Source organism: Macrotis lagotis, chromosome 1, assembly GCF_037893015.1.
Source record: "Macrotis lagotis isolate mMagLag1 chromosome 1, bilby.v1.9.chrom.fasta, whole genome shotgun sequence".
NCBI lineage: Eukaryota > Metazoa > Chordata > Mammalia > Peramelemorphia > Peramelidae > Macrotis > Macrotis lagotis.
The window spans coordinates 280,462,223-280,534,311 of record NC_133658.1 but is presented as its reverse complement, the minus strand read 5'-3'; the positions used below and the strand labels follow the sequence as shown (position 1 = coordinate 280,534,311).

Below are 72,089 nucleotides of genomic sequence, written 5' to 3'. Positions count from 1 at the left end.
GGATAGAACACTGGCCTTGGAGTCAGGAGTACCTGAGTTCAAATCCAGCCTCAGACACTTAATAATTACCTAGCTGTGTGGCCTTGGGCAAGCCACTTAACCTCATTGTCTTACAAAAGCTAAAAACAAAAAAAAGAATATAATCTTAAGGGTAGGAAGTTTCTTGCTCACATATATTTGTATTTCTAGAACTTGTCAAAGTGCCTGGAATGTTCTAAGTTCTTAATGAATGCTCACTGTGTGTATGTGTGTAATGTGCACATGTACATGTATATATACATATGTGTGTATGTATCTCTTGCTGTGTATGTACCTATGTCTTTCCCTATTTCTCTTTCTCTATTTCTCTGTCTGTCTTCCCTGATAAAAGACCAACTAGCCTTTGCCTTAAATCTCCATTAATAGACAATACCACTTTCCCCAGGGGAAAGAAAGGGAGACTGGCTGACATAAATGGTTAGAATGACTCCCTGAAACTAAAATGATTCTGTCAACTCCAGTATACATCATCATCTAGGTTACTCATGATTGGTATAGTTTGAAAGGTGTCCAGGACCTACTTATCCTAGATTGTGCATTTTTTTAAAAGACCCTAATGCCCTTGTCCTCCTCTCTATAAAATAGCAATGTCCTGACTTCTATTTCCATTTCAATCTAGCCTGTAGTTCTGGATAGAATTATTTTTCTTGAAACTTCCAACCTATCCTCATTGTTTTGCCACTCAGGAACTAGAAAAGATAGCAGAGAATTGAATGGTTGACAGAATTGATTAACACTGGAATATCCTTGTATTGTTTTTTGGATGCCATATTCAGCAGAAGATAACTGTATCCTATAGTACATTTAAGGAGAAATATGGGGCAGTAGTTCTGTTCTTTGAAACCTAAAATATAATAGCTTACCAAAGAGACCCACTCATGTCATTTTGGGATTCCTTTGATTGCTATGAAGTCTTTTGTTCCACTAAGTTGTAATGTCTGTCCTTCACACCCCTCTTCCCCCTCCCACACTATCAATTGCTTCAAATTCGGACTGAGCAGAAATCAGTTAAATTTCCTTTGCACACAAACAATTCTCTTTTCATTGGGTGCTTGTCTTCTCGGATTGCTCCTGTCTAACCTCCTAAGGATTGAAAGAACCCTCTCCTGCACTTGCTCTAATCTTCCTTAGTCTTATTTCCTTAGTGTTTCTAGGTTTAGTTAGGGTGTTCTCATCTTAACACATCCTTCTTTTACTCTGTCAATCAAACATGAGAAATTTGTGCGTATGTGTGTGTGTGTGTGTGTGTGTGTGTGTGTGGTGGAGGTGGGGAGGAGGAAGACGAGAAGGAAGAGCAAGTCTACAAGACCAAGTTGGGTTGAGAGGGTTTTTATGCAAAGCATAAAATCCATTTCTCTCCTTAGTGGAGCCTCTGTATGACCTATTTCTACAAATCTTCAACTTGTCTCTGAGTATGCAGAACTTAAGGGTTATTTTTGAAATTGGACCAGATTCCTACAGTGAAGAATGCTGGGGAAAGGTCTCATGACCATCTTCCTAAGGAGTTTAACCTCAAGACCATCATTTATAAACAAAGAGGCTTTGGCAGAAAATCAACAGTTTAGAGACCTATTAACCCCTTTCAAGTTCACAGATCAAGGAGGGAAGTGTAAAGGGTCTGAGCCATTACAAATATATAATATCTAACCTCATATGATCTCTCTCTACTGCATAGTAATCCTTTTATTCATTTCTTGATTCTTCAGCAAACTCCCCATAGCAGCTATTCTTAACCTTTTTTAGCACTTGTCAAACCACAAATCTCTCAATCTACTTCAATCTCTATGGACAACTTCACCTACTATTTTCCTAAGACAAGATGACTCCCTAAGTGAACTAGACTATCTCCCTTTTCAATATTATCCTTAATGGGGTAGCTAGGTGGTGCAGTGGATAGAGTACCAGCCCTGAAGTCAGGAGTACCTGAGTTCAAATCTGGCCTCAGACATTTAATAATTGCCTAGCTGTGTGACTTTAGGCAAATCATTTAATTCCATTGCCTTAAATAAATAAATAAATAAGCTTTAAAAAAATTATCCTTTATACATGTCAGTATTACCCATCTCCTTTTTCTCTCCTGTTTTTAGAAGAAGTGATCCTCTTCTTTTCCAACACTAGTTTCTTATCTTGTCCTAGATACCCATTCATTTCTTTCTGCTTTCTCCAAGACCACCATCTTTTGCTTTTTCTCATACATCTTTAGTGTTTACTCTAATTTTCCCCCTTCTTCCAATAAACATATTAATGTCCCTCTTGTCCTAAAAATAATCCTTCTCTTTTGTTCTATCATTACTTCTAATTAAAGTTTTCATTCTCTCTTATATTTGCCAATTATTGTTCCCAATTAAAAATTATCCATTTTACAACTCACTTAAGTCTGATATTCACAACTCAACTAGATGTGGTCTCTCATATTTTTGTGACATCAACAATTTTGAAGAAATATCCATACTGTAGCAGAGGTATATTTCTTTTATTGATTATATAGCTATATTGGAGAAAATCATCAAAATCCAAAGATTAATTTTAGATTGCAAGAATGTTTCCAATAGGTTGCACAAAATAAGATTTTTTTAAATTCCTTTAAAAAAGCAGGATCACAAGGATGAAAGTAGAGAACAGAAACAAAAATAAGGGAAAAGCAAGGATTAAAATTGCCTAGATAAATACATCTGTAAAGCTGGTTACTAGTTGATTATCAGAACAGACCACTGAGGCTTAACAAGGTCAATGGAACCCTCTTTACAAAGTATGCTATTAATAGGAAAAAAGATAATTGAAATTACACAACTAGACAAGCACAGTTGGCTCATTTTCTATCAGAGACAATGTCTCTCTAGAGTCTTTTGATTGGAAAAGGTAAGCTATTCATAGCTCTTTGTACCAATACTCTTCTAGAAGAACAGCAACATGGCAGGTCTAGAATTACAAACATTAGAATCCTGGTCCTAAACTCATAATCTTAATTTCGAACAAAATAACTTTTCCTCAGTTCTTATCCTTGACTTTTTTGAAGCTTTTGATCACTTTCCTTCTTGATGCTATCTTTGCTCTTGGTTTCTATGATACTTTCCCCTCTGTTCCTTATTTGTTTTAATCTTAATATTGACATTTCCAAAACCTTTGTCCTTAGCCACCTTTTCATCTCCATATTCTTTTCAGTAAGTTATCCAAATTCATGGCTTCAACTATCACTCTCTATGAAGATGACTACATTCCCACATTTATTTATTTGCTTATTCATTCATTCATTTATTTATCAGAGTTCCTTTTGTCTGCATAATACCATGTTAGGTTCTGAAAGATGCATAAAATTTAGATACAGTACTTCCCACGAGTATGGACTGACAATCAGAAACACTTGAGTTCAAATCCTTCCCCAGACAATTAGTTAGCTATAACTATAAAGAGGTAACTAACCCTAGATGTTTCCTTACCAGAAAAATGGGGATAATGATATCTTCAATCCTATGTCACAAAGTTGTCATGAGGCTCAAACAAGATAATATATGGAAAATGCTTTGCAAATATTAAAGCATCATATTAATGGCAGTTCTTATTTTTACTGTTAGTACATTTTTTATAATTTATTGTTGCATAATCCATAATTATCAACAGTATCAGTATTGTCTAGTAGACTCCCAAACCTAGATTTCTATTTCTGTAATTTCCTGCTGTTAATCTCTACTTAGACTAAGTTCCACTATCACTTTCAATTTTACGTTTAAAACAGAATTCATCACCTTACTGTTCTCCTAGATTGATCCTCTTTCTAATTTCACAATTGCTGTTTATCTTTGATTTTTCTTTCTCTTTTGGCCCAATGTTCAAATAGTCTAGACTACTGTAATGTCCCATTGGTTGTCTCCCTGTTCCAGTTCATCTTCTACTCAGTTGTCAAATTGATTTAACAGCTCCAGGGTCAAATTTAAAGCCCTCCATTAGAACTCTTTCTTTTTTTAGCAAGATAATGGAGTTAAGTGACTTGCCCAAGGTCACACAGCTAGGTAATTATTAAGTGTCTGAGACTGAATTTGAACTCAGATCCTCCTCACTCCTAGGGCTATCACTCTATCCAGTTTGCCACCTAGCTGCTTTCCATTAGGCTTTCAAAACCCTTACTAATCTGTCTTTCCAGTTTCTTACTCCTTACTCCTGGGAAATACTGGTTCTCTTACTGTTTGTGGCACATGGCATTCCATCACCATCATCATCATCATCATCATCATCATCATAATTTTAAGTGACTGTCTGTCATGCTTGGGATACTCTCTCCTTCCTTATTTTGGCCTCTTGGCTTTCCTGGCCTTCTTTAAGTCTCAGATAAATTCCCATCTTTTGCAGTATGCCTCTCCCAATCCTCTTTAATCTTAGTGCCTTCCTTCTCATATCACTCCCAATTTGTCCTGGATATCTGTTTTTACAAAGTTTTTGCATCTTGTCTTTCTTGTTAGCTTATAAGTTCCTTGAGAAAAAAGACTGCTTCTTGTCTTTCTTTCTTTATAACCCTAGTACAGTGTATGGCAGAAAAGCTAATAGACTTAATGACCTTACTTATATTCTTCCTTATAAGTTATTTTTGTACTTTACCCCCTTTTTACATTATCATTGTCATATATTAGTCCAGGCTTCATATACCCTTTCACTTCCATGACTGAAGTAGCCTCCTAATATTGGTACATCCAGTTTCTTTCTTACTTACCCACCATCTAGTTTATACACTGCTTCTAGGAAAAACTCCCTAAAGTTCAGCTCAGACATGTTAAAACCCTATTTATATATTAAAGTAGTCTCATTACAACCAAATTAGGACCTAAACTCTTTCACCTAGAATTTGTTGTTATTGTTCAGTAGTTTTACTTGTGATTGTGTTAGTTAAGATCAACTCTTCATGAATCCATTTGAGGTTTTCTTAGCAAATATACTGCAGTGATTTTCCATTTCCTTCTCCACTTCATTTTATAGAGAAGGAAACTGAGACAAATAGAGTTCGTGACTTACCCAGGGTTCCACAGTTAGAAAGTGTCTGAGGATGGATTTGAACTTAGGAAGATGGAGCTTCCTGAGTCCAGGCCCAGTGCTCTAACCACTGTACCACTTAGCTGCTGCAACCACCTAGAATTTATTGTTTCCTAAAGTATTACTTAACTCTAATTTGCCATCCTTATCACTCATAGTTCTCTGACATATACATTGGATGATCTGGCCACTTCATTGATTCCAGAACACATATCTTGTACCTCATATCTGTGTCCTTGTTCATTGTGTCCTGGAACGTGATCCTCCTTACCTGCTCTCTGGCTAAATCTTCACCATCCTTCAATTCTCATCCTTCAAAAACTTTTAATTCTTGTCCCACTTATTCATTTAAGCTTTTCCTTACTAGGCCAACAATAGCCAAGACTAACAGTCAGACTAAAGCCTAATACTGACCCCATCCTCTATTGAACTCTGACTTTGCCAAAGACTGGATGCTAAACTTGACTTCTCTCTTTTCTCCCCACAAAATGAACTCTCACCCCTTGGTGTCTTCCCCTGAGCCTTTTCTCCCCATATCACAGACAAAGCCAAGCCCCTCCCTTCAAACTACCAAATTAATTATTTTTATCTTGTTCCTAGACTTAAGTTTTATTATGTGAACCATCTCAAAACAACCTTTAGTCATAGGGAACAGAGTAAAAAAGTGTAAATACCTATTAGGAAAATGGATCAGATATCACATCTTGCTCTAACAGTTAGAGCAGATATCATCATAGGATATTAAAAAAATGGTCCATTAGGTTACATTGAAAAGGTTTATAAATTAACCATAAGACTTGATTTAACCTGCCAAACATGAATCTGACACACCTTTGCATTTCTACTTGCAAATGCATGGTTCAACTAAGGAGCCACTTGACTAAACAGCGTTCAGGTCCTCTGAGTTATACCCAGAAGTTGGGTTGACAATTCAGCTTTCCCTGATCCACTGGGGAACTGCTGAGCTTTCTCACAGTCCTCTCCTATTTTAGGTTAACTACACAAACATATTCAGATAGATCCACAAGGAGATACTAATACAAATATTCATACAAAAAGAGATGCACAAAGAAAATAATTAAGACACATCCACTCATAGAGAGGTGCAGAAGCCCCCTTTATGCAAGGGCAGATAAGCACAGAGACACAGACCCTCAGAGAGACTCTTACAAACACCTATAGCAGGAGTGATGGACAGATGAAAATAACAAAGGCACTCACAGAGTAATACACACATAGATACAGGGGAATACAGAAAGCAGATATCTCCGAGACCCAAGTAATACAACTCAGTTTCAGAGACAGTGTCCAGGATTTTATTATGAATTTATGAAATTCCTTTTTTTCCAGAATACAAAAGTAAGTCAATAATAACCTTTATTACATACATATATGTTTAGGAAATTGAACAGGAAAATCTAAAAAGAGGTTTTATTATTCATTTGTAAGATCCTGTTAGGATATAACTAGTATGTTTTTTAAATATACTTTCTGCTAATCTGTGATCTTTCTAAAATAGCTTTTGTAAGTTAATCATATATATCTAGATAGAAGCACATAAATACAAATGCACAAAGATGTGGACACACATGTAAACAAATACACGTAGACATACAAATATAGACATATTTTCTGTTTCTTATCTTTCTCACCTTTATTATCTCCAGCTTCTGAGACTTCAACTACCCAGGCACGCTGATTCAATGACCAATTCAACAGAAGCCCTTTTCATTGTCCTTTCTGACATATCATGGGATTTGGAGACACGGTGGACCTAGCTGTCAGATAAGTGGGGGGACAGAATGCTGTTTGTGCAGATGAAGCACATCTGCTTAGGAGAGAGTCACTTCTATGCTCATCCCAGTTGGCAGGGATCCCTTATATGGTGAACATGGGCGACATAGCTTTCCGCTTGGACTTGGCTGCCTTGCTCCTCCTTTGTGTAAACAATGAGACTGAATTCTCTCAGAACCTCAGTCTAAGCATGACTTATTTTAGTATTCTCTGGAGGCAGAAAATGCCAAGTATACTTTAAAAAACCCATGGAGCATATACTCAGACATATGTGTGTGTATTTATATGTTACACAATATATAAGCACATGTACATCATATATTTCTCATCCATCTACATATATGAAGCAAGGACCATCTCACTAGAGAGTTGCTTAAAGGTCAATCAAATTGCAAAAGTGATTCTAAATCTTCTACATGTTGGGCTCCCTTTTCTGAAGAGGGAAGAGAGCCCTCAGGATAGAGGAGCCAATATGGAGCTCTGGCCATTTGCAAGGAGACAGGAGATTATTCTGATCAGTAAATAGAGATAAAGGGCCAAGAGGGATAGATAAAATACTCTCTAGGGACAAGGCCAGGTCTTTAGTAGTTGGTGTACTGCCTATCAGTGTCAGATCAAGGACTGACCTTGATTTGATAACCCTCCTAGGAAAAGCAGAATGCAAAGTAAAAGAATGTATGTAATATGACTGGTTGAGACCACCACAGGAGCTTGAGGGGACCAGGGAGAACAAAGAAGTAAGTGATGCTTTGAGGGGGTCCACTTGAACTTGGCCACAATCAACAAGACAGTACGTTTCAGAGGCAGACCTTGAGCCCTTATCTTTCAGACTCCAATCCATTTCTGACTCTACCCATTATATCAAACTGCCTCTCCCAGGTATGCTGGATAAATGAAACCAGTTTGGAAATTATTAGGCTTGGTGTTTATGAAGTCAGTCGGGGATTCAAACTCCAAACAGACCAAGTGAGAAGTAAAGAAGATGGAAAGCTGACCTCAACTTTCAAGCATTCCTGATGAAAAAGATCAAAGCTGAAGAGAAATGTTCACTTTCAGACATAAGACTCAAGAGAAACATAAAAAGGTAAACAGGAAAGGGAAATCAAAAGGGACTTAATAAGGTTTACATTCTTGTAACTCTTAAGTACTTTCTCATTATTAGGACAGCAAGAAGATATATATGGGCATATATATGTATTTGTATATATATATATATATATATATATATATACAGAGGGCACAGATGTGAATTGAATATGATGGGATGATATCTAAAAGAATAATGTGAAATGATGAGAAATAAAAATGCATTGAAATAAAGGGAAAAGGAGAGTAGAATATAGTAAATTATCTCACATAAAAGAAGCAAAAAGGATTTTACAATGGAGGAGCTATAGAGAAGGAGGCAGGGAATGCTTGAATTTTACTCTCATCAGAATTGGTTCAAAGAATACTACATATACTAGAGTGGATATAGAAACTTATCCTACCCTACAGGAAAAGGGAAGGCCCTAAGAGAGGTGGGGTGCTGATAGAAGGGAGGGTGGATTGGGGGAAGTATAATTCAAAAGCAAAATATTTGAGGAGGGACAGGGTAGAAGGAGAGGGAGAACAGAAATGATGAGAGAAATAAGATGGAGGAAAATTCAGTTAGCAGTCATAATTGTGAAAAAAATTTGAATCAAGTTTCTTTGATAAAGGATCCATTTCTTAAATAAATAGAGAAATGAATCAAATTTATAAAAATAAGAGTTATTCCCCATTTGATAAATAATTCAAAGATATGAAGAGTACTTTTTATATAATTAATAATGAGTAGGTAGATTTCAGAGAAACTTGGAAAGACTTATATGAACTTATGCAAAGGGAAATGTGCAGGACCAGGAGAACATAGTACCCAGTAACAGCAATATTGTAAAATGATCGGTTTTATAAGACTTAGTTATTCTCAGCCACACAAAAGATCCAAGAGAACTCTTAAGGACTTACAATGAAAAATACCATCTGTCCCCAGAGAAAGAACTGATGGAGTCTGAATACAGGTCGAAGCACAGTTTTTAACTTAATTTTTCTTGGGCTTTTTTTTGGGGGGGGTGTCTTAAGTTTTCTTTTACAAAAGTACTAATATGGAAATATGTTTTGTATGACTTTACATGTGTAATATACATCAAATTGCTAGACTTCTCAATGAGAGAGGTGGAGAGGGAAAGAATTTGGAACTCAATATCATAAAGATGAATGTTGAAAATTGTTTTTCAACACTTGTAGAAAAATATTCATAGCAGCCCTGTTTGTGGTGGCCAAAAATTGGAAATTGAGTGAACGTCCATCAATTGAGGAATGGCTGAAAAAATTGTGGCATATGTGCGATATGGAACACTATTGTTCTATTAGAAACCAGGAGGGATGGAAATTCAAGGAAGCATGGAAGGATTTACATGAATTATGCTGAGTGAGATGAACAGAACCAAAAGAACATTGTACACCCTAACAGCAATATGGGGGTGATGATCAACCATGATGGACCTGCTCATTCCATCAGTGCAACAATCAAGCACAATTTTGGGGTATCTGTGATGGAGAATACTATCTGTATCCAGAGAAAGAATTGTGGAGTTTGAACAAAGACCAAAGACCTTTAATTACAAAAACCCCAGTTATCTTATGTATTTTTGCTATCTCTTATATTTTATTTTTTTCCTTAAGGATATGATTTCTCTCTTATCACATTCAAATTAGATCAGTGTATACCATGGAAGCAATGTAAAGACTAACAGGTTGCCCTCTGTGGGGGATGGGGGAGGAAGTGAGATTAGGGGGAAAAATTCTAAAATTCAAAATAAATTAATAAATTTTTTAAAAAAGAAATGCACCCCAGGTCCCAAGGAAAAGGGAGGCCCAGATTCCTCTCCAATTCTAAGATCTTGTGACATATTTTTGACAGAGTGAAAAGGAAAAAGATGTTTTTACATATAATTGAAGAAAATATAATACTTAATAAGTAATAAAAAAGAAGATGCCTCAGATTCCAGAATAATAACAATATTAATAGTTAGAATTTATATTTCAAAGTATTTATGTGTTAGCCTATTTTATTCTCACAACAACTTTGTGAAATAGGTGCTCTTATTATTCTTATTTTACAGATGAGGAAACTGAGGCAGATGGAGGGTAATGAACTTGCCTAGAGACACAAAATTAGTAAATGTCTGAGGCAGAATTTGAACTCATATCTTCCTGACTCTAAGTTTAACACTTTATTCAATGCACCACTAAGATTCCTAGAAGATTTGAGTCCATGACTAGCTATGCGACCTGGGCAAGCTGCTCAACCTTCCTGTGCGCCAGAAAGATCTAGAGGAACCTAGAGACTATCTGCTCAGGATGTGTTAGGTTCCTGCTCGCTAGCTTATCTTACCTAGGCAAGCATTGAAGGGCGGGAGACAAGGATGAAAAGTTATCCAAGTACTCCATTTATTAAACCAAATACAAGTGCCTAAATCACGCTCTGGTGCTAGAGGACACCAAGTGATGAAATTTTACAGTACTCACACACACAACAGTCCCTTACAGTGAAGTGGATGCCCATTTGTACTAATAGAGGGAGCTTCTTCACCAGGAGTTATCTATACCAATGAAATGATATGTTTGACCCTTCAAAAAGGCATGCATAGCTTCATGCATTTATGGATGGGGCATAAACTTTGACCACAGACTAAGCCTTAATCTTAGCCACTGACTGGAAGAAAAATCCTGTAGTAACATTTATTTTTTAATTTTTGTTGTTCAATTTTGTCCAACTCTTCATGATCCCATATAGGATTTTCTTGGCAAAGATACTAGAGTGTTTTGACATTTTCTTCTCCAGTTTGTTTTATAGATGAGGAAACTGAGGTAAAGAGGGTTGAGTGACTTGTCCAGAGTCACACAGTTGGTTAGTGCCTGAGGCCAGATTTGAACTCAAGTAGTCTCCCTGACTCCAGGCTCAGCACTCTATCCACCGATACCTTATTTTTGTATAGGCATCCCCTTCCAGATACTGTGTCTACTCCCCTCCCCTCCTACCAAAATTTTTCTTAAATAAGGGTTAGAGTAGACTAAATCTACTTCACAGCTAGACTTATTCTCTAAAAAGCAAGGATTGAGCCTTCTCTTGTTCTCATTTCAAGATACACTTGTGGGGAGCATACAGCAGGCATTCATAAATATCAGCTGATTGATTAGAACCAAGGATTTGGTGGAATGAAGGAGGAGAGGAGACAAGCTCTCAAATTAGCAATAGAGTTTATTGGGGTTGGAGAAACTGTTGATAGCGTTTTCTGAATAAATATTTTCTAACTGTAGTTACAATGCTTTCCCAAACAAGGTGCCCCTGTTTTGGGGAGCTGCTTAGGAAGCAAATATGAGAGGAAAAGAGCAGGAGGCCCTATGGGCTTCCAGATTAGTGGGAGGATTTACAAGTTTTACATTCATGGACTAGGAAGATGATGTAATACACTTCCTTTCCCAAGGATTGTCTTGTGGGTTCATTCAAGAAATATTAAGGGGGCAGTTAGGTGGCATAGTGGATAAAGCACTGGCCCTGGAGTCAGCAGTACCTGGGTTCAAATCTGGTTTCAGACACTTAATAATTACCTAGCTGTATGGCCTTGGGCAAGCCACTTAACCCCGTTTGCCTTGCAAAAAAAAAACACCTAAAAAAAAAAGAAATATTAAGGAATTATCTCATATGTGTGAAACAATGGGTTAAACACTGTAGAAGATATCAGACTGAACAAAGACACAATCTCTATCTTCATGAAGCTTACAGGATAATAGGGGAAGAAGATACCAATAGAGTTATCTATAATATTCAATATTACATGTGCATTTTAGAGGTCTTAAATAGTCATGTGATGTCCAAGGGGGCAAGGTGATTACTAATGGGGAGATTAAGGAAGTCTTTTTTTTATGGAGAAAGTGACACTTCAGTTGGGCTTTAAAGAATAACTACTAACTCAACAGATGAATCCTTCCTCATAAAATTCATAGTGCCATGGCTCAGCAAAGTTATTTGTCTATTATCATAAAACTAGTAGGTATCAGAGGTGAAATTTGAGCTCAGACCTTCATGATTCTAAATTCAAGTATTTTTCCTATTCCAGACTCAGATTTCATTGTGAATGAATGGACTGGTAAAAAAGATGAAGGGCAATAAAAAGAGGGTTTTCTTAAGTTAAGGGGAGAAAAAAAGATAAAGAACAAAAGAGGAAGAGGACCTTTATTTTGTGACAATGGGATAATGGTAGCTGGCAATAGGATGCAGAATTGCTCAATCTTTATTTTATTTTTGTTTTCTCTGCCAGAACAGATATGGAAATAATGGTTAATAGATTATTGGTATCCATAATAAGTAGAAATAGTATGAGAGAATATGCTATTGACCTTGTTGAGACTTTTGATTTCAAGGCCCAGATGAGCTAGGAACTTGGACACTGTTGGACAACTTGGACAACTGGTTTATGGGACTGCTAATCATCTTTTAAAAAGAGAATTGGGGAGGGGTGGCTAGGTGGCACAATGGATAGAGCACTGTCCCTAGAAACAGGAGTACCTGAGTTCAAATCTAGCCTCAGCCACTTAATACTTACCTAGCTGTGAGGTCTTGGGCAAGCCACTTAACCCCATTTGCCTTGCAAAAATCTAAAATAAATAAATAAACAAACAAACAAACAAACAAATAAATAAATAAATAAAAGAGCATTAGGGAAGTACTATGGAATTAGAGAAAGGCAAATAAAATCCAGATTTTTTTTTTAAAAAAGAAGAGAATATAATTTTCAAATTATAATCCAGTGATCTTGACTTCAACTTTTGGGAAAAATATAGAACACATCATCAAAGGTCTTTGAATACCTAGAATATCGGAAGCAGTGATCACAAAGAGCCAATATGAATTTATTAAGAACTGATCATTCTAGACCAACATTTTCTCTTTTTTGGTTTGGATTGCTATACTATTAATTTAAGGAAATGATATAGGAAGAATTTCCCTTTATTTCAGCAAAGCATTTGCAAAGCCTCTCATTCTAATATTGTGATAAGCCTAGACAAAAGTAAAATTAGGTTGATTTAGAAGTGGTTGAATGATTGGACCCAATGATAATACAAGTCATCTTAGAAAAAAAGTATCAAGTGGAAGACACTAAGGATTCACTCTCATTTTTGTATTGTTTAACACTTTGATCAATGACTTAGACAGGTTGTCACATTTATCAAGTTTGTAGATTACACAGAACTGAGAGGTATAGTTAATAAATGAGAAGACAGGATTAGAATATTGAATTTAATGTAATATAATGAAATATATTGCTAATAAATCCACTAATAATAATGTCAATCATGATTATTACAATAATTGATACTTTACACGGACAATGATAGAAAGCATGATTATCCTTTACTCTCTCTGAGTAAGTAATCTGACCCCCCCTTGCCAACCTTTGTCTTAAGACATCCCCTTTACATTGCTTCTCCTGAATAATTCACTGCTATTTTCATAAGTGGACGTTTAATTTACTGAAAGGGGCAGCAAAAAAAGGATATTAGTGCAGAAGTGCAGCTAAGTAGATCAGAAGATATGAGAAAATAAACAACTACTCCAGATAAATGTAGTTTAGGAAAACATGCTTCAAAGTAACTATGAGGCACAGGTATTAATTGAAGGTGAGCATAGCTGCAATGCATTTTTATCTCTTACCTAATTTATATATTATCATTTTCAGGATTTTGAAGGATATGGCTAGGAGGAAATTGTTGATTATTTCTTTGCATTTTTACTTAACAGAATTGTGGCTTTTGGATTTTTCAACCTGAGCTGAAGAGATCTCTGTCAAGGAAGAGGTCCTGATTTAAAACATTAGAAGCCATAATTAAAGAGATGAGATGAGATAAGAAAGCAAAATCAGTAGACTGAGAAGACATGGCTCCAGCTAATGAGAAAAGCTTATGGCAGAGACTGCCCCCTGCTGTTTGAAAGAAGTATAGCAGAGACGAATCATGATCAGGTGAGTTGGCTGAGAACACCTATTACACAGCCCAGCTGGCCCTGAAACTTCTAACAACTTATTGAAGAAAGAAAACCACATCAGCAGTGAAAATGATATGGGTTCTTGCTCTTTAGCACCTTCTAGCTTTTGAAAGCTGATAGGACTGAAAAGTCCTGTAGATGCTTTTGGAGACAACTGGGGGGAAAAAGTTAAATATAGTATTGGTGTGAAGAGCAGGCTGGGATTATCAACTTTTAGCACCATCTACAAACAACCCAAGATAGAAGAAACTCTTCATGGGCTTTCTTTTATTGCACTTTTCGATCCAGAGAGAGAAAATAGAGCTAAGGAATTTTGCCATTCCTTGCTTATGGAAGTTGCTTTGTTCTTAAAATAGCTTAATATTGTTTCATTGTCCAGTAAGGGTGCTGACCTGGAATGTTGATGACCCTGGATTTGGGACAACCTTTTCACAGAAAGAGTGCAATACTACAGTCTAAAAGTAGGAGAGAAATGTCAAGAGGTGAACAGAGAATTTCAGAAAAGAAGATTTACTACTGGTAAATACTATTTTCTCTAAAAGAGACTCCTAACATCCAGGGTTGTAGTTCAGTTATGAGTTGCTATGGATTCATGGATTTTCCTTTTCATATTTTTCATTGATAGATTTCTGTAGGAGCTTCAACCCCAGTGGATACTGTGCACATTAGTGAGAAAATAAAATCCAATATTATGTTTTGATGATGATAATTTGATTATTCCTGCTTTTGACTTTTATTGAATTATGATTATTTTCACCTTTGCTTTTTTTTAAAAAGTATTTTTTTCCAGTTACATGGAAGGATAGTTTTTAACATTCATTTAAAATTTTTTTGAATTCCAAATTTTCTCCCCCTTCCTAAAATGGTAAACAATTTTATATATATTATATATATGTAAAACTATTTCCATATTAGCCATGATGTACAAGAAAACACATACCAAAGGGAAGAAAACAACAAAAAAAGACAGTAAAAATAGTATACTTTGATCTGCATTCAGACTGCATCAATTCTTTTTCTGGTTGTGGATAGTATTTTCCATTATGAGTTCTTTGGGATTGTCTTTTATCATTGTATTGCTAAGAGGAGCTAAGTTATTCATAGCTGATCATCACACAGTGCTGCTATTACTTGTACAATGTCCTCCTGGTTCTGCTTACTTCACTATATATCAGTTCATGTAAGTCTTTCCAGAATTGTTTTGAAATCTACCTGCTTGTCATTTTTTTATAGCAATAGAGTATTCTATTTCATTCATATATCACAACTTGTTTGGCCATTTCTCACTTTTCTTTCATTTTAAGAAATTTATGTTTACCAGTTAAAATGTCATTAATGGTTTATTTATTAAAATGGAAAACACAGGTCAGGACTCAGGAGCTAAACCTGACTGTTTGAGGGTGAATGGTGTAAGTTAGCATAGAGAGACATAAATGGGCTCTGCCACTATATTGGAAGCCACAAACAGTGACTATTATGATCCATGTGATTGAGTGGTGGATATTCCCATCTTATATTTCTAATGTGTGGCAGTCTGCCCTTGCCTGCCATGTATCCATTCATTGCCCTTTGCATGAACCTCAACTTCAGTTCTTTGATTCTTAGCCATCTTACATTACCAGAGGAATATTAGAGTTAAAAGGATGGACCTTTGTTCCAGGAGAAGCTTGTGGGCTATTAGAAGAATTCCATAAATTATCAAAGTCAACCCAGTCAAACTTCTTTGGAGTAATTCTACACCCAACACACTTTCCATTTATAGCATATTCAAGATGTATGCACCAATAGATGATCTTTATGGATTTTCCAAATAACTGCATATTTTATTCTAGACAACATCTATTTTTCATCTCCTTGGTTTTCCCTCTGTGAATAATTAGACTGAATACTTTTGAATGCTTATAGATTTTATTATTAAGTTCATTTAGGTGATGTGACATCTCTATCATGTCAAGGAACTAGCTTTGACATTTATTAGTTATGTGACCTTAGGCAAATCATGTCCTTTTCTGAAACTCAGTTTTTTCACAGATAAAATGGAAATAAAGATATTAGCAATAATGCCTTATAGTTTATAATCCTTAGATACTAATGATAACAACTGTACAATGACAATAATAGTAATGATGATAAAAATAATCTAGTTGATTAAATTTCGGGGGGGTCCAGGATTGTGATTTCATCAGTATGGGGGAAACTTTCTTCATGAAGATTGGTGATTTGTTGGTTAACAAACAGTTTTGGGGTTATCTGAGGCACTGAGAGTTTAAATGTTTTGTCCATAGTCACAGAAGATTTATCAGAGGTTAAATCTCATATTTTTGTCTTCTTGACTCTATGATTATCCTGCAACAACTAACATACGGAGAACTTTGGAAAGAGTTGGGACTGGGATGAATGTTTCTCAATTAGTTCCAGCAAAGGAAAAATGATAGGGAACAGTATGCAACCAACCTGAAAACCTCCTGAAGCATGACTTAAATTCTTTTAAATCATTAATTGGAGATTCTTTGGTAGGAAGATAAGTAAGGAAGGGAAAACTAGTCACAGGGTTCAATACATATCATGGAGATTCTCAGCTCATCAGCAATCTCAGGCTTCACTGAAGGCTAGGCTCACTGTCTAGGACTAAGAAGATCATAGCTCATTTGTACCTGCAATTTTGATCATTTATAATTCTTTCCTTTCTCTCTAAAGCAAATGAATCAGTGAAGGATACCTGAACAATATGGAATAACAATTTTCATAAACCACCCACAGCAATTTCCTAGACTTCTAATTCTGCTACTACCCAGATATGGGCAAGTTCTCTCTCTAGGCATCATCTAGTCCAACCTTATTCCTCAAAATGAAAGGTGCCATTTTTCCTTTATAGGTAAGTAGAATCAGCATATGGTAGAAAGAAGACTGGAAAAAAATCAAGGAAATCTGGGTGGGCTCCAGGCCAGGTTCTGTCCTTAACTCCCTGCATAATGTGGGCCAAATTACTTCTCTTCTCTGAGTCCAGGGTTTCTCATCTATAAAATCAGGAGGCCTCAAAGGTTATTTCCATCTTGAACATTCTATGTTTTAAAGTTCCTTCCACCTCTAACACTTTATGATCCTCAACATCAAGTCTATTATGTAAATATTGATAATTACTGCTATATCTTCACATCCTATCTAGCTATCCATACTGGGCATCTTGCCTTCTGTTTTTCTGTGGTATTGCTTCTTCCCAATTGGAACATTATCATCTATGATGGACCTATAGAAACCATTATCCCAGTTCCTAGGGAAATTAATTCACTCATTTTGAGAATTGCTGCTCTGGGATTGAGCTGTTCTGGCTGGCAAAAAAGTGACTGCAAACTCACCTAATTAAGACAGACAAGACCACGCTTTTCTTTTCTTTCAATTATTCATCTGCCCTGTCACAGTGATTATATATCTCATCCCTTCTCCTCCCAACATATACATTTTTCACTTCTTGTTCTGGGCACACTAATCAAATGAAAGTACCATTGCTTCTGACAAAGTCATCACAATCAATTGCCTTATGAATCAACTCAGTATTCCTGTAACTCTTAAGAAAAAATCTCAGTTCCCTAGATACTACCACTCCCTCCCATATGGGGTACCCCTACCTCTCTGATAGAATTCAAACTCATAGAAGAGTATCTCTCTCTCTGTTTCTTTTTCTGTCTCTCTTTTTTGCTGATTCTGTCTCTGTCTCTTTCTTTTTTCTCTGTCTCTTCTGTATTCTCAGACCTTTGTAAAGTGCTTTAACAGTATAGTAAAGGGTTAATAATTGCTCCTTCACAATTGCTCTTTCAAAGAAATTCATTTACATAGAGATATTATATTCCAAATTTATAGACATATTATAGATTATTACAATTTATTCAAAAGGTATTATAGAATACATTAATGATTGGTGACATAGTGAGAACAGGAGGCAATAGAAAGTCCAAGTGACAAAATGATATGAAAGGAAAAAATCAGAGGCAGACCACCCTTCCTGTCCCCACATTACTCTGCTCCAGGACGTGGAGTAGATTTTACTGTTGAGGGTTACTTTGAAAATAGGGAAGAGAACTGCATAAAATGAGAATCGTTTCAACCTGCAGTAGGAAAGTGAGAAATTGCACTGATGAATTCAAGAATTCATCAAAGTAAGTAAACTATGCAGAAGTGCAATTAGCACTAAGATATTTAGTATACAGCATTATTGTCTTCAGGCTTAGTTGTGAAAAAAATATACCAGGACCTCATTACATTAAGGTTGGTCATTCTATGAGTAAGACTATGGGTCATCCAACATGTGAAACTGCTAAGTTAAGTGTTGCTGAAAGCAGATGAATCTTTCATCCTTCACCCTGGCCAGTTAAGCCTTATGAAGGGACTGATACTGATTTGAAAATTTGAGACTCTTACTTCTAACCACTAATAAGCTATTCACAATCAAAATTCACATTCAAAAAATTCAAAGCTTTAGTGCTGTCAGTTTTGGAATACCAGGATCTTGCTTCCTCTAGCCTTCCATCCCTTTTCTCCTGCTTCTATTCCAGACACATGACTTGTGTCACCCTAATCTGGGCTAGCCCCCTGCCAGGTCCTCATCTGTGGGACTCTCAGGACCATGAGGATTTTAATAGTTTGGTATCGAATTCACTTAAATGCTTAGCCCGCACCATCACTACCCCCCCCCACTATTCTCCCCCTTTCTCCCAGGGCAACACACCGAAGACTGGCGGGTCCTCTCAGGTCCTGCCGGAGCCCGGCCCCGGGGGGCGCTGGGGGAGGAGGGGCACCGGCTCTCTTGAGGCTCAATGAGCTGAATGAGGACAGAGAAAGAAATACCATCCAGTACTGGCACCTTGCCCTCGAGGCTCCAAGGAGAGGTCGGAGCCGGAGGCTACCACAGGGGGTCTGGGGGGGTGAAGAGGTCGGCCCGGGACTAGAAGGCGCACACACACGCGCAGCACGTACCTGGGGGGGCCTCTGCCCCGACCATGCCCGTCGTCGAAGACAAAGGTCTGGTTGGTGTAGCCCTCTGAGCGGGCGCCGCTGCCCCCGGCTGCTGTCCGGGGCTGCCCCGAGGCCGCCCACTGCTCCTCCGACCCCGGCATGGGCGGCGGCCCGGGGAGGGAGGCTGCGCGCGGGGATGGCACTGCCCCGGGGCGTGGGGGCCCGAGGAGGCTGGAGAGGAGTCTGCCAAGCTCCGCCGCCCAGGCGCGGCGCGGGGCGAGGGGCGGCGCCCCCTGGGCTTCGGGCACCCGAGCGGGACAAGTGCGCGCGCGTGTCGGGGGCGAGGTGCGGGAGCCGGGGCCGGGGCCGGGGCCGGGGCCGGGGCCGGGGGTCGGGGGCCGGGGGCCGGGGCCGGGGCCGGGGCCGGGGCCGGGGCCGGGGGCCGGGGCCTCTTCCCGCCCCTCCCCTGGGGGGCGAGGCCGGGTCGGAGCCGAGGCAGAGCCGCGGCGCGGGGCCGGGCGGGCGGGCGGGCGGGCGCGGAGGACCAGCACGAGCTGCTGCGGGCACTTTCCATCAGCCACTTCACCCGTGTCTTGGCGGAAAGTGGGGCTTTAAGACACTATGATCATGTTTTTCTATCTCCCCCCAAAACACCCCAACACACACACACACACACACACACACACACACACACACACACACACAGACACACACAGACACAGACACAAACACAGACACACACATAGACACAGACACACACAGACACACAGAGACACAGACACACACACACACACAAAGACACACAGACACACTCAAAGACGAACAGACACACAGGCACACAAAGACAGACTCACACAGACACACAGACAGCCACAAAGACAGCCACACAGACACACAGACACACACAGAGACACACACAGACACACACAGACACAGAGACACACAGAGACACACACACAGATACACACACAGACACAGACACACAGAGACACAGAGACACAGACACACACAGACACAGACACACACACAGACACACACAGACACAGACACACACACAGACACACACAGACACACTCAAAGACACAGACACACTCAAAGACGAACAGACACACAGGCACACAAAGACAGACTCACACAGACACACAGACACACACAAAGACAGACACACAGACAGACTCACAAAGACACACAGACAGCCACAAAGACAGACACACAGACACACACAGACACACACACAGATACACACACAGACACAGACACACAGACACAGAGACACAGACAGACACAGACACACACATAGACACACACAGACACAGACACACACACAGACACACACAGACACACACAGACACAGATAGACACAGACACACTCAAAGACGAACAGACACACAGGCACACAAAGACAGACTCACAGAGACACACAGACACACACAAAGACAGACACACAGACACACAGACACACACAGAGACACACAGAGACACACACAGACACACACAGAGACACACACACAGATACACACACAGACACAGACACACAGAGACACAGAGACACAGACACACACAGACACAGACACACACACAGACAGACACACAGACACATTCAAAGACACACAGACACAAAGACAAACAGACACACAGACACACACAAAGACAGACTCACACAGACACACACAAACACAGACACACACAGACACACACAGACACACACACAAACACACCCCCTCGAGCTGGAGGGGATTCCCGTTCCTGTAGGAGCGCGCCATCTGCTGGCTTTGGCCGGAAATTGTGGTCACCAATAGAGTTTCCGCGGGCCTTTCCTTGGGGCCGCCAGGGGGCGCAGGGAGCGAGCCTGGGGCCTGAAGCCGTGACTCCAGAGCCCAAGATTCCGGTTCCTGAGTTCAAGTCCGGCCGCAGACACTCAGTGGTCACTGAACCCCGTTTGTCTCCTCACTTATACAGTCAGCTGAGAAGGAATGGCAAACCACAGAGCAGTTCTGCTCAGAAAATTCCCACATGAGGGCACAAGACATAAATGAACAATAAAATTTTCTAAAATTAAAATTTCATCCAGAGTATTTAAAACTATGACACAATTAGAGAAATTTTTAATAGATCTCTATTTGAATGGGAAGGAACCCTAGATTGGTTGTCAGGAAACAAAGGTTTAGACTTTTCATTATTTTCTGTGAATTCCTGGGGAAATCTTGTGTCTTTTATCAGACTTTGTTTCCTCTTCTAATTAAATGAGGGAATTATACTGGATAATGGAGAGGCGGTATCAATGGGAAGAGATCTGGTTTTGGATTGGGAAGGCTTGGTTTCAATCCTGCTCTGTCCTTTGCTACTTGCAACTTTCAGCAAGTCACAACCTCTCTGTCCCTATCCAATGAAGGGTTTTGGTTCTGATAACTTTGAAGGTCCCTCCCAGCTCTAAGCTCATAATCTTACTATCATTAAAGATACCTGGGCTCTACAGGTCTATTTTATTCCAATAAGACTCCATCACCTGTTTAAAACATCTTACTGAATCTTTTTTTTTTTTTTAGGTATTTGCAAGGCAGTGGGGTTAAGTGACTTGCCCAACGTCACCCAGCTAGGTAATTATTATGTGCCTAAAACAGGATTTGAACACAGGTCCTCCTGACTCCAGGGCTGGTGCTCTATCCACTGCACCACCTAGCCGCCCATCTTATTGAATCTTTACAACATCCCTGGAAAGCAGGCAGGACATATGCTATTTTCTCCATTCTTCATATAAAGAAGGTGATGGTGAAAAGACTTTCTCCAAGATCAGGTAACAGATTAGTGATACAGGTAGGACCAGGATCCTGAGTTCCTGACTTCAGGTCCAGGGCTCTTTGCACTAACCCACAATATTTCTGAGGTGATTGAGGAGGTGGCAAAGATTAGTGGAGAGGGGGAGTGGTGTTTTCCCTGCTAACCAAAGAGGTAAGAACATAGGATAATATTATTATGACCATAATAATAGGGATTTGAAATTTATATAGGCAGCAGTGGTAGGGTGAACGTACCTGAAGTCAGGAAGACCTTAATTCAAAGTCCAACATTCTTTCCAGCATGACTTTCTCTACAAATTTGCAGACTTCTGTCAGTAAAGCACTTTGCAAACATCTGATTTGGACCTTTCAACAACCCTGTGAGGAAGGTACTATGGGTTTTGTTATCCTAGTTTTTGACAGATGAGGAAACTGAGCTCCAGAGAAATTCAGGGAGTGACCATAGTTACACATGTAGTATCAGAGGAAGGTTTTGAACTCATGTATTTCCGATTATCAGTTTGGTCCTCAACTATCTCTCACTTAGCCGGCACAGTAGATACACATTTTCATTGTCTTTTTTATTTTTTTCAACTGCACACACATAATACACAAATGTATTTAGAACATTTAATGCGAAGAGAACAGAGCAGTTTAGAGCATCCAAAATATCTCAGATCTTTGAGCTTGAAGGGACCTTAAGAGGTTATTTGAGCTAGTTTCCTTTCTTTCACCAGTGTAAAACTAAGGAATTTGTATAAACTAAGGTCCACAGAGAAGAAATTATTTGCTTAAAGTTATATTGTCAGTCAGATGGTAGCTAGATGGTACAGTATATAGTGCACCAGGCATGGAGTCAGGAAGATCTGAGTTCATATCCAGCCTTGATGATGATGACTTTTGTCCTTTGTTCTCAAGGAAGACTTCACATCAGGAGGTGATGCCAGGACAAGCACATGGAATTTGAGGGAGGGGAGGTTGTGCTAAGTCACCTGCCTCACTTTTTCCTCCAGAGCCATCTGGGTCCAGTGACCAGATACGAATGAAGACAACTGGAAATGGTCCTGGATGTGAAACAATCAGGGTTAAGTGATTTGCCTAAGGTCACACAGCTAGTAAGTGTAAAGTGTCTGAAGTTGAATTGGAACTCATCCTCCTGACTTTAAAACTATCTACTTCATCACCTGGCTGCCCAGATCCATCATCATCATCATCATCATCATCATCATCATCATCATCATCATCATCATCATCATCATCATTTACCTTAGTTCCTTATCTGTAAAATGGAAACATCCTAAAGAAGGAAATGGCAAATACTCCAGGATGTTTGACAAGAAAATTCCACGGACAAGTCCACAGGGTTACCTATGAATGACTAGACAACAATAACATTGGCAGTCATTGGCAGGGCCAAGACTAACATCCAGACCTCTTGACCAACATTCCACTGCTCTCTTCCTGTGAAGGAAAGGGAAGGCTTTGTAGAGAAGACCACTAAGAGGGTTACATTGAAGGTAAAAGGAGGTTGCTTTACTGTCCATTTTCTTAGCATCATTGGACCTGTACAATAAGAACAACTACTGTATTACCTCCCTTATAGTTTATATCAAGGATTCAGGATCATAGACTGAGAGATGGAAGTAGCTACCTACTCCGATCCACTTATTTTGCTAATGAAGAAGTTGAGGCTCAAATGGGTTCTTTAGGTATTAAAAATCATGTTTACATATATGCCTTACATTAAGCAAACTTGGAAGTTAAATATTTAGGATTTGTAGCATAGACACATGGCCAAATTCTTCATTATCTGAAAGGCATTTTTTCTCAGCTCACACTTTCTGGTCCCCTTGTAGGCAAGGTTTGAGCCTGAAGACACAAAGATATATCTTATTAAAGACACTATTTGCCCATGTGCCTGCACTATGTTCTGCCATTAACTTTTTTTTTTACAAGGCAATGAGGTTAAGGGACTTGCCCAAGCTAAGTAAGTTGCCCAAGATAAGTTGTCTGAGGCTGGAATTGAACTCAGATCCTTCTGACTCCAGGACTGGTGCTCTATCTGCTGTGCCATCTAGCTATCCCTTGCCAATAACTTCTTCATGATACTTTTCCTCAGGTTCGACTTACCCTGCACCACAAACTCCCCTGCTTTACTTCTCTAGTGAAGCATTTTCATGGTGCTGTAACTAACCACAGTCACAGGGTTGACCCTCCACTCATAGATGCATATAATGTATACGGAGCCATGCATGCACACATCCCTCTTTCAGCATGTTCACATATATGCTCCTAAAGAGACACATATACATATTATCACAAATACTTTTACCATAAGATGGAAGTTATTCTTATGAATCCTTAACTGCTATTGTTGTTTCAGTAGTGTCTGACTCTTTGTGATTCCTTTTTTTTTTTTAAGGTTTTTGCAAGGCAAATGGGGTTAAATGGCTTGCTCAAGGCCACACAGCTAGGTAATTATTAAGTGTCTGAGACTGGATTTGAACCCAGGTACTCCTGATTCCAAGACTGGTGCTTTATCCACTCTGCCACCTAGCCGCCCCCCTTGTTTTTGGTTTTCCTGGAAAAGATACTTGGCAGAGATCCTTCTGTAGCTCATTTTACAGATGAGGAACCTGAGGCAATAGTGATTTGTCCAAGATCACACAATTAGTGAGAATCTGGGGCTAGATTTGAACTAGGAATGTTGGGTCCAGTACTCCACTACCCAGATGCTCCATAATTTGCAACAGAGTATTCTAAAGTGCTGTTCAAATCCCTTCACTACTTTACATTTGTAGTCTCAAAGGTCTCCCTCTTTCCCTTAGATCCTTAGCAACATAAACTGTCTACAGTTGACGGTATGTTTTGTGGAGTAGGGTGGTGGGTGGATGGAGGGTGGCATGCTGGAAGAGGCTCCCTAAGTCAATCTAAAATAAACATAAAGATTTTTTGTTTTTCTAGGTGCATTTTCCAACATCATTCAGTTCCATCTGGAACTAATGGACATTTCCTCAGAAGTCAGGAGGCTAGGGTAACAGGATTTAAAACCAGAAAGGATCTTAGTGATTATCTAGTCTACTGTCTTCATTTCACAAATGAGGAAAATGAGGCTCAGTGATGTTTGTCCTTCATTCTCAAAAAAAGTCCAGGACCTCAGGGAGGTGATGCTATAACAAGCAAGTGAACTGGATTGAGTAAGGGGGAGCTGTGCTAAGTCATCAGCCTCATTTTCTCCTCCAGAGCCATCTGGGTCCAGTGCCCAGATATGAATGAAGATAACTGAAGATGGCCCTGGATGACCTTTGTACATGAAGGTCTTTTCCAGGTCACAGTTTGACTGAGGCAGCACCCATTTTGCTATTATGGTTAAGTAAAAGTGATAGAGGTGAAGAGATCAAGAATGACCACTTCTAAAAGGAAAAAAAAATTAACCTGGGAGGGTAAGACCCTCAGGATTTCCTCACTGATCAAGAAGAGTCAATCTGGGAGGAGAAGATCATTAAGGTTTCTGGTCAAAACAGAAACAATTACTGTTTGAATTCATGTTGAACCAATAAGGGCCCAAACCATGACCAAGTGGGCTTAGCCTAAGACTAAATCAAGGAGAGCCAGAGTGATTTCGGACTTGTAAACTCCAAGAAATCTTACCAGGACTTTAAGCAAAGCACACACAAGAATGAGAAGAAAAGAAGAAAGAAAGAAAGATAGAAAGAAAGGAAGCAAAGTGGAAAGAAAGAAAGAAAAAAAGAAAGGTAGTATAGTTCAACTTGCCAGTGGTGGGACAGCTCCTATCACTCACAGAAGTTGATATTTGTCCTTTGTTCTTGAAGAAGACCATGACATCAGGGTGATGATGTCATGGTATGCTTGTGAATGGGATTTGAGTAAGGGGATGCTTTGTCCAAGGTTATACTGCTAGGAAATGGCAGAAACAGGATTTGAACACGGATATTTGAACCACCCTATTAATTCAAAACTTTTCTGAGTATACCACACTGTCTGGAAGGGTAGGAACTAGATAGGAAGATTCAAGAATATAGTAGACAAAGAAATAGCTTTGCTTGTTGTGGCTAAGCATTACCCTCCAGTTTTTGTTAATCCCTGTTAAATTAATTAATTAGAACATATCTAATCACTCTAGGCAACTTAATTTATCAGATATTTTCATCTTTGTCAGGATGGTCTGACTGGACTAGGATACTTACAGGAGAGAGGGAAGACTAGGTGGAAAAGACTGGTAAAAGAGAGGAGGGGTCCAGACATAAATGATGCAGTTTGAAGGAATGTGAACCAGGATGGTTGAATTGTATCCCCCATTTTCATTTAAAAACACTTTAAGAGCTGTAAAGCACTATGCAAATATAAGATATTTCTATTATTGGTTTGCATCTGTGAATTCATTGGCCCAAGGATCACCCAGTGTGAAACCTGCTTCCCAAAATGCAAATGAGCAATTCGTTTGTATTCTATTATCTCAAAATAGAAATTCTCTGTGTTTTCTAGGGACCCCTGAGGTCTCCAAGACTTTTTCAGGGAGTCCTTCAGGTCAAAATTATTTTAATAATACTAAGACTTTAATTTTCTAATAAAAATAAATATTCATAGACATATCAACAAATGCTCTTGGAGAGAGAAAACCTCAATAGTTTTTAAGAGCACAAAGGGGTTCTGAGGCCAAATAATTTGAGAAATAATATCGTAAAGGTTTGTCTAATAGCACTGAGAGGCTCAATGACTTAAAAAGAATAACTACCAGGCCCTGTGCTAAGTACTTTATAATTACCTCATTAAATCCTCCTTTCTGGAAGGTAAGGGCTATTATTATCTCCTATTTCACAGATGGCAAAACTGAGGCAAACAGAAGTTAAATGACTTGCCCAGGGTCATATAGCCAGTGAGTATCTCCTGCTAGATAACTCAGTTCTTTCTGACTTCAGGACCATTTACTCCATCTGGCCCATAATCATACATTTATTATTATTATTATTATTATTATTGTTGTTGTTGTTGTTGTTGTTGGCGAATTTATAACATCAGGGGCAAGACTGCAGAACAGGTCTTCCTGACCCCAAAACTGGTCCTATTATATGCCCTTGAGGATTGTGACTTTGTTTTTGCCTTCTTTGTACCTCTAGCATTTAGCACAGGGCCCAATACTTAATTAAATGCTTAATAAATATTTGTTGTCTAACAGATTATATCAATTCTCATTTCTATTATTTTGGGGTTTTTTGCAAGCCCACCTATTATATGAGGTTCTTTGAAGGCAGGGATTGGCTTTCTTTTTTTTATTGTATCCCCATGCAGCATTTAGTATAGTATCTGGCACATTAGTAGGTGCCTAATTAATATTTATTGAATTGGATTGGGAACTAATTTAAAAATGTTTATAAATGTTCTACTAAGTTGTAGGCACTGGAGGAAAAAATGCCAAGTCTTAGATGAAAAAGGAGAAGAGGGGATGACTGACAGAGATGCTGTGAAGGGAAAAAGACAACATAGCAACTGAGGAGAAGATAATAGTAGTGTCAAGATTTTTGTTGTTATTAGTCTTTTGTTCTGGAAGAGGACTAATGACATCAGCAGGGTGATGCCTTGACTTGCAAGTGCATAGGATTAAAGTGACTTGGGACTGTGCAACATCATCAACCTCTGTGTCTCTTGCCAAGGGTTATGGAAGTTCAGTAAGACATAGGTCAAAGATGATGGGTGATAGCTCCAGATATAGTTGGAGACCTTGGTCTTTTTAAGCTAAGGTCTTTCCCGGTTCTTAGTTTGTCTGAGACAGCACTAGGTAAGAATTGAGGAAAAAGATGGCCTAATTTGACTTCATAAAAGAATCAATCTGGGAGGGGAAGACCCTCTGACCAGAACAAAAACAATTGCTATTTACAGTCACTCTGAGTCACAAAAACCCAAACTATGAGCAAGTGAGGTTAGAACTGGGATCTATTTTTCACCAATCAGTAAGAGACAGAGTGATTAGGTTTAAAGGCTTAGTCAAGTAGCTCCATTTGAATTCCAATGAGCTTTATCAAAGCCTGGTTTATCAGAGCTATATTTCAAGAAATCATAAATGGGGGAAGCTAGGTGGTGCAGTGGCTAGAGCATTTGCCCTGGAGTCAGGAGGACCTGAGTTCAAATGTGACCCCAGACACTTAATAATTATCTAGCTGTGTGACCTTGGGCAAGTCACTTAACCCCGTTGCCTTAAATAAAAAAATTCTAAAACAGACAAAAAAAAAGAAATCATAAATGAAAACTGCATGAGACAAAGGAATTAATTGACCTAGTTTTTTTAAAAAGAACAAATAGGGAAGTAAAAAAAAAAATCTAGTCCCCGAATTCCAAGCTATACTGCGAGGCATAATCAATCAAAATTGTTATTCCTTTGTCCAGAGCACCCATATGTGAGGGAATAACTTCCCATATGGGCAGAGGAAGAGAAGGAATAGAAGGAGCAGCAGCAGTGTCAAGAAAACTCATGAGAGAGTGCCATCTAGGTATTTAGCAATTTCCAATACTTCTGAGAAATCATGAGGAATGAGAACTGAGAAAAAGCCATTGGAATGAACAATGAAGATACTCTTGGCAATAAAACAGTGTGGCCCAAAGAAAACAATAGAATGGTGCTTTGGAAAGATTACCAGAATTGGACTTGGGTTCAAATCCTATTTGTGTTCTTAATAGTCATGTTCATTGTTCAATCATTTAATTTCTTTGAAATTCAGTTTCCACATCTGTTCAATCATTTTTCAGTTATGTCTGACTCCTCATGACTCCATTTTCATGGTAAAGATACCATTTCCTTTTTCAGATCATTTTACAGATGAGGAAATTGAGGCAAATAAGGTTAAGTGATTCGCCTAGGGTCTGTAGAAGGGGGATTAATATTTATTATGGTTGTGAGAAAAGTTTTTTGAAAATCTTAATATATATTATTGATCATTAATTCATCAAATAAGTGTTTGTATCTAACCTATTGTGTCTAGGGCAGCTAGGAGGTATAATGGATGAAATGCTGAGCCTAGAGTCAGGCAGACTTGTTTTCCCAAGTTCAGATCTAACTAACCATTTAATCCAGGGCAGGTCATTTAATTTTGTTTGCCTCAGTTTTCTGAGACATTATGTAAAATGAACTGGAGAAGGAAATGGTAAACCACTCTAGTATCTTTGCCAAGGAAACCCCAAATGAGGTCACAAAGAGTTGGATATGACTGAAACAACAACAAAATTGTGTGTAGACCTGTGTGGTAGATTATTGTGGAGAGATACAAAGACATTGTGCCTGCCCTCATCAGGCTTACAATTTATTTGAACTACAGAGCACCAAAAATAGACATAAATAATATAAAAGACTACATGAAAAGTATATTAAAGAACAGAACTAAGTCTTAAGTTTCAGTATTTACTTCCTTTTTCCCCTTAGAACTAAGTCTTATGTGATCTACTGTGTGAATCAAGGAAGATTTCACAGAAGTAAAAAAAAAAAGAGTGGAGTATTTGAGTTGATTTTTAAAGGGTGGGTAGAGATTATTGTTAACAGACCTTGAGGACTTTTCCCATATACATATGGGTGCCATATGAGTCACAAAGTTTAACTTTGGATGAAATTTGATTGCAACCTCATTCAAGGCACTTTGAGCGTGAAAAAGGATCATGAAGAGTCCTCCCCCTGATCCTGCCCTCAGCTTTGAATCATTCTTTGAATCACAACAGCTTTGGGAAAACTTTTTTTATTTTCTTCAGACAACAGAAGAAAGTTCGTCCCAAACTATGCCTCAGGCCCCCTTAACCCTTCAATATATTTAGCTCATGGTTCTCTATTTTTTTTTCACAAAAAAACTCATAATCAAAAGACTCATATTTGACTTCTGGCTCTTCTAATGACTTGCTATGTGACTATAGCCAAGTTGTTTCAACTCTCTAGGCCTCAATTTTCACCTGTAAACTATAGAAATGAACGAAATTGACCTCTAAGTCCCTTGACATTTTTGTTGCTAAAAATCAGATAAAAAAATAGCAGATATAACAGAAAGATTTGGAGACCTCAAGGAACATCTAGTTTAACACTCCATGACCAAGAATACCTTCTATGTTATCTAATCTTTTCTAGAGAAGGACTTGATCATGAACCCACTACCTTCTGAGGTGGCCTATTCCATTTTTTTGACATCTTTGATTATTTTTTTGTTTTTGGAAGGCAATGGGGTTAAGTGACTTGCCCAAGGTCCCACAGCTAGGTAATTATTAAGTGTCTGGGGTCACATTTGAACTCAGGTCCTCCTGACTCCAGGGCCAGTGCTCTATTCTCTGCACCACCTAGCTGTACCCATCTCTGTTTTTAGGCAACTATTCTCTTGAATCTTTATGCTACACCTTGTGGGACTCAGCTGAAAAAGTTCAATTCCTCTTTAACTGGTATTATGGTTTTTAGAAATGCTTTCACAGAATTATCCAGCCTTATCAAAGACCACTCAGTCCATCCTATATCTGAATAATGAACAATAATAAAATAACATTTATACGATACTTATTATATTATGTGCTTTTATCTCATGTGATCCTCACAACCCTAGGATATAGGTACTATTACTGTTTACAGATCAGGAAATTGAGTTAAATAGAAGTTGTTACCCACAGTTACACAATTAGTGTCTGAGGTTGGATTTGACACTTTTTGACTCCATTTTGAGCACTTTGTCCACTGTACTTGTCCACTTTGTCCACAAACACTCAGGAATAAAGGAATAAAAATCTCTTTCACGATAAATGCAATGAGGAGTCATGTAACCTTGCCTTTAAGACTCTTAGGTGGAGGAAAGAGTGGTAGTGCTCCTTCCCTCTGAAGAAAAGGTCTAATTGTTATGACATTTTTCCATATGTGAAGTCAAAATTGATGTGTGTGTGTGTATATATAAAAGATGAAGAATTCAAATCACTAACTTCAGATGAGTTTTAACCAAGGGAAAGAATTGACAGATGTAATTATGTTTTCAGAACTAGATGTTGTGTGTAAAAGTAAACTTGGAACACATGAGTAATTGCTCTGCTATGGCAGGTCACATTTTAGCTTCTGGGAAGATTCTCCAGAAATGAATTCAAGCTCTGCTGTCCCTTCAGTATGGTTCAGGACCATGTTAGAATTTTGTAGGTGAGTCCTTTCTGTTCTGTTTCCAGGATCATGGAGAATCATTTACATTGTATAATATAGCATCTAATCTCTTTATTTATAATAAGGAAACTGGGGCACAAGGGGGAGTAACTTAATGTCACAGATAGCAAATGGCAAAATTGAGAGAGAAACTTTAGTTTTTAAACTTCAAATCAGAGCTCTGGGCCTTCCAATCCCTCCCATATGTGATATAGGGCAAAACAACCCTGTCACCATCTGGCATGAGCCTTGGGACAGCAGAGAATTAGCATTGTTGGCTAATCAGAGATAATTGCACATAATATTAGCAAATAAAAATCGTACTGGAGGCTACAAATCATCTTAGGCAGTGGAAAGTGGAATGTTGGCCCCACAGTGCCATCTAGTAGGAAAGGGCTAGAATATGGAATCACTGTCTCTTCACAGAGTCCTTCTTATGCTATCTAGCACCATGCTTAAACAGGATCTTGTTTTGTTTTTGTTTATCAGATGGGTATAAAATTTCCCCCAAAAGGCTGTTCCAACAGAGCTAAGACTGTATTATCATCTCCCACTCCTTAGATAGTTCAATACTGGATATCCAGCAGAGAATCAAGAAATGTATAGAGTAGACCCTAGCTTGAATCCTTGCTGGGTTGCCTCTTTGGGTCTGTTTTCCCATCTTTATAATGAAGGACTGGACTAGATTATCTTTCATATACATACTACACAATTTTAAATCTATATTTCTCTGCAAGCAGATAGCATGATGTAATGGTAAGAACTCCCTATATGGCATCAGACGACCTAGGTATACATTCCAGTTTTTTCCTTTATTTTTTAAGGTTTTTTCAAGGCAATGGGGTTAAGTGACTTGCCCAAGGCCACACAGCTAGGTAATTATTAAGTGTCTGAGGCCAGATTTGAACTCAGGTACTCCTGACTCCAGGTCTGGTGTTTTATCCACTTTGCCAACTAGCCATCCCACATTTCAGTTTTTCTAATTACATTTGGGTTGACACTGGAAAAGTCAGTTAACCTCTCTGATTTTTTACTTTCTTTTTCTGCCAAATGAGCTAGATTTGCCCTGGATGATCTTTTGGATTTCCTCATACTCCAAATCCTATGATCCTAACTGTTACCTGAATTAAACAGCCTTTTCTCAAAGATGACCCAGTACTTTCCATTTCATACCATCAGGTAAAAATAGAAGGCAGGATATGTTCTGAAGGCTATGTATAAATCACACCACCGAAACTAAGAGTCACAGTCCTCCTCAACCTGACAAAATAGTCTGGCAGATAGATCAAGAGGTGGGATGTTGACAGACAGAAATTGCCTTCTCTGTTCTGTGGCTGCCTCTCTGTGTGGCCTTAGGCTAGTCACCGGCTGAATTTCCTTGGCTTGGCTTACCCCTAAATGGGTAAATCTTAAATCCATGAAGCTCCCCATGTAGCTGGGAAGGGAGCAGACTCTCCTATGGGAAATATGATCAATTCTACCTCCAGGAAAAAAAAAAGATCTGATATTCTGTGATGATGTAGGGATTGTTGTTATTATTTTTTGAAGTTCTATAATCTTTCAAAGTCTTGAGTAGATATGTAGGGTGATACTCCTTTATAATAATTGGTTGCCTTTGTCAATGCAAGATTATCTGCTTTTAGTTCATATTTATTAGTGTATTAAGTTTCTCAGAGCACTTTGTGTACAACAGTCTTGTGAACTTAGTACCCTCATTTTACAGGTGAGGAAACTGTGGCTTAGAGAGAGGTCAACAAACTAGTAAACTGATCCTGAATAAACCTAGTGCTGTACCACATCATCACTCAGTTTTCAAGGTCCAGGGCAAAATACCTGTACCAGCCTCATAATCATATCAGGATAGGAACTCAGCAATCAGGTTAATGACAAAGGAGCTTCTGCTACACATGATGGTACAAATCACCTCTTAAGAGGTCAAATCCTTTGGAGTGAGAACACTAACTGGAACTAACTGGGGGGGGGGGGGGACAGCAGTAAAAAAGGAACCATTCACTCAAGAGGATATTCCTTAAATTCAAATTCTTAGAATCACAGACTCTATCAGATCCAGAAATGAACTTATCTCATTTGATTCCTTCATTTTATAGAGGAGTAAGTACAGTAACTTGCTTAGGGGTACCCAGGGAGTTAAGGGAAGAACCTGGGTTATCAACTTGGTCTACGGATTTCCTGTTTTAGAGCTTTTTTTTTTTTTAATACCACAGATGGACCCCTTGAGCATGAGCAGTCATTTCATAATTGGTGTTTGTTCATCAAAAGGGACACTGGGTGAGAGAGAATTGCATGGCAGCTGTGAGCTTGGAACCAAGCCCATTGGGAGAATACTGCAAGCTGGTGGGGACAACTCTACCTAGGAGAAAGGGCTCATAACACCTGGGGAAATTCGGGGGAATTTCCATGAATACTTACTTTCCAAAGCAGTGATACCAAAAGGTATAGATAGGTAAAAGACTCATGAGATGGGGGAATCAGAAGGGACCTCTGATGTTCCCTAGTTCAGCCTGCTGCCAAATATAGGCTCTCTGAGCTGACTTCCACCTCTAAATCAATATGATTCTATGAATTCAATCTACTGTATCCATGACATGTAGTGAGTCCTTATATACTTGAGCACTTTAAGAAGTCAGAAACTTGATGCCTGACAATGTGTAGTTACTATATAGGCTTTCTTTTTTTAAAAAAAAAATTTTATTTAAAATTTTCCCAAAAAGGGATGTGCAGAAGCAGATCTATGGAGAGATGGGTAAAGAATAACAAAAAAAAAAGAAAAGAAAAAAGAAAAAGAAAAGAAAGAAAAGGAGGAAAAAGGAGGAAAAAAGAAAGAGGGTTATTGAGGAATGTTTTAAAAATGCACAGACAAGAACAGAAAGGACAGAAAGAGTCAGACAAAACAGGACAGTTCTGAAAGCTACAAGTTGACAGTATTATAGACTTAAAAACAAATTGTGGTAGGTAGTAGTAGTAGTAGAACTAGTAGTAGTATAAGTAGCTAGTAATGGAAGTAGTTTAGCAGTAGTAATAGTAGTAATCAGTAGTAGCTGTTAGTAGTTGTAGTAGTTTAGTAGTGGAAGTTAGTAGTAGTATTGTGGTGTTGTTTTAATAACTAGTATTTATATGGTGTCTACTTTGAGCCAGGCACTGTGCTAAATTTTATAAATATCTCAAGTGATCCTTACAACAACCCTAGGAGGTAAGTGCTATTATTCTCCTCATTTTACAGTTGAGGAAACTGAGGCAAATAGAGATTAAATGTAAGGACCTACAGCTATGTGGCAAAGTGGATAGAGCCCTCTATGGTCCCAGAGTTGGAAAGATCTGATTATCCACACACATACATCACTCAAGGCATTTAATCTCAGCCTCAGTTTCCTCCTAAAATGGGGAATAATAATAGCACCTATCTCCCAGGATTAAGAAGATCAACTAAGAAAATATTTGTAAAGCCCCTCCCACAGTATCTTGGCACATGGAGGTATTTAATAAATGCTTCTGCTTTCCAAGCTGTCTGTAATAGAGATCTGAAATTTTATTTGCCATCCTTTTTCTATTCTTCTATGTATATAAAAAATGGTGATTCTTAAGGCTTAAAATAAATTTCTTTAAAAAAGAAAAAAATCAGATTTCTCTTACATAGTATACCATTCTATTATAAACCTGAAAGCTCTAGGTAAACAGATATGGTGAAAGACCAGCCTGTCTAAGTTAGTCTTATCAGAGATTTGATCCCTAAGTGGTAAATATTTTATGCCATTTAGTTAAATCTGACAAGACCTTATTTTAAATTAGTCAACCAATAACTATTAATTCCCTTCTATGCATCAGGTACTGTGCTAAGTGTTTGAGCTACTAAGAAAGGTAGAAGACAGTTCTGGCTTCAAGATAAACACATTGTGTAAAGGCAGGTCCAATCTGAGGGGCTCAGGAAGGGCCTCTTAAATACTGTCACATCTGGGTTATGTTTTAAGGTATACAAAGTCAACTTTTGTTTTCTATTTTTTTTTTGAGGAAGCTAGATGGTGCAGTGGATAGACCAGCAGCCCTGGAGTCAGGAGGACCTGAGTTCAAATCCAACCTCAGATACTTGACACTTAATAGTTGTATAACCTTGGGAATCATTTAATCCTAATTGCCTAGTGTCCAGGGCATCTCCAGTCATCATGATCCATAAATGGCTATTGGACATAGGAGAAAGTGAGATTGGTGACTTAGCACAATCACCAAAAAAAGTCACCCCTCACTCAAGTCTAATTCACTGGCATGTCATGGCATCACCTCCCTGATGTCATAACCTTCATTGAGAATGAAGGACAAGGGGCGGCTAGGTGGTGCAGTGGATAAAGCACCGGCCTTGGAGCCAGGAGTACCTGGGTTCAAGTCCGGTCTCAGACACTTACTAATTACCTAGCTGTGTGGCCTTGGGCAAGCCACTTAACCCCATTGCCTTGCAAAAACCTAAAAAAAAAAAAGGAGAATGAAGGACAAATATCATTATCATCATGTTTAAGGAAATCTAAATATACTATGAAACAGAATGGAGAGAATATCTAATAAACTGATTTGACTCAATGAAGGGCATTTAATATTAGAAATAAGGTTGAAAAGAGGTGGGAATAAGCATGGCATATTTTGTAGGCTATTTTGTAGTTTATTCTAGAACAGTAAGTAGTAGAGGTAGGACATGATCAGACCTGTGTTTTTGGAATATCACTCTGGCAGCTGCGTGGAGGATGGTTTGGGGATGGGAGTGACTGGAAGTAGGAAGATCAATTAGAAGGCTATTTCAAAAGCTGGAGAACTGTTCAGGATCTGAACTAAGGTGGAGGTTCTAGGAATGAAGAAAGGAGGGATGAATGCAAAAAGATGATTTGGAAATAGAATCAACAAGACTTGGAAACGCCAGACCACAAGACATAGAATGCAGTTTGTGACCCTTATGGGTGGTCTCAATTGTTTTTCTCTCCCTGCAGCTTGCAAAGAAAAAAAACATAAATCTTTTTGAAAAAGCATGCTGCCCCAATTTTACACTTCTCTGGCATGGACTTAACTCTAGTCAAGGCAGATTAGAAAGGCCAAGTCAAGAAACTGCTAGCATTAATGTAAATCTCTGTGTAGGAGGATAGAAGTACCCACAGAATACTTTAAATAGTAGTGTTGTTTTTATTATTGTTATTATTTCCCATCCACTCTAATTATTAGGAAGTTCCTCCTTAGCATAAAGATGTGTTAGGAATCTGCTTCCTTGTAATTTTGTTCATCATTTCCAGTTCTCCCCTCTGGATCACCTAAGACAAGTATAGAACAAGAATATTATTTGCTTACTAAGAATTTCTAGACTGTATTTATAGAAACATTGAATTATTTAGGTCCTTTTCTCAGGACATCTAATTTTCTTGAATTAGTCTCATGGACAATCTCAGATTCTATTTTGTTTCCTATAATAAATTCTACAATGACAACAAATCAACTATTAAAATTACAGTGGTTTAGTTTAAGTGTTGTTTTTCTTCTATCTGGAGGAGATATTTAAATCACAGCAGTTCTTAAAAGAATTGTCCAGGGAATCCATGGAGATACCTCTGAGACCTTTTCAGGGAATCTGAGGTAAAACTATTATAATAAATATAATACTAAGATGTCTTAATTGCTAATAGGGTAAATATCAATAAAACACTTTTGGCAGGTCCTTGGTTTTTTTTTCCAATTATAAATATTTCACTTTTTCCACTTACATGTAAAAACCAATATACATATGCGTATATATTTAAAAAGTGTGAGATTTTTTTCCCCTCCATAGACCCTTCTTTCATTGAAAAGACAAGAAATTTGATGTTATATATTGGTGTGTATATATATATGTAGTCATGTAAAGCATGTGCATTAGTCATGTAAAAGAAAACAGACCTGGGGCAGTTAGGTGGTGCAGTGGATAGAGCACCAGCTCTGTAGTCAGGAGTGCCTGAGTTCAAATCCCACCTCAGACACTTAATAATTACCTAGCTGTGTGGCCTTGGGCAAGCCACTTAACCCCACTGTCTTGCTAAAAACAAAACAAAACAAAAAAAAGAAAACAGAACAAAAAAGAAAGTTAAAAAAATGAATTTTAAGACTTTAAAGCTGTGTTTTCTTTCACAACATGACTAAAATGTTAATGTTTCATGGTTGCTTGTGTAGAACCTATATCAAATGGCTTACTGTTGTGGAAGGGATGCAGAGAAAGCAGGAGCTCAAAATTAAAACAATAAATGTTCAAAAACTGTTTTAACATATAACTGGAAAAAAATAAAATAGTATCCAAAAAGGAAAAAAAAATGTCAAAAGATCACCGTCTCCCAGGCTGGGGTTGCCCGGCCCGGGCCCCTCTGCCCCAGGCTCCAGCGCCAGGCCGGGCTGGGCCTCTCCTCTGCCCCCGCAGCTCCCCTTCCAGCTCCGAGGCGTGGGCTCAAGGGGAAGGCGTCGGCCGCGGGTCACGTGGCCGCCGCGGGCCCAGCAGCGTGCGTGGAGGGGGCGCGGGACGCGTGGCGCGTGGGATGGGGAGAACGTGGCGCGGGCGGCGGGGACGTGCTTTGTGTTTCCCGCCGGGGTCTGGCGCCGAGAGGGGCCGCGTGGGAGAAGAGAGAAGGGAGAGGCCGCGCCGGAGCCATGGCCGCCTGGACCCCCGACCCCAGCCCGGGCCCCGCTGGGCACAGGTGTGAAAGCCGCGGCGCCGGGCAGGCTGCTCCGCCAAGGCCGAGGCTTCGGCTTCTGGGCCGGCCCGGCGGGGAAGGAAGGGGGCGCGGCGGCCCAGACCCCGGGGCCGGGAGCGGCGGCCCAGACCCCCGGGGCCGGGAGCGGCGGCCCAGACCCCCGGGGCCAGTGGCCCAGACCCCCGGCCCGGGAGCGGCGGCCCAGACCCCCGGGGCCGGGAGCGGCGGCCCAGACCCCCCGGGGCCGGGAGCGGCGGCCCAGACCCCCCGGGGCCGGGAGCGGCGGCCCAGACCCCCGGGGCCAGCGGCCCAGACCCCCGGCCCGGGAGCGGCGGCCCGGACCCCCGGGGCCAGCGGCCCAGACCCCCGGCCCGGGAGCGGCGGCCCAGACCCCCGGGGCCGGGAGCGGCGGCCCAGACCCCCCGGCCCGGGAGCGGCGGCCCAGACCCCCGGGGCCAGCGGCCCAGACCCCCGGCCCGGGAGCGGCGGCCCAGACCCCCGGCCCGGGAGCGGCGGCCCAGACCCCCGGGGCCGGGAGCGGCGGCCCAGACCCCCGGGGCCGGGAGCGGCGGCCCAGACCCCCGGGGCCGGGAGCGGCGGCCCAGACCCCCGGGGCCAGCGGCCCAGACCCCCGGCCCGGGAGCGGCGGCCCAGACCCCCGGCCCGGGAGCGGCGGCCCAGACCCCCGGGGCCAGTGGCCCAGACCCCCGGCCCGGGAGCGGCGGCCCAGACCCCCGGGGCCGGGAGCGGCGGCCCAGACCCCCGGGGCCAGCGGCCCAGACCCCCGGCCCGGGAGCGGCGGCCCAGACCCCCGGCCCGGGAGCGGCGGCCCAGACCCCCGGGGCCAGTGGCCCAGACCCCCGGCCCGGGAGCGGCGGCCCAGACCCCCGGGGCCGGGAGCGGCGGCCCAGACCCCCGGGGCCAGCGGCCCAGACCCCCGGCCCGGGAGCGGCGGCCCAGACCCCCGGCCCGGGAGCGGCGGCCCAGACCCCCGGGGCCAGTGGCCCAGACCCCCGGGCCCGGGAGCGGCGGCCCAGACCCCCGGCCTGCCACGCGCAGCAGCGCCCGACCTTGACCTCAAACACCGCGGTCTCGGCTTGAGGTCCTGCCGGCCTCATGGCGCGGCTAGCCCGGCGCACTGACCCTTTCAGCCCCTCGGTGCCTTCGGGCAGGGATGGGGGTGGGGCGAGGGGAAGGCCGCCCGCAGGCGCAGACTCACCTGGCCCGGGCGGCTTGGCTGCTGGCCTTTGGGGGCTCCATGGCCCCCCACTCGGCGTCCACGCGGACAGTCAGAGCGGCGCGGGCTTGGCGGTGGCCCCCTGCATCTCCCTCTCCCCCGTTCCCCTTTCAGCTCCCCAGGGGCCGGTGCCTGGCCCCCCGAAGCGAGTGAGGACCCTGCGGAGGCCGGGGAGCCGTGCCCCGTGGCCCAGGTGCAGATGCGCAAGCAGAATGCGATCACGGAGAGAGAACGAAGGTGAGGGCCTGCCTCCGTGGAGGAGGAGGGCCAAAGAGCAGCCCGGGGCAACGTGTCCACCTTCAGCCTGGCGGGGCCCTAGGGACGGGAGATGGGAAGAAATTCAGCTCTGGCAGTTTTCCATTATCCTGGCCAAAGGGAGACTATCAAAGATGGGGGAAACCCCAGGAGGTCAAAACAAATGTCTTCCATGGTGAACTTAACGATGAGGAATATGATTTGGTGGCAGCGAATGATGCTTCCCCAGGGCTTTTCATTCCGATCCTACCTTCACCCACTAGTGCCACCCCATTGTGAACAACTTATATGCCCTTTTCTTGCCTCAATTTTTCAAGCTGTAGAATGGTAGTCGATCATTTTAGCTTCCTTTCCACCTGCCAGTTTTGGAATTGACAGATGGTTAAAGCCTTCGAAATTTTTTTTGAAAAAATCCATTTATTAGGTCTGAATGGATATTTGGAAATTTTAGTATTTTAAGCACCACCTAATAGGAGTGCCCTAGAGGATTCCTTGACTATCTTGGAGACGGGGAAAAATCTACCCTGTTCATTGACTCCATAGGTCCCCTGTATCAGGGGTGGGGTAACCTTTTTTTCTGCCAAGGGCTATTTGGATATTTATGACATTATTGGAGGACCATCCAAAATTATCAACTGAAAAATTAGTAAATGGCAAATGCCATTTACTAAAAATTAGGTGGCACGGTGGATAGAGCACAGGCCCTGGAGTCAGGAGTACCTGAGTTCAAATCCAGCCTCAGACATTTAATAATTACCTAGCTGCATGGCCTTAGGCAAGCCACTTAACCCCATTTGCCTTGCAAAAACCTAAAAAAAAATAGTCTACAATATTTGATCAAAATTTAATTAATTCACTCTTAAAAAAGCTTCAGATGTTTTGAATTTCAAATCTTACCTGTGGTTGCCTTGGAAATACCTAACTAAATAAATCTGGCCAATAGACAGATATTGTCCACTCCTCTTTAATTATGAAATAATTAACTAGGATTCATGGTGCCACCTTTTGGCTATAGGACCCTGAGCCAGAAATTTAACATCTTCATACCCTTAGGCCACTCTCTGTGACTATAAATTGAAAATCTGTTATTTATTTGCATTGGTAGAGTTTGCTCAAAGAGAACTAATACTGAGGAAATCATAGGTCTGTTCCCAAATACAAATTCACAAAATGCAAGCATAATGAGTTTAATTTGTGGCCTAGGTTGAGGAGTCATTCTTTGGACATGAAATTGACTGAGACCCCCAAAATCCAAACTATTATTACCATGTAGGACAACTGAGCTAAGCAACCAATAATTATAATATAATAATAATAATAATAATATTAATAAAAATGGTACATGGGGTTTGGCATTTTCATTTGTGTCTCAGCTATTCTGTGCAGAGGGGTAAGATTCAAACAAGGATTATTGTTTATCTGGACATGGGGGTTGGGGGTACTTGGGTATAAATAGGAAACGAATTTCTGTAAGCTGTGAACGGCTCCGGATCCTGCTGCCCAAGTTTGAAGGTCGTCGAGAGGACATGGCCTCCATCCTGGAAATGGCTGTACAGTATCTAAAGCTTGCTCGAACTCTTGTGCCCACAGAAGAACAAAGCACTGTGAGTTTGATATAAATATCACAGTTTTGGTAGGTTGTCTTTGTAATTTCTATGATATGTCCCAATACGTGGAACTAGGCCTCCCTGGATCAGAAGAGGAATGATATGTTTTTAAGGCATGAGTCTTTCATCTTGATTATTAAATTACAAATTTATCATCATGGCTGATGCCTGAGGATCAACTCTTCATTCCTTTCAAATTGTGGAATGTTTCTACTTTCTCTCTGCGTGGGAATCCTGTAGATTCTGCATATATTACAAAAAAACATTTCATTTGGGGGTCTTGATGCCTTCTCCTTCCAAAGCCAGGGTCCTCCTGGGGGTGCTGGCTCTGTGCATGAATGTTTAAATTACAGATTCTCGCTCCGTCAGAGGAGGTATGTCAGAAGTGGCAGAAGAATGTGTTGATTCCAAATACCAGAAAGCAGATTTCAGAGATGAGAGGCTTGGATACAGCTAGGTTAGTATTTCAGTATTTAATAATCCTTTACTTCATTCCCTCCCTTCCCCTCCCCTCCCCCCAAAAACGATAATGTAACTCATTTATAGGAATGGGGCCTGGACAAGTGATTTCATTGGGTGTGATAATTCTCTCTACTACATGCAGGTTAATGCCTTTCCTGCAATTTATAGTCTTAGTTGCCTGGAGAGCTAAGAATTGAAGTGACTTACTCAGAGTCTCTCAACTACTATATTTCAGAGGCAGGACTTGAACACAGGTCTTCCTTCCTGCTTTGAGGCTAGCTCTATATTCATTTTCCCATATCTCTCAGTTCATTTATAAAGCTGATGAAATTTCAAGACTCTTTATACCTTTTTAGATTAACTTTTAGTGTAGTGGGAAGGGCACTAGATTTGGAGTCAGAAGTCTTAGCTTTGCCATTTACTACCTTTGTGACTTGAAGGCTTTAAATTTTTGTAAGTGCTTTACCTATGTTCACTCTTTTGACAGATACAAAGATAGTTTTGTAAAGCATAGATTACTAAATAAGTCCTTCACAAAAGTCCTCTTTGATTCCACTTGCCTGAACAAGGGACGTGATTCTGGGTTTTCATGTTTTATGTCAGCAAGATGAAAAGTATGACCTTCTAAGTTGAACATTGTTTGAATATGGAGTCTTTTGTTCAAAGACAAGCCTAGCTAAGGGAAGACCATGGGAATGTGACATATTGAATTTCAGATCACTGTCATAAATTTAGAGTTAAAAGGCACCTCCACACAAACAACATGCTACTGTGGGGAAATTAAAATTTACAAATCCCAAAATGCCTTTATCTTTTTGGAAGTCTGTCTGGAAGCTGTAGTTAAAGTCAGTGTCTTTCATTGATCAGACAAAGGGGATCCCCAGGCCGCTTGGCCACTCCTGTGGAAAATAGCAAACCAGCACTGATGTTGGGTGAGTCTGTGGATAATGCCTTTGAAGACACACGTTCTGTCTTTGAAAAAGGTAAGTCAGGGACTGAGTCTATTGGAAACCTTTTCCACTCAACAGACTTAATATTTGAGGGAGTCTTTGAGTTTTGATAATAAAGTAAGCCTTATTTCTCCCCAATTGACTTCAATTACAAAATTGCAACTATCTTTTCATGAATATAAATCTTTCAATTGATTGATTTTGATGTCTTGGACAAGGGAAAATTAAAATACAGCCTAGGCCTGAAGGTCTTTTGGGGCATTGCAAGCACAGGTGTTTTTGTTTGTTTATTTATAGTACTAATCTCATTCTGGGCTCTCTTTTCTTTTACTTCCACACAGATCTTTTTCTTAATTATAAATAGCTATTAACTTCCCTATCAAAAGAAGGAAAATCTTCCTAGGTTCCTCTTTTTTTCCCTCAGGTTTTTATTCAATTACTTTACTGTTCATCTTCTGCTATGGAACAAAAGATGCTTCCTTCCTCCCTTCTGCATTATTAATTGTACAACATATAAGACAGTATTAGTGTACCATGTTAATGTACAGTGCATTATTAGTTGTTTCTCCAACACTCAACACAGTGATTGGCACTGGATTATTGAATTGAACGGTCTTCTCCAGTAGACTGCCATCATCCTTATCCTCCCATGTCAATCTTTCCTCTTTATAACATATATACATATCCATGTGTTCCCATTCTCAAAAAAACTCACTTGATCTGAACTAATTACTGTACCATATCTCTTCTCCCTTTTGCGGCTAAGTTTCTTCAGAAATCCATCCTTAAATGATATCTACTTTCTTTCCTCACACCTGCTTTTTGGCTCTACAATCTAGATTATTGCCTCACTATTCAATCAGAATAGCTCTTGCCAAAGTTAATAATGATTCCTAAGTGCCAAACCTTAATGACCCTTTTTCATTTCTCATTCTTGACCTCTCTACAGCTTTTGACAATGTTGAACATCCTCTTTTCCTTACCCTCTGATCGCTAGGTTTCCATGGCCCTACTCTATCCTAGTTCCCCTACCATCTGACTGTTTCTTCTCCATCTCTTGCTGCATCTTCTTCCAGGTGGTTGTTCCTCAGGTCTATCTTGGTCCATCATGTCTTTTCCCTTTATAATAATACACAGTGATCTTATCAACTTCCATAGCTTCAGTTATCATCATCTCTTTGCTGATGATTCTCAGATGATTTTTCTAACCCCTAGTCTTTTATCTCCAACTGCCTATTTGACTTCTGAAACTATGTCTCATAGACATATTAAATTCAACCTGTTCAAAAGGGAGCTCTGTATTTTTCTAAAGTCTCTTGCACCATCCACTCAGTTACTTAAGCATATAGACTAGTGTCATTCTCAGCTTCTCAAACTCCCCTTTCCCCCAGTAGCCTATCTATTTCCAAGTCATGTTAATTTTACCTTCATAATATGCTAATTTTACCTTCATAATATATTTGAAAGGGCAGATTGGTAGTGCAGTGAATAGAGTTCATCATTCTGAGTTCAGATCTGACCCAGACACTTAACTAGTTGTTTGACCCAAGGCAATTTACTTAACCCTGTGTGCCTCAGTTTCCTTATCTGTAAAACAACCAGATGAAGAAACTAGCAACTCACTCTAGTATCTTTGCCAAGAAAGTCCCAAATGGGATTGCAAAAGAGTTGGACATTATTGAAACAAATGAACAACAACAAATATATTTACTGCTATCACCTTACCTCACTACTGGATTATAGCATAGCCGTATGGTTGATTTTCCTGCCTCAAGTCTCTTCTTCCTACTGCTCAAGTTCCCCCCCTCCCCAGTCAATAAATTCTAATAGCTCTCTTATTGCCTCAAGGATCAGATGTATATTTTCTGTTTGCCTTTATTCTTTCACAACCTGGCCCTTAAATCCAAGAATATAGCATGGTCAGAGATCTTAGAGACCATCTAGTTGCCCAGAGAGAATGAAGTGAGTTGCCCCAGGTCACACAGGTAATATGAAATCTGTATTCAAACTCAAATACTCTTCAAACCCAGTGAACTCTGTGTTAACCTTTCCCTGCCTGAAGATGTTGTGTGTACTCAGACTCAATGAAGACTTCTTATGGACACTGGTTGGGCTCTTCTTTCCTCCTTAGTTCCCTCCCGGGTACTGAGTCTGGAGTTGATACTTGTTAGCTTTGTGACTTTGGAGCAAATCTCTTACATTCTGAGTTTCAGTAGAGAGGACTGGAAGAAGCAATTTCTAAACCTTCAAGTTATACAGAAGTAAAGTCCATTAAGAAACTTCATGTTTCCTGCCAGAACAGGAATTTATTATCTTGGGGCCTGAGTTTAGCAGAGAGTGAGTGTTGGTTAAAAGGGAGTGTTGGGGCTCTTCTTTTATGTGGTCCTGACTGTGATTTTTTTTTTTTTTTTGGAAAGGGCTTTCAGATCCAGCCCTGTTGCCTCCGGACTTGAGTCTCTCTGATAATCCTGCACATACCTGTGAGACGACCCCTTCTCTGCCTTGGCCTTATCTCTTGCCACCAACCTTTCCTCTAGAGACCTCAGCAATGGGGAGATGGCCAAGTCTGGCAGGGCTCTTTCCTGGGGAAGCAATGTCTCAATCACAGCTACCAGGGAATACACATGAGCCTTCTGATGTCCTGATGACACCCCCTTTGGATACCAGGTAGAAACCCCCTGTATGTTTGTATCTAAGCACACGGTTACATACTTCCAAGCAACTCTTCCTTAGTCTTATTTCTGTTTGCTGATCTCCCAAGTTCTTGGACAAGTTTTGCTTGGGCACAGTGCAGATAATTTAAAACTCTATATCATGCATACAAATAGTGCAAAGAGAACACAGGTAATCCAAAATAGTAAATAGTAAAGTTTGGTTTTCTGTGGATGGGTGTTTTTTTTTTTAACAGTTTTCCTTTCCTAATTATCTTTTTGCTTTGCTTGATATAAAAATTAGTTTGCATTCTCTGAGCACACAGCAGCTGGGACGTGGGAAGGGCTGTGGGGGGAATGTTTTGGATGATGAGAAGTCAGCCAAGGATAAAAAAAAATCCTTGGATAATTCAGAAAATTTGATGTAATATTCAAATAATAGAGAACTATTATTCTATTTTTTCATGTTTTTTTTTCTTTTTTTGTTGGGGGGGATAAGTAATATGCTACCTCCTGATCTGAATTCCTCCTCCCCCATTCATTTCTTTTGACTAGAAAATTTAATTCCCCTCCAAGGACAGCCCCAAAGTGCCCATATTGTTGAATTAAAATTCTCAAATGGATTCTTTTTGTTTTTTGATTTTAATTTAAGATCTTTGTCAGAATCTGAAGTGGAAGATGAAATGCCTTTCCTGCTGGGTGCTCACACTGACCAATGGCTTGGAGAGCAAGGTAAGGCATCCCTAAGGATTTTCAGGCTAGGATTCTCCATAGTATACTGGGAAAGGAAAGATAATTTGAGTCATTTATGCAGGGAAAAACTAGGCTCTCACCCTTAAATTCTCCTCATCACAACAGATAGGGTCCTCTGATGCTTGGATGGTGGGGAGTGTGTATATAAGTATGTGGGATGTAATTCCAGAGTCAAAACAAAAAGATTTGAGTTTTAGCTTTGTCTTGCTATGATCTGTGGAAAACAGTTGTCTTTTTATGAACCTTAGTCTCCTCATCTATAAAGTAGAAGCAATGGATAATTTAAAGACCATTGTGCTTATTCATGGGATACATCTGTTTTACTTGCATGTGTATGCTCCTAAAATTCTCTGTAGCATCAGGGTGTGGGGGTGACTTGAGCACCTAAACACAAGCTCCTATTGAACAGACTCTTAAAGATAGCATGACATCTGGTATCTCACCTGAAGATGAATCTTGCTTTGTGCAGTGTGGCTTTTCACTTGGACCCTGACCACTAGGAGATGATTTTTGGTCATAGCAACTCATGAAAAACAAGACAGGGAGGGTGAAAGATCTGCATCAGTGGAAGAATATTCTCACTGATGAAATCACAGACCTTTCAACATTTTTATGTATCTAGTCCAAGAAATAATAAACACCTATAGTGTTCAAGGACAGTGTGTTGTTCACTAGAGAGAGGGACAGGATCAGGGTCCTGTGATTCTATTGATATAGGAATCTTCCAGATGAAGAAATTCCATCTACCAATATAGGTTTGCCCTTCTCTTCTCAGTGAGTAAATTAGAACTTTGGTAACAACTCAATTAGAAACAGTACCAATAAACCATAATCAAGATCCCTGTTGCCATATATTGACTTAACAAACCCCATTTATTAACATTATATATGTTCTGTTATATTTTAATTTATTTTGTTAAAAGTTTCCCACTTGCCTTTTAATTGAGAATCTGTCAGAACTTAGGAATTCAGGATGTATGTTCAACATTTCCAGGCTTTAGCACTGAAAGGTTAAGTCATTTGCCCAGGATCATAAAGTCTAAGTTGGGTCTTGAACCACAATCTTTCTGACTTTGAGGCCAGCTCTTTCTACATACTATGTAATGCTACCTCTGCACTAGTAAAGACAAAAACAGTTCTTAGATACCCTTAAGGAGGGCAGCTGCAGTGGGTAGGGCACTGAGTCTGGAATCAGGAAGACTCAGCTTCCTGAGTTAAAATCCTGCCTCAGAGACTTACAAGCTGTGTGACCCTGGTCAAGTTACTTAGTCCTGTTTGCCTCAGTTTCCTCATCTGTAAAATGAGTTGGAGAAGGAAATGGTGAACTACTATGAGAAAAAACAAATGATGTCCTGAAGAGTTAGACATTAACACACACACACACACACACACACACACACACACACACACACAAAATCACAATGAGCCTACATATAACTTGTTAACAGTTAAATATATGAACAGTAAACAGTAATCTGAGGAGGAAGAGATGGGATTAATACCTCAGAATCAGAATAGCTAGCAGTAATATAGCACATCTATGTCATCTCATTAGGTCCTCACAACAAGCTTTTGAAGTAGATGCTGTTACCCCCATTTTATGGATGAGAACACTTACTAAGAGTTGTGACTTACCTAAGGTTACATAATTAAAAAAATTCTTCTCATGAAAGATAGTCCATGAGCCTTGGATTCTAAGGGGTGTACACAAGGAAGGCATGTATTACAAGCATCAGAACAAGGTGATGGTGCAGGGGTTAGATGTGGAGGACCGTCCAACCAAGTGACTTTGTTCCCATCACACAGAAAGCTGAGCTAGATCTAGAACACACACAGGCTTCCTAATTGACCACTCTTTCCTTTGTATAACACTGCCTCTTTGTAGTTGAGGTTTTGATTGGGAAGATTTTTCTTTTTTTGTGCTCTACCAATATCTGCTCCCATTTGATCCAGGACCCCAGGATGCCAAAAGTGGTGAAACCCAAACCTGTTTCATGAGCACCCCATTCATGATGGATACCAAGACTGGTTCCCAAGATGGGCTTCTCACTAAATCCGACCTTGAGATCCTGCCTGAACCTGAGTCGTGCCTCCCAGAATCCCAGAAGAGCCTCCTGGACCATTTGGAATTTGATTCAACCTCTGTGGCCCTAACTCCTGAGGAAGAAGTGGATAGTATATTTCCTTGTCTCTTTCCCTATGATTTATGAACTATGTAATTTCTGAGTGTTGAAGGAATCACTGCTAAGTAGGTTGAGGGTAGGAGGGGATAGAAAATATTTTGAAGCTGCACAGAAACCAATATACATCTGGGCACTTTATTTTGGGTTTGGGTTGCAGCTGCAGCCTAATTTGAGAGAGAGAAAGAGGGAGGGCCATGTGGAGTGAAAACTGAATATTAAAGAGAAGAAGCAATTTTCTTGGCGGAAGCAAAACTTTTGTAACTTTGCATAATTGATACAATTCAGTAAGTGGATCAGAGTAGAAGCTTAATCAGGCAGTTCTGATGGAGTTAGATGAAAGTCATCTGATCCTATCATTTTGTTTCTTTGAAGGCCTTTTCACCATTAAGTCCACAAATAACTCTGACTTTTGAACCTCTGGGGGAGGGTTGATGGTTTTCTCTGTTTGTACTGTTTTGTTGGGCGTATGGCCCAGAGAGAGTAAGAATGATAAAAAATAACTCATGCATATAGAAAATCTTTCCTGATGGTGGTCTAATTTTTTTCCTTGATATTATTTTGAGGTATTGAGGGCAGGGATTAAAACCTCTTGCTTTGGGACAAACTGATTCATTGAAAAATTAATTGAGGTTTAAAAAGGTCAAATTTTCAAAGGTCTGCAAATTTATAGCAGAATTAACCCATATCTCAAATCCAAGCTCAAAGTACTCTAGATTGACTTGGTATGCCATCATGAAAAGTTAACCATCATGGACTCATCCATCAGTCTTTGATATGGCAGAGGCAAATGAGATAGGTTGCCATCTGCCTGGATCTACTTGACCACTGTCCCTGATTCCTGCTCTGAGTCATACTTGTGGCTCTGGCAAATGTGCTCAACTCTTTGGCCCATTTGTGACCATGTATCACCCCTATAGGAGTGACCTGGCTGTCTGGATGTCCTGAATCTTGAAGCTTTGTTGGGATGCATATATAGAGAGGCAGCGACTCTCACCTGCTTGGTTCTGCCTGATGCTTGGTCCATGGCCCTGGTTGGTCTCCTATCTCACTCCAGAATCCTATCACTCTTCTATGATGAGAACTGAGAGTTGGTTTTGAACCTGATTTCAATTTTGCTTTGCCTTTTGCTTTGACCATGATGGGGCCAGGGTCATCCCATCATACCACTAGGAGCTTCCAGAGTAATTTTTAATCTAGTTTTTCAAGGAAATATCTGAACTTAGATAATTATACAGCACCATAGTAAAAGGGACCTCAGAGGTCATCTAATCCAACTCCTGATATGATATGAAGGTGGTATGATAACATTACCAACAAGATTAAACCAGTTTCTTCTTAGCTCCAAGGAACCTGTAAAGAAACTTTATTATAAAGGACAATTAAGGTCAGACAATTATATGAAGTTACGGACAACTGGAGAGATGTCACACAAAGACATAGCTTGCTTCATTTGTGATAGAAAAACAGGGTTGACGCAGAACAGTTTTGTACTGTGGATCCCTTTGGTGATCTGTGAACTCTTTGGACTCCTTATAATAAGGTTATTAAATACATAAAAAATTATATAGGATCTCAAAGGAAACCAGAACATTTGTGGAACTTTTAAAAACTCAATTTCCTTGTGACAGCTGATCATATCTGCCTATAATTGAAATAAAAGAAAGTAATTGAGTCAGGTTGAAAGAAACAGAAAATAATTGAGAATTCTAGCATTGATAAAAATAACTGTGCCCCTAAGGCTGTGTGGGGATATAGGTCCTTGGAGTTATTTTTGTATTCAAAACTTATTTAAGGCAACTTGGGATGTACATCCAGTGCTAGAATTAAGAAGTGCTAATGATAGTAACTATTCTCTGAGAATGGTGAAATAAAGACTGTAGTTGGGAAAAAAATGGACTCTACAAATATAGGGTGGGTGTGTGTGTGTGTGTGTGTGTGTGTGTGTGTGTGTGTAGAAGATTAGAATATGGCAAATGAACAACAGGTTTAGGCAACTGAGTCTTAGAATGGAATTAGCATTTCTGGACCACAACTTGAAATATGGGAAGGATATGCTCCTGGTCAGGAATGAGTATACCTCCCACTTTGAATACATTGCCTGATTTATTGATCATCATCTTCTTGATGCTCTTTTATCCTCAATTTTCATGACATTCCTTTCCCTGGTTCTTCTCATTTGACAAGACTTTCCAAGAAAGTCTCTTCTCTGGATCTTTATCTTCAACGTAATGCCTATTAACTGTGGGTGTCTTGTAAGATTCTGTCCAGCACCTTTTCTTCTCCCTCTATAGTATTTTATTTAGTAGTCATATTAGCTCCCATGGTTTTGATGATCTCTATACAAATGATTTTCAGATCTATTTGTACAGCCCTAACCTCTTTCCTGACTCTCTGTCTCAAATTTCCAACTGCCTATTGGAATCTGGAACTGGATGTCCCAAAGACATATTTAACTCAACATGCCCCAAGCCAACCTTAAGCATCTTTTCTTCCAAGTCCTTCTCACTTCTGAACTTCTCTACTACTTTTGAGGGTACTTCCATCCTTCCAGGAAAACAATTTAGGAGTCTTCCCACCTCCCATTTCCAACCAGTTGTCTAGTCCTGTTTTTCCTACTTTCATAATGCATCTCATACCCCACTTCTTTCCTCAGACCCTCTTCTACCTTAGCCATCATCACCTCATGCCTAGACTATGATAATAGCCTACTGGTTCTCCCTGTCTTAAGTCTCTCTCCACTAAAGTCCCTTCCCCATTCAGATATCAAACTGATCATGCTAAAATGGAGGTATTACCACCTCACTCCACTACTCAGAAAACTTGCTCCAGGATCAAATATCAAGTCTTTGATTTTTCAAGCCTTTCTATACCTTTGACCTCTGATATTTGTAATTACAGCACACTGTCTTCCATCTCAGAGCTTTGTCACCTGCCTTTCCCCAGGACTGGAATATTCCCCCTTCTCATCTTTAACTCCTAGTTTCCTTGTATTCCATGTCTCAGTTGACATTACATTTTCTGCAGGAAGCCTTTCCAATTCCTTTTTAATCTTAGTACCTCACCTCTATGATTGTCTCCAATCTGCCCTGTATATCTCTTGTTTGAATATAGTTGTCCTTATATTGTTTAACTCAAGACTGTCTGCTCCTTAAGAATAGGGTCTGGTTTTTGCTTCTTTCATTTTTTTTAAATAAAAAAATATTTTGTAGGCAATGGGGTTAAGTGACTTGCCCAAGGTCGCACAGCTAAGTAATTATTAAGTGTCTGAGGCCACATTTGAACTCAGATCCTCCTGACTCCAGGGCCAGTACTCTATCCACTGCACCACCTAGCTGCCCTTTGCTTCTTTCTTATTCCCAGTGAGCTGGCTCATAGAAGGTAAGTAGTACAAGCTAATCTAAGGTCTTAATTGACTGTGCTATTAAACTATTGGTTAGTGAACATCTACAAAAGAAAGTGGTGGCCACAGTATACTTTCATCAGAAGCAGATAATGCCAGAGTGATAACTTTTTTTTAATCAGTTACTAAATTAGGAAATGTTATATATTAGTTAAATTATAGCCAAGTATTTGATGCTATTTAATGAAAAAAAGAGAATTATGGGGTGGAAGATCATTCCATTGGATGAATTTGGAGCTGGTTGAATGGAATAATTACTTAGCCAAGGAGTTATCATTTATGTCTAAATTGGAAGAATGTCTTGAGTGGGGTACCTGCTTGTTGCTCTGTGCTATATAATATTTATAACTGTTTTTGGATGAAGATGAAATTGTCAGAGGTAGCTAACACACTTGCAGGGTACAATTCAGAATCCAAAAAGTAATAACAAGCTAGTGCATTGGGCTAAATCTAGTAAAATTAAAATCATTAGAGATAAATATAAAGTCTTATATTTGGGTTTAGAAAATAAACCACTAGGTTGGGAGAGGCATCTTTAGACATTTTCAGACAGCAGTTGATTTGGAAGAAGATGTAGAGATTTGGTATAGCACAAAACTAGTATCAGTGTGGCATATGAGCCCCCCAAATTAATTATGACCTTAGAAAGCAGTAAAAGAGGCACAGCTAGGGATTTGAAAATCCTACTGTTGCCCTGGTCAAACCATAGCCAGAGAATTACTTTTATATAGGCAGGTATGTTTGAAGGTGTGCTCAGGGATATCGTCATATGACAGCAAACCTTCATATTGGGGGAGGCTCCCCAGGATCTGGAGCTTTCTCACATCAATGCTAACACAACTTCTTGGAGGCTTGCTCAGTCTGGAGGAAGATAACCTATCTAGTATTACAGTTGTCTTGCAACCCAGGCCCCTCCATTCCCCTCTTCAGTCTCTCTGAAGTGCTGCTTAGCCTGTCCAGCTGGGGCTTATTTGGTGAATACTTGAATTCATTGGAGTTATTTCAGTCTTTCCTCCTCCATCCTCTCCCCCATCCTCATCAGGCCTCTGCTACTGCCTAGAGACTCTAGTTGACTCTAGTCAAGGCTGAGAACAATCAACAATTACCTCATTTGATTCCTCTGGTTACTTTTCTATTTGTGGGTTAATATATTGTTTGTGTTCCTGGTTAATACTCAAAAAAAGATCTTTAAGTTTTTTTGGTCACCTGTTTTTAAACTTAGGGAGAGGTCTAGTTGTAAAGATACATTTGCAGCCAAAATAAGATTGAAAAGGAAATTTATGTATACTCAGATAGGAATTGTTCTATTAAAATTATACAAAGTACTTTTATTCCCAAAGGAAGTTTATTTTATATGATAAAATTTGCACACCTGCTTTATGGGGGTAGCTAAAACTTCAAAGCACATTTAATGTAAAACATTTTTGTTCATTTATAAACATTTCCTCAAGTTTTGGTTTCTTTAGTTCATGTGATGAATAAAACTGATTTCATTTGTGATTAGATATTCAATAAATGTTTTCCTTAAAATATAACAAAGTTTTCTTGGTACATGCCTTAGTGAAAAATACTGCTCATGTCCATGATACTATGTTTTATGAAGGACATATATAAACCAGAAGACAGAATGGTGAAGGGTCTTGAGATCATGCCATATGAGGATTGTCTGAAGAACTAGTAATGTTTAACTTAGAAAAGAGATCTGGAGATGAGAGATAAAGAGAGTTATTCTTCAGCTATTTGAACTGTTGTCATAGGAAATGTAGTATTTATCTAAAAGCAGAGCTAGAAATGGGTGGAGGAAGCTTAGGGGACAGAGAGCACTGAATTTGGAGTTAGGGAACTCTTATTTGCTTCCTGGATTTGCCCCTTTCCCATGTGACCTTGAAGAAATTATTTAACATTTCTGGGACTCAGTTCCCTCACACTTAATATGGGGAAGCTGGATGAAATGACTTTCAATATTCCTTGTAGCTCTGCAATTGTGATCATGAACTATTGAGGGGCAAATTTAGGTTTGGTATAAGGAAAAATTTCCTAACAATGTAGGGAGTTATATTGGGAAGTAGTGGCTTTCACTTCATTTTTATCCACTTTTCTACCTTTATTTATTCTAATTCAATTTGTCTTGAAAAGATTTAATTGGGTAGGTTTCATGAGAGAATCTTCTTCAGATATAGGTTGGATTATATGTCCTCTCACATCCTATCAAGTATGATGTTCTGTACAGCAACCTGAGGAAGCAACCAAGTTCCTATCATTTATCTGACCATATAACTCTTACCCTCAAGTATTTTTCTATCACTCTTTAGTGCAGATAAAATCTGCTGTGAATTTCATACTTTTATGAATTTGTGCCTATTATTCACAGCTGCATCTAGTTATATTTGAAAATAGTACATAAAAGTTTAAGCCATTACATCTAGAAAGGTGTGTTTGCTTATTTATTATACTGAATCATTTAATGAGATGAATTCTTTTCAAAGAACCCTATGGCTTTCAAAATAGTTCACGGGTCCAAAAGAGTCTACAGGGGTTCCATAGGTTGGTAATCACTAGATTAGATGATCTCTAAAGTCCCATTCACCTCTGAATTCTATGATTTGGCCTGCAGATAATGGAGAAATGGCAGGATATCTATAAGTATTATTGACAAGAAGGTTTTTTGGGGGAGAACACATCCTTTTTGACTTGGATCCTCTTCTTGTCCAGGGCTGATGCTGAATATGATATCATTGTACTTTCCTAAAAGTCACCTAAGAAGACATCATCTGTTAAGTCAATGCTCTTATCATGTTCTATATCTAATTTTCTCTATATTCATAGGGCATAGGGAACCTGAAGTCTTCTCTGAACTCTCTCCATGGTTCTCATATGAGTAGATGAGGCTTCTGAAAATGTTTATTTTATTCTTTGTTCATTCCAAATAATTTTGGTGTTGGCTGTTCTAAACAGTCATCTTCAGGACACCCACACCTCCTCCTGGACGCCGATTCTTCATGTTGCCAAATACTCTGGAATATAGAAATAGGCCGAGTTTAGAACTACATGTCTCTTATTTCTTGTGATTCCCTGTCTTGTTCACATGAGTGGTGAACAGGAATGTAATTTGGGCAGGGTGAATTTTGTCAAAGGGTGCCAAAATTTAGAGTATAATCAATAGCACTTTTATCTAGTTAGCAAGAATTATTACTTAAATTAAGGAGATTTCTCATTCCTCCAAACTCTCTGCTGCTCTCCCCTACCCTTTATTCCTTGTGGTTTCTACAGAAATAGCCCCTGGGGTCTCTAGTACCCCCACAATGAGTTGAGGGCATGTTTTGTGTTTCTTGTCCTGGGCACAAAAGGTTCCTAGACATGGTTCATGTGATGAGATTCCATTCAGAGTCCTTAGTTAGTTTATAACAGAGGTAAATGCATTCACTTAGCACAGTGGTTTACCTTTTGTAAGTGGTTAATAAATGCTTTATTCATTCATCATTATCTGCCAGAGTCTGGAAGGGTTAGGTTTTAGATATGGCTGGGCTTTATTTACACTCAGTCTCTGGTCAGTGTTAGCCTATGTCAATAGATAGTGAGGCTAACTGATTTTCATAGGGATAAGACCCCTTGTTCTAATGGGGACAGTTTAATGCCATGGATTTAGTTAGAGGCCTGGAGTTCAAATCCTGTTTTTGTTGCTCCCTATACATGTTATCTTGGTCAAATCACTTAACATCTCCAATCCTTGAAATAAGGGGGTTAGAATAAATGACTTTTGAGGCCCCTTCTGACTCTCCTTTTATGATTCTATGAACTTCACCAAAACTGCAACCTTTTATAAGGTTTTATTTTGTGGTTATTTACTTTTTCCCACATCCAGGTGACTTATGGACTTTTTCACATGGACATATGCGCCATTCATTTTGTTCCAATGACCCTTAACTCCTTCTCTGTATTTAGGGATGAATTCAAATAGCCCCTGCTATGTGCTGGATCCTGTGCTAATCACTCTACAGAGAACATCTCATTTGATCCTTTGTTCTTTCATTTGATTCAGACAGAATGGATGGTCCATGTGAAAGTATAGACTAAGCTCTTTGAACATATTGATGGTGCTGTATCCAAATCATTGCAATGAGAAAGTCCATGTGGTTCAGATTCTTGTGTATTTGTATTGTTCTTACATCACTCAGTTAACTGGGGATGAGGGAAGAAGCTGTTGTAAATCACATAAACTGGTTCTTAAAGATTTTCCCAACAGTTTGTAGATTAAGAGTATAGAAATGATGATAAAAGTCCTAGTGATTCATTAGTGTTCACTTGGGAAATACAGAGTTCCTTAAACTGATGCCAGTATTCAAAATCTGGAACTTGCCTCACTTGGGTTTCTGAGTGTATGAGAAGTGAAAATTGACTTAACTCACCTCCATTGATTGGCTTCAAAATCAAAAGCCTCCACTGTTGCCAAATGTACCACTCCATCAAAGCCCCCAACTGCCAGGAGGTATCCGTTTGCACTGACTAGACTAACCTAAGGAGAAAGCCTAGGACAGTTAGTAAATCCATATATATGAAGAGATACCACAAGAACAGAGGGTTAAAAGCAGAGTGGAAAGAGCCCTGAAATTGGACTTGGACTAAGAGAATCAAATATTGAATCCTGTCTCTTCTGTTTTATAATTTTCTCCTTGAAATGTACTGGTGAGGGAAGAGAGAGAGAGAGCTGTCTATGTATATCAACTAGAAAACATAGAGACTAATTATATTATGGTTAGATGAATATCAAGAACTGTGCCCAGAAGTTCTTAGAGGATAAGATCCAAGACAGGAATCAATAAAATCCATGGTCTCAAGTGTCTAGACAAATTCCTAAGGTATGGGTAAGAAACAAAATGATGTAGAGATCCTAAATCAAGAAAGTTATTTTCAGACTCTTAAATATCACTGAGAGTTAATGGAATGAGAACCATGAGAACACAACTCTGTAATGATCTAATTTCTTCAAAAGAAAAAGAAAAGATGAAGGGGGTAGCACTTTATATCAGGAAGACTTACTCATGTGACATAATAAAAGACTCAAATGTACATACATGGTGGGAAGAACATTTGGGTGAAGATCAATAGATGTAGAAACAGATTATATAGTAATTTTAGTACTACATGCCATCAAAAAAATAAGAATTTGGGAAAACAAATCACAAGAGTGGTACAGAGCATGAAATACTTTTGATGAGGCATTTCAGTTATCCAGACATCTGCTGAACTTCTTTCTCACTCACCAATGTGAGCAGGCTTAATGAAAGTGTAATTTTATCCTGCTTTTGCTTGAAGTACCAAGAGGAGATTGTCTTGTGGATCTTTTTTACCAACATAAAAGAGATGGCTGCTGGGTTGAAAATTATGGGGACTTTAAGGGAGAGACCACTCTATCTTAGAATTTGACGGAAAATGAATGAATAATCTAACAGGTACCCTACATTTTGTAAGGGCAGATTTCAAAAGATTCAAAGAAATAATAGATATGTTCCCATGGATGAAAATTTGCAGGAGTGATGAATTCTCAATGAGATTCTGATGACTCAAAGAAATGAAATAGAAAAAAGAAAATTGTTTAAACAAAACATGATCTATGCACAGGGAACTTCACCAACTTAGGTTTTTAAAAGATTTGTAGAGAAAGAGCAAGGGTACTAAAGAAGTATAAAAAATGGTGGCACAATCAGCAGAATAGGATCAGGAAGGTTAAAGCTCAGAATGAGCTGAATCTGATGATTGGGCAAAACTAAGTAAGGTTTTCAAAAGGGTTTTTGAAACTGATTGGGAAACGAATATCAAAGAGCAGATAAGAGTGCTGTGGGTGGGAGGGAGGAGGGAAGAGGATGGATGGGATAATGATAACTGACAAGAGAAGACAGAGCTGCCCGATTTTAATTTTATCTCTGTGTCAAAGAGATTTGATCTTTAGACTAAAAATAGTTCTCTCTTTGAAAAGTGTTGATGAGGTGTAGATTTCCAAGGGGTGAAGCCAAAATGGCAGAACAGAAAAAAACACTCAGCTAAGCTCTCCCAACATTCTCCTCCAAACAACTTTAAAATAATATCTCACATCAAATTCTATAGTGGCACAGCCACCAAAGATCAAAGTGAGACATTCCTCTAGACCAGGACAGCTTAGGAATTTAGAAAGAGGAATCAGTGATGTGAGGGTGGAGGCTGGCCTAGAGCCCATGTGGAAGAAACATCAGTGGTGGGACAAAGTGTGGTGATAGAAGCAACAGCAGTCTAGGGAACTTTCAAGCTAGAGATAGTAAAGGGACAACTTGTCAGAAACAGCCTACAGGGGACCCTAGTGCTAGCAACGGACACAGGACTAGACACTGACAACTCCATTGCCTACATCCACTTATGATTCATAATTCAAGGGAAAGTCAAGAAGGAATGGAAACCTAAGGGACAGTATCACTCCCAGTCCCAAGGGATAGGAAACCCGAGGAGCTGTACTGATTGAAATCCCAAGGAATCAGGGGCTCTTTCTAGGTGAGAACCAGAATGGAGACCAGGAGAATAATAAGTTCTCTCCCAAGAAACTGGAATCCATCAATATGTTTGTTGTTTATAATAGACAGACTTGAAATAGATACACACAGTTAAAATAAGGGACTGGAGCAGAATCTGTTACATTTCAGTTGAAATAAAAAAAATAGGGGAAGCAACCAATTAGGGGCATCTAAGTGGCATAGTGGATAGAGTACTTGGCCTGGATTCAGGAAGACTCTTCTTCAAGAGTTCAAATCTGGCCTCAGACACTTACTAGCTATGTGATCCTGGGCAAGTCACTTATCTCTGCCTTAGTTTTCTTATTTGTAAAATGAACTAGAGAAGGAAATGGCAAGTTGCTCCAGCTTCTTTGCCAAGAAAATCCTAAAGGCAGTCACAAAGAATTGGACATGACAGAAAAGAATGAATAACAATAAAAGACCAAGAAGGATATTTCCCAAGTGGTTTTAGTCAGGGGCTGGAAAGAAGCTGGGATTGAGGTTGGACCAGATCACCTCCAGAAGGCCCAATTTTAGTTTTATGGGATCATGGGATATAAAACTAGCAATGATCATTTAGCCTAACTTCCTCATTTAGGGGACAGCCAAGTGGATAGAGCCTTGGCCCTGAAGTCAGGAAGACCTGAATTCGAATTCAGACTAAGCCATATCATCCTGGGTAAGTCAATTGATCAGTTTGCCTTAATCCACTGGAGAAGGAAATGACAAATCATTCCAGAATCTTTTCCAAGAAAACCCCATGGACATTATGGCTCATCCAGTCATGAAGAATTGGACGTGACAACAGCAATCTTCATCTTAGACAAAGTAAAACCCAAAATAGACCTAATTAAAACTGATAAGCAGAGAAACTAAATCTTGCTAAAAGGAACTAAAGTCAATGAAGTGGTAATAATTCTAAACATATATGTACCAAATGACTAGCCTTCAAATTCCTAAAAGAAGTTAAGTGAATTATAGGTGAAAATATCAAAACTATACTATAGTAAAATAGTAAAACTATACTAAACTTACACTAATGTAGGCCTCAACTGAGGGGGTAGCCCATAAAATAAATAAATAAAGTCAAAGATCTGAATAGAATATTGGAAAAGTTAGCCAATATAGACCTCTGGAAAAAACTGAATGGAAATGGAAAAGAGTTTATCTTTTACTCACTTGTACATGGAACCTTCACAAAAATTTATATTTATATATATATATATATATATATATATATATATATATTAGAGCATATAAGCCTCAAAACCAAATGCAGAAAAGCAGAAATATTAAATGCAACCCTTTCAGCCATAATGCAATAAAATTACATTTAGCAAAGGGCCATAAAAGCATAGTATAAAAGTTAATTTAAGACCAAATAATATCCTAAAGAAAGAATGGGTCAAAGAACAAATCATAGAAATATAATTTCATTAAGGAGAATAGCAACAATGAGATAACATTTCAAAATTTATGGGAAGCAGTACTTGGAAAATTTATATCTGTAAATATGTACATCAGTGAAAGAGAGAAAGAACAACCCCATGAATTGGGTATATAACTAAAAAAATCTAGAAAAAGAACAAATTAAAAGTCTCCAGTTCAACACAAATTCAGTAAAATAGATATCCTTGAGAGGAAATAATATACTTAAATAACCCTATCTTAGAAAAAGAAATTGAACAAACCATTAATGAATTCCCTAAAAAAAAAACAAAACTCCAGGATCAGTTGGATTTTTAAGTGAAGTCTACAAGATATTTATGGAACAACTAATCCCAATATAATCGAAACTTTTTAAAAATAAGTAAAGGAGTCATGCCAAATTTATTTCAGGACACAAATATGGTACTGATACTTAAATCAGGAAAAGCTAAAACAAAGAAAGAAAACTATAGACTAATTTATTTAATGTATATCAATGCAAAAATTTCTAATATGCTAGCAAGGAGATTACAATAATATGTCATAAAAATCATACATTCTGACTGGGTAGGATTTATATCAGGAATGCAGTACTGATTCGATATTAAAACTTATTAGCATATCAACAAAAACAACAAAAATCATATAATTATGTCAATCTGTACAGAAAAAAACCTTTGACTAAATGCAACATCAGTTTCTATTAAACAATAGAAAGTGCAGGAATCAATTGAACCTTTTTTTGAAGTGATTAGTATCCATCAAAAATCGAGAACAAACAATTATCTGTAGTGGAGATAAACTTGGAGCCTTCCCAATAAGATCAGGAGTAAAACAAGTATGATGATTATCACCACTTTCATTCAATATTGCATTAGAAATTCTAGCTATATCAATAAGACAAGAAAGAAATTGAAGCAATAGGCAATGAGGAAGCAAAACTATGACTCTTTGTATATGATATAGTGTTATGCTTAGGGAGCCCTAGTGATTCACTCTCCAAAATTAGTTGAAACAATTAACAACTTCAGCAAAACTGCAGGATATAAAACAAACCCACATAAATCACCAGCATTTCTGTTTACTATCAACAAATACAAACAGCCAGAGATAAATTTCATTTGAAATAACTATAAATAGCAGTCTACCTGCTAAGATAAACCCAGGTCTCAAATGAGCGCTGTACCCAAAATCTCTGGACACACTTTTCACACAAATTAAAGTGGATCTAAACAACTGAGAAATATTAAATTTTAAATCAATTATATTAATTTAAATAAAATAAATTAATAAATAATTAAATAAAATAATAAAGTGAATTAATTTAATATTAAATATTACATTAAATAGGTCAAGTTCATATAATAAAAACTATGACACTATTCATTAACTTATTCAGGCCATACCAATCAAACTCCTAAATAATTATTTTCTAGAGCCAGAAGAAACAATAATAATAATAATAATAAATAATAATAAAGCAATAATAAATAATAAAATAAAATAATAAAAATTATTATTATTATTATTATTAATAATAATAATAATGATTCTGGAAAAACAAAAGCTCAAGAACATCAAGGGTATCAATAAAGAAACATGTCAAGGAAGGCAGCATAACAATTCCAGATTTCAACCTTCTACTCAGAAATACCACTTTTAGATCTATATCCAAAGAGATCAAAGATAAGGGGAAAATACCTATTTGTATAAAAATATTTATAGCAGCTCCTTTTGTAGTGGCAAAGAATTGGAAACAGAGAATGCCCATTAATTGGAGAATGGTTGAACAACTTGTGGTTTTTGATTATGATAGAATACTTATTTTGCTACAAGAAATGACTAAAAAAAACCTAGGTAGACTTACATGAACTCATAAAAGTGAAGTGAACAGAATTAAAGGAACATTGTAATCGCAATATTGTACAAGACTTAGCTACTCTGATCAAGACAATGATCCAAGACAATTCAAAAGTACCCGTGAGGGAAAAAAATGTTCTCCACTTCCAGAAAGAGAAAACTATTGAACTCTGAATGCAGATTGAAACATATTGTTTTTTTTTAAAAAAACTTGCTTTACTTTTAGTGTTTTATTTTGTTTGTTTTCTTCAACCTGATTAATATGTTTTACATATTTGTTTTCTTCAACATGGCTGATATATTTTGCATGACTTCACATATACAATTGATATCAAATTGTTTGCATTCTCAAAGGAGTGAGTATAGTGGAAAAAATGAATTTAAACATTTTAAAAATGATATTAAATTTTTTTTACATATAATTGGGAAATATTTAATGAAATAAGTAAAAATAATAAAAATGTGTTAATGGGAACCATGGGAAAATGGGGAAAGGATGCATATCAATCAAATTAGAAACCATGAAAACAGAGTGACAGATGTAAAATGGCTTTTTGGGAATTGGCATGCAACTTAAGTCAGGAGACAGCAATAGACTATTTAGTTATCCTTGAAGGGTTTCAATAATATGGGCAAAATAAATTAAATTCTAAGCTACTGAATGACCTAACAGGGATAGAATTTTAGAAGTCATAGAGAATGGGAAACACACTTTAAGGCTACAGAAAAGCAAATGTCTTTATTTTGAAGAAAGGAAGAGAAAGGAATCTTAAAAGCTATAGGTCAATGAACTTGATTTTGATTCCTGGCAAAATTCTAGATTGCATTTTTAAAGGAATGGTTAGTAATCATTTAAAAAATGAAGTAGTCATGACAAAGTAGATTGTGTCAGTTATCTTATTGCCTTTTCTAATCAGATTGCCAAACTGATAAATCAAGGGAATACACACAATATACATAATGAGTCGACATGCATGTCACATACAACACAAGTCAATGAATATGTGGAATGCATGTAATACATGTACATGTTATATGCATGTAATAAATACACACTTGCATCTATAATGTATATATATATATATATATATGTATACACATACATAGTTTCAGGATTAGCAAAGCACTTAAAAAGCCTTTCATGAATTTTTTTCCAAAAAAAAGTTGGAGAAAAAGTAAATAGTAAAATTAGATATATTTGGAACTAGTTGAATGGTTTAATTAATGATCAGTTTTAACTTGGAAATATATATTAAATTGAGTGCCCCAAGAATCTGTGCTTTTTTTGGGGTGGTGTTTTTTTTTTAAACAAAGAATTTTTCATCATCATCTAAAAGGAATAGATGACAAGCTCATAAAATTTTCACATGGTCCAAAACTGAGAGGGATTGCTAAAACACTGAATGACAGAGTAAGGATACAAAAATATCTTCACTGAGTTGAATCTGACAAGATTTAATTAATATAAATACAAAATCTTACACTGGTTCAAAAAATAAATCTCACAAGTATATGATTGAGGAAACATGAATAGGTAGTAAAGTATCTTTTCAGTTCCATATGGAATTGAAAAAAAATTAGGGATGTTTAGTCTAGAAGAAGAAAATATTTAAGTTTTGAAAGATACCTTCAAATATTTGAATGACTTTATTTATGGGAGAGGAATAGATGTGTTTTTCTTGGTTCTGGAGATTAGAATTAGGGTCAGTGGATGAAAGCTACAAAAAAAGGAAATTTATTCTTGATATGAGGAAAAATTAAAGTATGGTTGGAAAATTTGGGTGGTACAAGATTGTGCTTGAACTTAAATGCCAAAGTAATCCAGACTTATTCAGTGAACAAGAGGAGTCCTTATTTGTGAAGAGGAGTAAATACAACCAAAGCTATGCCTAAGAAAAATTATGCTCCATGGTGATCCTAAGGGGCTGGAGTCAGAAACCAAATGGGCATTGCCCTGAGACAATTTTCAGTTATGCTGCCTGATGATAATCATAATGATAAGGATGATGACTTTGCCTTGTAGAGGAATGAATCCTGCCCCACTGTGGGAACTCCAGAATGGCAGCCTCCTTTGCCTTTAGGATTTCAAAAGACAATTGAGTGGACCATTTTTGGCATTGGGAGTGAAAGAACAAAGGGGAAAGAGAATGAAAGTAAAAGAAACAAACAATGCTGTCGGGTGTCCTGCCAGGAAGAGATTGGTTTTCCAAGCCTTGGCTCAGGCAAGAACTAAATGGAACCATGGTGGGGTGGGCTGGGGTGAGGAGAGGGAGAACCTTTTCTGTGAAAAGCCTTCTTTCCACCTCTACTTCAGGAATTCTTTCTTGAATTAAATTACAGATTTCAGCTAGACCCATAATTGGGAGGAGATTGTGCTCTGAAGGCGGCATTTTAAAAACAAAATGAGCAGGCAGCTTCCCCAGAAGGAAAGAACACTACTGATTAAGTGCATATTTTTAGGAACAGGAAATTAAGCTTTTATAATATAAGCATGGTACAATTTTAACTTCATCCTTTTCATTGTCAGGGCTGGGCATTGGAGCTTTTGTCTTGTTGCTCCTGGGGGGCTCATATTTTGTCCTCTATAGGGGAAGGTTTGACTTAAATAGATGTAAAAGATGGCTAAATCACTTGTAATGTATTTTCTTTCACCTCAGTTACTTGTGTTTATGTTTGCTTTTAGAATGTAAACTTCATGAGGGCAAGAAAATAAACCTTATTCATATTTTGTATCTCTCACATAGCCAAACCCAGTGCTCTACACATGGTAGTTGCTTAAGTTAATAAAAAAAATTGCATCTCATATCTTTTCAGTTGCCAGGATTTTCACTTTCAGATTTGACTTTCACAACTTCTGTCATATCAATCTCCACTCACACCAGTACATACTTGAGCGAGAGGTTTAATGACTTACCCTAGGACATACAGTTGGAAATAATAGCAACTCACATTTTTTATAGTGTTTTTGAGATTTACAAAGCACTTTCATGACAACAAATGTAATGTCCCTATTTGACAAATGAATAAAATAAGCCCAGAGAAGTTAGATGACTCGCCCAATGTTACCTAAAAGTGTTAGAGTCAGTATTGCTCCCTCTTTTCCCAGCACCATGCTATGCTGTGTCATGCTGTGCGGGTCACATCCTTTCTTCCTTCCTTTTTGTCATTAAAATCAAAACATAAATGCAAATAGAATTGCCAGGCTAAGTCTGAGTTTTTCTCCCCCCAAAAATCTAGATTTCAGAAAGAAAATAATTTAATTAGCAACATGTTCTAATTGATTGAGCATTGTTAGGTTGATACATCTTCACCTCCTCTTTCTTTCCCCTCTTCTCCTACCTTATTCCTCTTTGACCTCATGGGCACCATTGGCAACCATTCATTGTAGGCAGGATCAAAGCGTTCAGTACTGCACAACTCTGTGATCTCATCCCGTCCACCTGCTACATAGATTTTTCCTTGATAAACAGCACAGCCAAAACTTTCCCTGCAGGTCCTTAGGGAAGCACAGGGATGCCACACGTCCTCTGTGGGGTCATAGCGTTCAACTAAAGAGACAATATTAGAACTTTGCAACATAATCAAAAGGATAATGAGATTTATGGGACATTCTTGTTCAAAATCCAGATATAGGGATAGAAAAGAGCACGTCAGTCCCAAGCTTCTCCAGCCCAGGATCCCATCTCTGATGGGGGAATAGAAGGCTGATATTGTCTCACAGGGAGGGAAGTCTCCAGAGCTTCTCCAAGTGACATCTTGTGCATCACTCATCTAGGAATTTAACTGAAACAATGTGGAAACTACTTATGTTTTCAGTATTAGAGAAACCTTAAACTCAACATATCTAAAAATGAACTCATTATCTTCCCCTCTTTTGAGCTTCCTGATATCTTTAAGGGTTGCCATCCAAACTTGCTATCTAAGTGTCATTCTCACCTTCTCTCTCTCTCTCTCTCTCTCTCTCTCTCTCTCTCTCTCTCTCTCTCTCTCTCTCTCACTCTCTCTTCCTCTCTCCCCATATTCAATTAGTTACTAAAGTCTGTCATTTCTCTCCTCTGACACTGTAACCCCCGCTCTCCCCCCTCTCTGGTCATCACCTCACACACTGAACTATTGCAATAGCTTCTGATGCTGGTTAGTTTCCTTGACTCAAGTCTTCACTCAAATGTCAAACTGATTTTCCTAAAGCACATTTCACCCATTCCCCCATTTAAGAAACTCCAGTGACTTCCTATTATCTCTGGTATCAAATAAAAAATATATTCTTCTGGTCTTCACATTTTTTGTCCTAACGAGCTTTCCAGTCTTGTGAAACCTTACTGTTCTCCCTATACTTTGCCATCCAGGAGCACTGAACTCCTTAGTTCCCCACCTCTCAGCTTCCCTTAAGTCTCAGTTAAAGTCCACTTTCTGTAAGAATGCCTTCCCTCTGTGATCAGCTCCAGTTTATCTGGTATATATATTTCATTTACAAAGAATTCTTTGCCTGTTACCACTTCCATTATTTTCATTCATTCCTGAAGAGCAGGGAGTGGTTTGTATGTGGCACATACTAGTCACTTAACAAATGCTGTTGTCTCATTATTTGTCAGCCTATTTGTCCTTATAGTGAATAAATTCCTTAAGCTTAATTAAATTTATCAGGCATTTACTACGTCAGGCACTGTTCTAGTTGCAGCGGGGTGGGGGGGAGGGTTAGTGTTTACAAAGAAACAAAACAAAGCAGTAGTTTTATCTGCTACCTGCTGTGTAAATTATCAAACTGTGTGAAGTGAGACATATTTTTATTTGTGGCAGAGTGGATAGAGAGTTGGTCTTTAAGAAAGATGTAGGTTCAGACCCTGACTTAGACATCTGCTGGTGCTATGACCCTACCTAAGGCATTTAACTTCTTAGTATGCCAAAAATTCCTTGTATCAGTGGAGAGTTCCCTCATAGGAAGAATCTGTAAGGTACAATCCTATACCTTAGGGGAAATCTGTTGCAAATCGTAATGTACTCTATACACACATATTCTTGAAAGGACTTGTGTGGGAAGTTCCTTTCTATAATTTCAGATTGTCATCTTTCCAACAAATAGTCTGAGGTACTTCTTGTGTTATATCTTTATTTAATAAAGTATACAACACTCAGTAGGGGCTTAATGAGGGCTGCCTGATCAATCACCCGACTATGAATGATAGGACTACACAGTGGGTAAATTTATTTATGCAGCAACTTTCCTTGACTCATTTGGAATGTGGAGTTGAGCCCCTTTGGAGAGAGATCATAGATATCTTTGAAAGGGAGGAGATATGGGGTGGCTAGGTGGCGCAGTGGATAAAGCACCGGCCCTGGAGTCAGGAGTACCTGGGTTCAAATCCAGTCTCAGACACTTAATAATTACCTAGCTGTGTGGCCTTGGGCATGCCACTTAACCTCATTTGCCTTCCAAAAGCCTTTAAAAAAAGGGGAGGAGATAGTCCCTGTTGGCAGTAGCTGACAAATACCTAGCATATATTGCAACATTTCTTGATTTCTCTATTGGAAATAGTACCAACCTCAATTTTCTCATTTGTAAAATTAAGAGGTTGGAGCAGAGAGATGCAGTCTAAAGCCCCTTCTAGCTCTACTGGTCTATGACCATTTCAATCTCTTCTTTGCCGTAGTTTTACTTTTGAAAGCTTCATTTAAAGAGAACTGTAACAAGCATAAGGCAAAATGGACTTTGATCCAGGTTGTCAACATTAGTTGGCAAGGTGCTCACCATCCTTGCAACACTCCATACTCTCCTACATCTCTGGCCTGCCACCTCAAAGTCTCATCACTGTAACAGCCATCTCTTAGTTTCCATCCTATTTCTCCAAACTTGTAGGAGCAGAGGCCCAGACACTCTCTCCAGCACAACTAAACTTATGGTCATTCTGTCCTTTGTGACTCTGCCATGCTCCACCCCTCAGTAAATGTTTTTACCCCAGGTGAAAAAAAAATCCTTAATTCAATTCTGAATGAAAGTATCCTTTATTACTTACCTGATCGCAGTGGAGAGTGACCATCTGAGCCCCCAATGGCATAAAGGTAGCCATCCAAAGCAGCAACACCCAAACCTGATCTTCGGTAAGTCAGAGGAGCTACCTTGCACCACCTGTTTTCTTCAGGATCATATCTGAAACCAGAAAGGTTGACATAATATGAAGCACTTTAGAGATTTGACTCTATAAATCATGGGCCCAGAATCAATTGTTTTCTTACAATTATCCAGAAGGTTATAAAGTTAAGAGATTAGGATGTACTACTTTACTATTCTTCCAAACTCAACTGAAATCCCACTTCTTTGAGAGCTCTCTTAGATCATTTCAAATTATTCACCTTCTCTTCTTTTCTGATCTCATATGCACATAGAATCAGCATTTTAGGGGATTGCTCTTTTCTCCAATACTCTTCCTATTCACCTTTCTTTTTTGAAATCTCCAACTCTCAAGGTGACACTTCCTACATGAGGCTTTTACTAATGCTATCCCTTCCAACCTCTCATTCTCTTTCCTTTTTTGAAATTATTGTCTACAATTTTTTATATACTTTGAATAAAATTATCTCTTTTTGTTAGTAGAATGTAAGCTTCTTAAGAGAAAGAATTGTTTAATTTTTTTTGGAAGGGTCTGACACATGGTAGAGGCTTAATAAATGGAAATGGGCAAATAACATATACTAACTTTAATATACTAATTTTCTTCACCACCTATCAGGTTATTGGAAATGAATTTTTGCATAATTATGAGAATTTAAAATTTTTGATCTGAAGGTAATTGCATTAATAAAAGAAATTCTCAGTGAGGAAAATCTCTCAGTGAAAATAAGTACCAGCTTTGCAGTTTATAATTTTAGAGAGTTGCCTGGATTCTGAGTGATTGACCAGCTTTTCTAGGGTCACATAGACAATGTTGTAGACGTGGGACTACCAGGCAAGCTTTTCTCAATCTACTATGCCATACAACTGCTCACAGGAGTTATGATAATTATTGTGATGAATCATGTTTTAGGTAGGGGTTGAACTAGATGAACTTTTTTGGTTGCTTATAGCTCCAAAACTCTGTGACTAGAGACCAAGGATAATTCAGATAGTGAGTGGTGATGAGGTTGAAAACATGATATGGAGTTCCTTTGCCTATCTTGATATTCAAGCTACTAGGCAGCAGTCTTATATTATGAGGACCCAGACTAGGCTATACCCATATCTTTTTCTACAGAGTTGGCTTAGGGAAACCGTATGTTCCAAGATGCTACCAAACCTATCACCTATTGGTCAGTCTGCTTTCTCTGATGACCATACCTTTCCACAGAACTGAGGCAGGTCAGTCCATTATGACCTCCCACACAGTACAAGAAACCCCCTAGTTCAGTGACACCTGCACCTCGTTTGCTTTCTGCCAGTGGGGCCACATCATGTCTCCATTCGTTGATTTTGGGATCATATCTAGAGTAGAAAAGAAGAGACACAAGGTGATGACAGTACCTTTGTATGTGTCAAAGTCTTTCTCACTCATGTTTTTATCTAGATTTATAGACTCTGATTTAGAATCACCGCTTCAATCATTCATTCATTAATTCAATCATTCATCATTTGTTTAACATCTGCTATGGACTAAACAATATACTAGATGTTGGGAAAGTAAAGCCAAAAATCAAAGTGACTGTCCTTGAGCTACTTAAATTCTACTGGGAGGGTCAGGAGGAATAACCTGTATAAAGTCAAGTACATAAAAATATGTGGAAAATAAATGCTAATTTATTTTTAGAGTAGGAGTGGAGAGGTAATAATAACTAAAGAGATTAGTAAAGACTAAACTTTGAAGATGGAATCTGGACTGAGCTTTTGAGGAAACAAGGGAAGTGAGGGCAAAGTTGTACATTCTAAGTGTGGGGGAGACAGTTTGCAAACACCTGAAGATGTGAGATGGGCAATGCTGTACAAATAGCAGGAAGTTTGATTGGAAGGTAGAGTTCATGAAGAAGTTCAATAAATCTGGAAAGGAAACTGGAGAATTTTTTTAGATTCAAGAATCCAGTATGAACTCCTTCATTTAGTATTTAAAAACTTTCACAGTATGACACGAGCATCCATTTCTAGGTTTCTTGAACAGTATTCTCTTTCATGCATTCTTCAAGGAAGTGGCAGGATCTGTCCTATGTTTTAGGAATATAATTTGGCTATCATTGATTTAAAGAAGGGAAAGACTTGAATCAGGGCCACCCATTATCTGGACTTCTGTAGTCCAGGTAAAGGATAATGAAAACTTCAGGGAGTGACTTTGAGTAGAAAGAAGGGTATATAAATGTAAGAGATATTGTGGAAACAGAATCCACAGGACTTGGTTCTCCATTTGCCTATGAGAAATAAAGGCTTGGAAGTGTTGAGAGCATTTCTAAAGTTTCAAATGTGGATGACTAGGGAGACTGTGGTACCCTCAATAGAAATGGGGAAGTTAGAGAGAGGTGGAGATTTTGAAGGAAAAAGTGATAACAAAATAAAATTTGTCAAATAAATACCGAGAAAAAGAACTTGATATTGGGAAATAACAAGCAAGTGGGATAAAATATAAAATTCCAACTCAGGGATTCAAAGATCACCCAAATTTTGCTTTTATTTATCTTTTCTATACTATTCATAGTAGTATAAATTTTAGAGACAAAAGAAAATGAGAGACCATCTTACTCATTTTACTGTTGAGAAAACTGAAACCTAGAAAGGTAAGGTCACATAGGTAGAAAGTGACAATGTCAGGATTTGAACCCAGATCCTTTGACTCCAATGTAGCACATTTTGCTTTCCTTTTCATATATTCTGCAATCTACATTTACAACTGAATTAGACTATCCTTTATCCTGCTTTCATCCTTCCTTGACTCTCTCTGTCTTACCTTATGTATGTTGTCTAACATACCAAGAATGGACTATTTTCCTTATTGCCCAATCCCTTTCCATTTATTTGAAGATGATCCCTTCCTTTAGAGTCTAACCACAATGCCATGTTTTCCTTGACTTTCTTTTACCTTCTTCCCTCATCTTGTTGAAAATGATTTATCTAGCCTAAAGTTTCTATTAACACTTTGGCTAGTTTTTTTTGTTTGTTTCATTTATGTCACTATTCCCTTGAATCATAGTTTTGTGTATTTGTTCTGTATCTTCAGTACCAAATAGCCTTTTCATTCAAATTAGGTGTTTAATAAATGCTGCTGTTTGCTTTTTTCTTTTCTAATACCCACAAGTATGCATCAGAGGGGATGCTAAAATCAACAATGACATAATGTTGTTCTTTACAGTTTTCAAAGTGTGCTTGCATACATTAGCAAGAAAAATAGCCTTTCTGACCCATCATCAGTAGGATGTTCTCTTTGAATTGATTCTCTAGCAGCAGGATAGTTGACACAGCCATCCACATCTTTCATTAGGTTTGTTTATAACTAGCCACACACATTTGAAACATTTAGTTAATACCGAGTGCTTTTTGTGACTGGGAAAAGAACAAGGTTAATTCACTCTTAGGGGAATGAAATCTATAACCTTGTCCATCTTAGCTCCTTCCATTCTTTAAGCTTGGAAACATCTATCGCTTTATAATAGTAAAAGAAGACCTCAAATCAGCAGCATGTAAAACATCTTGGATATTTAAATGCCACAGAAAGATCACATTCCTAAAATGTCAGCTCTTTTTGGAATAAATTTCTGCTAAGCCAGATTTCTTAGACATACAGAATGAAGTGATATTTTAATCCAAATAAAGCTACTGCTCATCAGAGTTGCTATCAAGGCTGCTAAAGGCAGCTCGGTGGCACAGTGTATAGAAGACCTTAGTTCAAATCCAACCTCAGACACTTACTAGCTGCATGACCTTTGTGTGTCCTAATTTTCTCAATTGTAGAATAAGAATAATGAAAGCACCAACCTCTTGGAGTTGTTGGGATGAAATAATTTTTGTAAAGTAATTAACACATTCAGTCCCTGCCATTTGGGAGGCACTATATAAATGCAAGCTTTGATGACTGTAATCATGATGATGTCAGCCCTCATAAGGAAGATTTAGAGCATTTGATCCCTCTTCTTTAGTTTATTTGTCAAGCCAGGTTTAGCATTATGATTTTCCTATATCTTCTTGTACACAGTTGTCACTGGGAAATCTTTATCAAATATGACTGACTGTTCCATAATAGCTGGTAATGAATGCCTGTCACCTTATTTAGAGACGTTCAGAGAAAATCCATCCTTTAGTCTCTCCCTGCCCCTTCCCCAACTCAGAATCTGTAAACCTCACTAGATGCATTTTAAATAAGTGCTTAATAGCAGTTTTAGAGAAGATTCTTAGAATTATGCCCAAGTAAATGATGGGGAAAGACATTCTGACCTGAGAGGACTTTAATGTAGGTTTGGAGTTGTGAAATCTGGATTCAGATCCCACCTTTCTGATTTGTCACATGTATGACTTTGGACAAGTCACCTCCTTTCTTTGAAATTCAATTTTCTTCTATTTAAAATGAAAGGGTTGAACCTCAGTGATTTTAGAAAAAAAGGGAAATTGTTTCTCATTTAAACATATTTACTTTCCTCTTATTCCCCTTATTTGCATCCTGCCCCCATCCTCAACCCCCCCCTCCAATTTTCTAAGAAGTATAAAAGACCTTTATGATTGACTTACTAGGTCTTGACCTTGCTAGGCATTTCTTTTTGATAAAATATTACAACAGGCATCAACTTCTAGTCCTTTCTGGAAACTCTCAAAGAACAAGGGCTTCCTTTTCCACCCTGTAATTCAAGAGAGTATATCTTGGGGTCTTTGAACCTTTTGTTAGATAAGGGCAGAGACAACTTGTCTCCTTTGTCTTGAGAGTCTGATAATTTGAGACTCTCCTGTGTCTCCATTTCAAGAATGCATAGTTCAGAATTTAGAAGATTAGATTGTCAATTCACATTTTTCTGGTGTGAAAGAATTCTGTTTGAGACTGGGTTGTTTTCTCTTGGCTAGTTGAGTTTTATGTCACAGCCATAACTGGGGCTGATTTGGAAGCTGACTAAGATCTACAAGAATGAATTGTAGGACACCAGGACAATGAGGTAGATTGACAAACACACACATTAAACAAAATCTAGACATTTCCTTTTTTCCTTTTTCTTCCACTGAGAAGCTGATTACCTTTCGACACTGCTAAGGCAAGTGGTTCCATCATAACCCCCAATTGCATAAATGCAGCCATTCAAGGAAGCCACCCCTGTACCACATCGGTGCTTGCAGGAAGGCCCCAGTA

At 39.0% G+C, this 72,089-nt stretch overlaps 1 protein-coding gene across 1 annotated transcript; it reads left to right on the top strand.

Annotated features, from left to right (window-relative positions):
• The first annotated feature begins 19,067 nt into the window (after positions 1 to 19,067).
• On the top strand, positions 19,068 to 49,534 carry SOHLH1 (spermatogenesis and oogenesis specific basic helix-loop-helix 1). The gene is made up of 10 exons (XM_074193256.1): positions 19,068 to 19,216; positions 20,624 to 20,759; positions 37,160 to 37,512; positions 38,861 to 38,983; positions 40,458 to 40,605; positions 40,962 to 41,065; positions 41,938 to 42,053; positions 44,438 to 44,687; positions 45,324 to 45,403; positions 47,378 to 49,534. Exons 1-10 carry the CDS (start codon positions 19,068 to 19,070, stop codon positions 47,632 to 47,634), a joined length of 1,716 nt encoding a protein of 571 aa, XP_074049357.1. The 3' UTR covers positions 47,635 to 49,534.
• The last annotated feature ends 22,555 nt before the right edge of the window (positions 49,535 to 72,089 follow it).

Coding starts and splice junctions, on each gene's coding strand:
- SOHLH1 (XM_074193256.1), top strand. CDS start 19,068: ATGGCACTGCCCCGGGGCGTGGGGGCCCGAGGAGGCTGGAGAGGAGTC. Junction 40,606..40,961: donor CCACAGAAGAACAAAGCACT/GTGAGTTTGATA, acceptor TTTAAATTACAG/ATTCTCGCTCCGTCAGAGGA. Junction 42,054..44,437: donor ACGTTCTGTCTTTGAAAAAG/GTAAGTCAGGGA, acceptor TTTTTTGGAAAG/GGCTTTCAGATCCAGCCCTG.